This window comes from Amblyomma mixtum, chromosome 3 (genome assembly GCF_055824585.1).
Source record: "Amblyomma mixtum isolate Tamu chromosome 3, ASM5582458v1, whole genome shotgun sequence".
Lineage (NCBI taxonomy): Eukaryota > Metazoa > Arthropoda > Arachnida > Ixodida > Ixodidae > Amblyomma > Amblyomma mixtum.
Window position 1 is genome coordinate 71,262,082 of NC_143014.1, and position 72,089 is coordinate 71,334,170.

At 50.3% G+C, this 72,089-nt stretch overlaps 1 long non-coding RNA gene across 1 annotated transcript; it reads right to left on the reverse strand.

The window, feature by feature from the left end:
* Positions 1-35,662: 35,662 nt before the first annotated feature.
* On the reverse strand, positions 35,663-48,659 carry LOC149350545 (uncharacterized). Its single transcript, XR_016290392.1, has 3 exons — positions 48,418-48,659; positions 39,055-39,154; positions 35,663-38,268 (listed from the first exon to the last, which is right to left on the reverse strand). It is a non-coding gene; the product is annotated as an uncharacterized LOC149350545 (long non-coding RNA).
* Positions 48,660-72,089: the final 23,430 nt, after the last annotated feature.

The window sequence follows — 72,089 nt, forward strand, 5'->3', positions numbered from 1 at the left end:
CAAGCTCTCACAGCTAACTGCTGCTTCTTCGGAAGTGACTGTTTTTTTGCCTCGAGTGCTTCTTTGCTCAGTGCATTATTTTGCTCCTTCATTTGAGTCACATGCTGCTGAGCATTGGCCAGGCTTTTCTTCGTCTTTCTCAAAGCACGAGAAAAATTCTTGAATTTTTTTTTGTCACTGCAAGGATCTCGTCTTTTTTCTTCTGTACATGTTGTTCTGCGAGAGCTTCCGTAAATATTTGCAGTGCAAGCATGACTCTCCTTTTCCATCGGTGGTCAGCAAGCATTTCTCTGCAAAGTACATACTTCTGTATGAAGTGTGCTCAAGGTAGATGTACCATGGTAGCGTAGGCTGCATAGAAGCCCATACGTTCAAAACATGGCGGCTCATGGTGCGCAGCCAGCGCCGTCTTCGAAATGCGTAGACAACTAAAAAGTGACGTCATAATTAAAACAAAAACGCGACATTAAAGTCACGTGTTTTAGTGACGTCAGCGTCACGTGCTGCTTGGCGGGAAAAATAAACTGCTGAACGCCGCGACGCTTCAGCGCGACACCCGACACGAGAACGAAGAAAGAAGACACGACGAGTGCCGACCACCAACGCTATTTTTAGGTAGTCAGTTCTCGTTGTGCCTTTTTCCTTCGTCCTCGCCTCAGGTGTCGCGCTGAATGTCGCAGGTGTAGCGCTGAAGCGATGAAATGTGACGCCGCCAGACAGGTTATCGCTCGCACATCGTGCAACCGCACACCTCTTTTTTGCGTACGGGGGCCCCATGGCCACAGACGATGCCCTTTTGGGGCAAAAGTGACAGAACCGCACCCAACCGAACGAAACTACACAGAAGCGCTGGCAAAAGGGAAAAGCGGAAACTGTACACGAACGATGCACACCAAGAACTCGAGCAACAAGCAACGAGGAAAAAGTAGGGCTAGCAGAATGGTCAAAAGATATGACAAGGGTATGACATCAGAGCACCGTCAACCTTGGCATCGTCCCGCTGCCATTGCCGCTGTTCTGAGCGAACGCTGTCATAAAAATTTTTACAAGGCAAGCGCTATACTTTCTAACAAAATGCACAAAACATTTTAAAAAGTAATCACTGCAATTGTTTTCGAATGCTTTTGAAACACAAAATATGTCCCAATTATTTTCCTCTTCTAGTCGTGTTTGTCCACTCATTTCATTTTGGCGCTTTAGTTCCACCCCTAATTTGATGTCGCTAGCACTTGGTTCTGGACCGCATTCGGGCTCCGGCTTCGCGACCTATTTCAATAGACCTTGGTGTGCTTGCCTGCAACAGGAATCATGCCACATCCATTACAGAGGCCAAGCAGAGCCATTTCTTTGATTAATGTCTCTGCCGCATGGCGGGCTGTAAGCACGCGCTTTTCCTTTTCTCTTCCTCGGAAGTGAATTGTGGCAATTACAGAACCGTGCTCACGCAAAGGTTTTCCAAAAGACACCATTCTTTCTAGGAATAGTTTCGAGAAGTCACCAGCTTCGGTATCGCAACAGGCATAAGTTAAAGCGCCATATGACGCAGCAGGCAACTTCATCCATGTCACCGGAATCAGAATTCCATCGAACGGGTGGCGAACATCACTTGGGCACGGACACGGCAGTGTCGCTTCGCTATCACACAATGGTCCTGTACCAATGTCTGTCTGCTCTGAATCGGAACGCTTCTGGAGTTCCTTTGATGCGCCTCCACGAGCGACGCACCGAGAGTCCCGCGTACCATCACCGTCGACTGCACGGCACAACTCGGGATCCACCAGCTCGACATTTCGCTTCCGTTGTTTAGGTGCCGGTCCTTGGTCGTAAATGTTTCGCACCTTCCTTTTAACCGTCTTTTTAGACACAAGATGAGCTGGATAATTTTCTAATAGTGTAGGGACAGCATCGGGCTTCAGACGTGGCTTCACTCGGGCGAGTTCGTTCACGACGCCGTTCGCCGTAATTTTAAAAGATCTCTCGATGCAGTCGTTCTCGAAATGCTTTTCGCATACGACAGCCTTTGGTGTCAGCCTTCTGTCTGCCCTCTTTATCTTGTTTTCCCATTCAGCAAGCCGTGCTGGGTCCGTCGGTGCAGTGAACAAAGACACCTTTTCTTCGTTACAGCGATAACCGCTTCGACACAACGGATTAAAACATGTCCTCTTTGCATTCCCGCTTAGCCTTTAACATTTCAGGATATTTTTGCTCACGTTTAGCGTCTTCCAGCTTCACAATCCAAGAGATGATGCCTGGCACACATTGATTTCACACGAGCAATCGCGCGAAGCTGCGGTATCGGCGCAACAGCAGACGACAGGAGTTCGGCGGCTTTCGCGCACCCACCCGCCCTCCCGTACGAAAAGCGCGCGGTGCGCACACTAGCCAGTATATTTCTAAGCACTATAGACCAGATTTTTGAGCCTCTCCTGGGCGCGGCCATTTTGCACCGACTGGCGCGCCGCGGTGCGGGCGTTTCGTTGGGGACTGCGGGGCTGCGGCAGTTCCGCGGCCGCGCCTGCATATAGCCGCGCTTCGGGCGCTAAAAAAACATTGTCGAGCATACTTCCGCTTCGTGGCTGTGTTGCAGGAAGTATTTACGTTATCAAAGCGATAACATTGACGCGTTTTAATTACATTTAGTTTGACATTCAAGTTAATTGTGCCGGCGCTTAGAACGCGCTCGTGCTTAATCGAATTCCGTCTTGGTGCTCCACCGCAAAGAAACTTTTTATTCAATATCAAGAATTAGGTGTGCGGCTAGTATGCAGTTCCAATTCCCATGCACTCTTATTCCTTCCTGCCGGCCATAAAGCCCCCCCCCCCCTTCCACAAACGGCTTTCTTGTCGCCGCGCCAGTTTATCAACAAATTACCGCTGTGAGCTCAACTGAGTCGCAGCGCCAACAGAAAACAAATTTTGTCATGGTTTATGCAACCTGGTGCATAAAAACGTACTCCCGCTTAATTTATAAAAGCTTGAATAGATATGAGCAGCTAATCCAGCTTTCACTAATTCTGAGGTCCGAAGTCGCGTTATTTTATTCAGGAGCTCTCGCCGCGTGTGAGAGCTTTGCGTAGGCGTTTGGCTAAGTGTGGAAAATGTAATGAAATCGCGCATATTTTCCTATGAATAATGTAGATACCGCACCGCTGCGGTGGCTCAGTGGTTACGGCTCTCTGCTCTGGCCCAAAAGACGCGGGTTCGATCCCGGCCGCGGCGGCCGAATTTCGAAGGAGGCGAAATTCTAGAGGCCCGTGTCAGGTGGTCGAAATTTCCGGACCCCTTCACTACGGCGTCCCTCATAGCCTGAGTCGCTTTGGGACGTAAAACCTTAATAAACCAAACCAAGCTAAGGTAGATACCAACAGCAGAAAGATACTATAGATAAACCTTTCCCCAGATACCTCTAACATGCGTGCGGAAAAAGCAGCTGAAATCGGTAGCGGTCGTGCTTACAATCCTCTGCATGAAATGTGTTTAATGGGAACAAGAGCAAGCTCAGCGCAAGGGTGCCGAACACGTACATGGTGATCGAAAACACGCGCTCCGTCGGGACAACCTTCAGTCTGCAGCTCGCCTATCCAGTTACTACTCCACTGAGTCAAATCAATAGAACTACATTCTGATGCATAAAATTATCATAGATGATATCGCACGTAAAAGGCGACGACAAACGACACGACAGCGCAGAAATCTGCTTAGAAGTGCCGGTTTCCAGTCCGTACACTACTTGGTCGACTACACTCGGATGTCACGTTAACGAGTAACTGCGCACAAGATAACCGCAGGACTGTCTGGAAGAGGGCAAATGTGAGTAGTGACGCACAGCACACACCCTGATACGTTAGCTGATGGAGCACAAAACGGCAGAAGCGAACACGTAAACATGCGTTCTATGCGCGGCGCCGGCGCGACCCGCAGTCCCTCGGGCCGCGCGCGCCGACAGATGGCGACTGGCGTCGAGAGTAGGCGCGCGTCCGCAGCCTGCGTGCGAGGGTAAAAAAATCTGGTCTGCGGGCGCGCTCCTACTCTCGACACCAGTCGCCATCTGTCGGCGCGCGCGGCCCGAGGGACTGCGGGTCGCGCCGGCTCCGCGCGTAGAACGCATGTTTACGTGTTCGCTTCTTGCCGTTGGTGTGCTCCATTAGCTAACGTATGAGGGTGTGTGCTGTGCGTCACTACTCACATTTTCCCTCTTCCAGACAGTACTGCGGTTATCTTGTGCGCAGTTACTCGTTAACGTGACATCCGAGGGTAGTCGACCAGGTAGTGTACGGACTGGAAACCGGCACTTCTAAGCAGATTTCTGCGCTGTCGTGTCGTTTGTTGTCGCCTCTTACCTGCGATATCATCTATGATAATTTTACGCATCAGAATGTAGATCTATTGATTTGACTCATTGGAGTAGTAACTGGATAGGCGAGCTGCAGACTGAAGGTTGTCCCGACGGAGCGCGTGTTTTCGATCACCAGTACCTGTCCGGCATCTTTGCGCTGAGCTTGCTCTTGCTCCCATTAAACACATTTCATGCACAGGATTGTAAGCACGACCGCTACCGATTTCAGCTGCTTTTTCCGCACGCATGTCAGAGGGATCTGGGGGGTGGGGGTAAAGGTTTATCTATAGTATCTTTCTGCTGTTGGTATCTACACTAGTTTGGTTTGGTTTATTAAGGTTTTACGTCCCAAAGCAACTCAGGCTACGAGGGACGCCGTAGTGAAGGGCTCCGGAAATTTCGACCACCTGGGGTTCTTTAACGTGCACTGACATCGCACAGTACACGGGCCTCTAGAATTTCGCCTCCATCGAAATTCGGCCGCCGCGGCCGGGATCGAACCCGCGTCTTTTGGGCCAGAGCCGAGAGCCGTAACCACTGAGCCACCGCAGCGGTGCGGTATCTACCTTATTCATAGGAAAATACTATGCGCGATTTCATAACATTTTCCTCTGTTAGCCAAACGGCTACGCAACGCTCTCACACGCGGCGAGAGCTCCTGAATAAAATAACGCGACTTCGGACCTCAGAATTAGTGAAAGCTGGATTACCTGCTCATATCTATTCAAGCTTTGATAAATTAAGCGAAAGTACGTTTTTATGCACCAGGTTGCATGCATAAACCATGAAAAAATATGTTTTTTGTTGGCGCTGCGACTCAGTTGAGCTCACAGCGGTAATTTGTTGATAAACTGGCGCGGCGACAAGAAAGCCCTGTTTTTGGAAGGGGGGGGGGGGGGGGGGGGGCTTTACGGCCGGCCGGCAGGAAGGAATCAGAGTGCATGGGAATTGGAACTGCATGCTAGCCGCACACCTAATGCTTGATATTGAACAAAAATTTTCTTTGCGGTGGAGCACCAAGACGGAATTCGATATAAGCACGAGCGCGTTCTAAGCGCCGGCACAATTAACCTGAATGTCAAACTAAATGTCATTAAAACGCGTCAGTGTTATCGCTTTGATAACGTAAATACTTCCTGCAACACAGCCGCGCAGCGGAAGTATGCTCGACAATGTTTTTTTAGCGCCCGAAGCGGTGCTATATGCAGGCGCGGCCGCGGAACTGCCGCAGCCCCGCAGTCCCCAAAGAAACGCCCGCAGCGCGGCGCGCCAGTCGGTGCAAAATGGCCGCGCCCAGGAGAGGCTCAAAATTCTGGTCTATATTAAAACACCAATCAACCCTTGGAGGAAGGAAAAAAAATTTTCCTTCCTCCATGATTCAATCTGTCAGCGCCTAGAGTGGCTTCGGAGCGCGGGAACTTCGGCCGGCTGCCGCTAGGTGGCACGGCATGTCAGGCAAGGTATCCGTCCGGATGTCGATGCAGGCACAGTCACTCTTTCTGAGGCCCTAGGGTTTAAAGATGACAATGGTCATGTAAATAAATCTGCAGTGGAAGTCAGCAAAAAGCGATTGAAGGATTGGTGGCTGAAAAGCAGAGATGTGGCATAAGGTTAGAATTGTAGGAAACCGTAGGTAAAGGTGATGGCGAATCTTAATGAGTTTTGCCAACACAGTAAACAAAAAAAATAATAATAAAGAAAGAAAAGCTGAGCATGGTGGCAATTGCCACCACCCCGTTTCAAAGGGGGCGCTCCTATCCATCCATCCATCCATCCAGCTTGTTGAGTGGCTCATAGCGTTTTGGCGGCGCTTGGTCGTGGCGCGAGATTTAAAATACAAAAAACCGACCGCGTGCCACAAAGTATCCCCTGCAGTCACAAAGTAACCTCATTTTACGGTACTAATGTATCTTGCAGAAGCATGATAAATGCATTCCCGCAGATCTTTTTACGGCGAACCGGATTCATTCACTGCCGCACGGCCACACCTCACTACTCGCTATGCGTACAGCGCGACTGACGATCGCGACGTCGGTGATGTACGGGCAGCGCTTATTGCTCGAGGTTGCGGTCACTCTTGACCACTGATCTCCACTAGGTGGCTGGATGCCGCATTCCCGCTTTCCGAGACGAGCGAGAGTGAATCCACCGGAAGTTGGACCGCTTGTCCCGGAAGTCGGGTGTCTGCTGTGTATTTCAATGCAAAAAGTCGTGTCTTTCGCCCTTTCGTTCTCAGTTTCTTGCGTTGTTTTCGTGTGATGTCTGCTGTTATATGAAAGGAACAAGCAAGCTGAACGCGAGAAATGTGAGCATTGTGTGCAGAACCCTGTAATTTCTGCGAAAGTGAAGAAAACAGGCATTCAGGTCTCACCCTGCCTCGGCAAAGGGGTACGTGCATTAAACACTATGTTTTTGCCTGGTTCTAGCGTAAAGGAGAAGTAGTGGAATGACGATGAGGCTAGGTCACCTTAAAACCGAATTTTCGTGCAGCAAAGAAAAGGCACAGCGCGAGAGGAACGACTGACAAGAAAGGCGAATGGTGCAGTGCGCGTGAGAAGCGCTGTTAGAAGTCAACTGCACCAAGCACCACGAGTTAAAGACCATTCAGGCTTAACTTGCTACAACATGAAACAGTACATGACACGCTCCGTCGAAAAAGCAGTACCATACCTTTTGGAGGCGCTAATGTGAACCAACCGAACACCGTCGACACCTCACAAGATAGTAGCCTAGCCCTCGCTCCGGTTCGGTCTAAATATAATTCGGTAAAATGGTCGCTGCAAAGTAAGCTGCCTGGTGAATGTTTCAACCTATTCTTTCTTATATTTATCCCCCATTGATAGCATAACTTGGGCTTGAGCGTGGGAACAAGCATCGCAGTAAAGAGCACAGTTGGCGAAGCTAGGCAAACGAGACGACACCGAGCCGAGTAGACGAGGCTCCATACTTGCTGTGCGTAGCGGCGTCCTGTCGTCTGCTAGTGTCGCCCCATTGAAATGCAATGGGCCCTTATTTTTGAAACGTCCTTCCCGAAGACTTCACTGGTCTCCTCGCTCAGTTGGCGGCGCAAAAGGTAGGCATTGTCATGGAAAAAGACGAGAACGGCGAAAAGACGAAATGCTAAGTGGGAAAACAAAACTGGAACTGAAAAACCGTGCTGAGCTCCGATTTCATGCACTGCCAAAGGCTGACTTCCGGGACAAGGCCGCTTACTTCCGGTGGCTTCACTTTCGGGCGCCCGATGCGGCATCCAGCTCCCCTAGTGGAGATCAGTGCTCTTGACGCGTTTGTACCATCCGTAGTGGCTAGGGAGAGCGCTTGGAACATCGGACTGCTAGAATGGGCGAAGCTAGTGGCGCGTAAACATAAGCTTCTTTTGCCGTTCTTGATCGTCGTGAAGGAAGGAAAAAAAACTCAGGAGCGGCAGATGCGACACATCTTTTGAAGCCACTTCCCCTCTGTCCCCCCCTCCCTTACTTGGCCGCCTTCTCGGCGCGCCTGCGCATGCGCAGCAGAGAGTGCAGCAGATGACGCCGTTGCGCCCAACGTTACCATTGGCTGCGCCGTCGGCCAAAGACTCCCAGTAGTCCTTGCGAAAAGTCGTGACTTCGAGGGCCTCTCCTGAGTTTTCCTTCCTCCATGTTGATCGTTTTCTGGGGCATAAAACATCATTTTTTTTTCTTTAATTTCTAGACGGCGTTGGAATTCTGGAATGTGGAATGTACAAATATGCCAAAAATATTATGTTTAGAAAACCGAGTTTTTTCGCGATTTTTTCCGCATTTTAAGACCCGCGTCTCCGCGTGAGAGGTGAGCGAATCGAGGATATTTGACATGAATATTACATACCTGGTTGTGCCTGCGGCTTTTTCAGTGGTAGATGTCGGGCAGATTTCACATGCTTGCCCAGACTACTGCCGGATGATGAGTGCCCTCGGAAATACTTGATCGGCAGTACTTGCGCACAAGACGCTTGTTCGCACCTTCATATGATACTTGAATGTCATCAAATTCTTGGACATAGCCCTCCATGGTTTTCCGTTTTGTGCCCATGCTTACGAGAGCCCGACTCTCGTCTGACCTGGAGCGACCTCAAAATGGACTGGGGCATGCTGCGGCTGGCCTTCCGGAATGCGCCGACTCTCCTCTGTCCGCTCTGAGTCATGCGTTTTGTAAGAGTTTGGTTTTCTTCCTAACGGATGCTAGTATTTTACTCACAAGGTAACGTAACGCAAAGCTAGATATATGGAATGAATGTCAACCAAGGGCAAAAAGCATCCCAAATCTTACGTAATTACATTTTTTGGCTGTGAGGTAAAATTTAAAATGCTCTTGTAGGAGTACAAGCTTATGCGGCCTTCTGCTCTCATTAGGGGCCAGCAGTATTTTGTTTTATTGTAAACCGCTCATCATCATCATCATCATCATCATCAGCCTGACTACACCCACTGCAGGGCAAAGGCCTCTCCCATGTCTCTCCAATTAACCCTGTCCTTTGCCATTTGCGGCCACTGTATCCCCGCAAACTTCTTAATCTCATCCACCCACCTAACTTGCTGCCGCCCCCTGCTACGTTTGCCTTCTCTTGGAATCCACTCCGTTACCCTTACGGACCAGCAGTTATCTTGCCTTCGCATTACATGCCCTGCCCAAGCTCATTTCTTCATCTTGATTTCAACTAGGATATCATTAACCCGCATTTGTTCCCTCACCCACTCCGCCCGCTTCCGATCTCTTAACATTACACCTATCATTTCTCTTTCCATAGCTCGCTGTGTTGTCCTTAATTTAAGCTGAACCCTTTTTGTTAGCCTCCACGTTTCTGCCCCATAGGGGAGTACCGGTCAGATACAGCTATTGTATACTTTTCTCTTGAGGGATATTGGCAAACCACCATTCATGATCTGAGAGAGCCTGCTATATGCGCTCCACCCCATTCTTATTCTTCTAGTTATTTCCCTCTCATGATCCGGATCTGCGGTCACTACCTGCCCTAAGTAGACATATTCTCTTACTACTTACTTTCAGCACTTCGTTACCAACTGCGAACTGCTGCTCCCTTGCTAGGTTGTAGAACATTACTTGGGTTTTCTGCATGTTAGTTTTTAGCCCCATCGTTCTGTTCTGCCTGTCTAACTCATTGATCATGCTTTGTAGTTCTTGTCCTGAGTGGCTTAGCAAGGCAATGTCATCAACGAATCGCAAATTACTCAGGTATTCTCCATTAACTCTTATCCCCAACTCTTCCCAATTGAGGCCCCGGAATACCTCCTGTAAGCAGGCGGTGAATAGCATAGGCGAGATCGTGTCTCCCTGCCTGACACCTTTCCGTATTAAAATTTTCTTGCTGACTTTATGGAGAACTATAGTAGCTGTACAATCGTTATAAATATCTTCCAATATACTCACATAACACTCTTCCACACCCTGATTCCGCAATGCCTGCATGACAGCTGAGGTTTCCACTGAGTCAAATGCTTTCTCGTAATCAATGAAGGCTATATATAGGGGTTGGTTATATTCTGCGCATTTCTCTATCACCTGATTGATCGTGTGAATGTGGTCTATTGTCGAGTATCCTTTACGAAAGCCTGCCTGATCATTTGGTTGACTGAAGTCTAAGGTTGTCCTGACTCTATTAGCGATTACCTTAGTACATACCTTGTAGGCGACGGACAGTAAGCTGATCGGTCTGTAATTTTTCAAGTCCTTGACGTCTCCTTTCTTATGAATTAAGATAATGTTAGCGTTCTTCCAAGCTTCTGGTACTCTCGAGGTCACAAGGCATTGCATGTACAGGGTGGCTAGTTTTTCCAGCACAATCTCTCCTCCGTCCTTCAACAAATCTGCTGTTACTTCATCCTCACCAGTTCCTTTCCCCCTTTGCATTGTTCCTAAGGCTTTCTTTACTTCATCCTTCGTTAATGGCGGAATGTCCCATTGCTGTGCTCGACTGCCTCTCTCAGTAACTTGATGATTACATTCGCTACTCTATAGATTTGTGTAGAACTCTTCGGCAACTTTAACTATCTTATTCATATTGCTAATGACATTGCCCTCTTTGTCTTTTAGCGCATACATCTGGTTTTTACCTATGCCCAGTTTTCTCTTCACTGATTTTAGGCTACCTCCGTTCCTTAGAGCATGCTCGATTTTCTCCATGTTAAACTTTCTTATATCGGCTACCTTACGCTTATTTATTAACTTCGCGAGCTCTGCTAGTTCTATCCTGTCTGTGGAGTTAGACGTCCTCATGCTTTGGTGTTTCTTAATCAGATCTTTAGTCTCCTGAGATAGCTTGCTAGTATCCTGTCGAACCATTCTACCACCGACTTCTGCGGCACACTCTGTAACGGTAGCTGTGAGATTATCATTCATTGTTTCAACACTAGGGTCGTCTTCTTCAGTTAAAGCGGAAAATCTGTTCTGCAGCGATATTCTGAATTCCTCTACCTTCCCTCTTAATGCTAACTCGTTAATAGCCTTTTGCTTCACTAGTTTCCTCCGTTCCCTCTTCAAATCTAAGCTATAATACGAGACCTTACCATTATGTGGTCGCTACAACGGACCTTACCGAGGACCTCCACATCTTCTACGATGCCAGGGTGAGCGCACAGTATGAAGTCTATTTCACTTTTAGTCTCACCATTGGGGCTTTTCCACGTCCACTTCCTGTTTGCTCGTTTGCGGAAGAAGGTATTCATAATCCGTAAATTATTTATATCTGCGAACTCTACTAATAACTCTTCCCTACTATTCCTAGAACCTATGCCATAGTCACCTACCGCTTGGTCTCCAGCCTGCTTTTTACCTACCTTCGCATTAAAGTTGCCCATCAGTACAGTATACTGTGATTTTAATTTGGTCATTGCCGATTCCACATCCTCATAGAAGCTTTCAACTATCTGGTCACCATGGCTTGATGTAGGCGCGTAGTCCTGCACCACCTTCAGATTGTACCTCTTATTAAGCCTAATTACGATAGCTGCCACTCTCTCATTAATACTGTTACGCCGCGTAGCGGCTTACTGAGGACTTGAAGGAAGAAGAGGGAGGCGCGCGCAGACTGATCTGGGCTCTGAGCTATTTGCGGCCAGCTGCGTTCCGTCCAGCCTTCACCTGTATAAAACCCATTTCATCCAGTACATTTTGGTGGAGGTGCTGGGTAAGCACATCCTGGGTTCACCAGTACCCCGTCGCAGCCGCCGTGTAGCAGGTTTGCCACCCTTATTGCCTGAGGAGTTCGTTTCAATGGCTACCACGCAAGCGACGCAGACCCAGGGACTCCGGGCTGAAGAGGAGACGACCTTGACCCATCAGCGAGATACGCGCACATTCCACGGCGAGACCGAAGAGGACGTTGAAGAATGGCTCCGACATTACGAAAGGTGCAGCAAATACAACCGTTGGGACACTACCGCCCGCCTGTACAACGTTGTTTTCTTCCTTGCTGGCACGGCTCTGACTTGGTTCGACAACCACGAGGAAAATCTTACGGCCTGGAGCCGGTTTGTGGAAGAAATCACGAAGACCTTCGGGGATACTCTTGCGAGGAAGGAACGCGCGGAGCGTCAACTTTCCCAAAGAGCTCAACTACCCGGTGAAACATGCACGAAATACATCGAGGAAGTATTGAACCTTTGTCGCATGGTCAACCGGCAAATGCTAGAAGAAGATAAGGTAGGGCACCTTCTCAAGGGGATTGCTGAGGACGTGTACAACTTCCTGATTTTCTAAGCCACCCTTGCTACGGTTGCGGATGTCATAAAGCAATGCCTTGCATTTGAGGCACTTAAAGCATGACGGATAGCACCCAAATTCGGCCGCATCTCCACTGTGACAACCGTCGCCAACATCGACATCCCCAAGCCAGAAGACATCGCTGCTATAGTCAGGAGAATTGTACGCGAGGAGTTGGCTGCTCAGCGGCGGCGTACAAATTTTGATGAACTTTCCCAACAGGCTTCGAGGCCCATGCCATCATGGGAGCAGCGTACGCAGTGGACTGCACCAAATAACAACGACCCATTTTACAACTCCGGTATTGAGCAGAGCCAACAATCGAAGTCGCACCCTTACTTCCAGCAGCTTCCATCCCGTCCTGATGAAGTACCTCGTGGTGCGTCTCGTCACGCCTCCGTCGCCTCTCCTCGGCCTTGAAGGGTCCTGCTGTGAGCTACCAAAGCCGCCAGCCACCGATATGTTACGGCTGCGGGTTCAGCGGACATATCTCCCGCTTTTGCCCACGTCGCCAATTTTCTCGACCCCCTGTGCAACGCGCACCACGCTTCAGGAATGACGCCCAGTGGGAGCAGCCACTCGCTGCCTTCTATCGGCCTCCTTCTCCCCAACGCGGTGCACGCAATGACTCCCCTGTCTCCGATCGCAGCATCACTCCGCCGCCGCAGCGACAAGGCCGTTTTCACCATCCTTACGTCGCCGCTTCGCTTCTCCACCGCTGGGAAACTAGGCGGTGCGACCGATGGAGGTAAGGTCGCCGGACAGTCAGCATCACGAATACCTCTGCCTATAATCATGCTCAAGAACAAAGTGCCAGTGACTGTAGACAACGTTGAAACGGATGCTATAGTTGACACTGGTGCCGCTGTGTCCGTTATGAGCCTTTCATTTAAAAACCGCCTTCGACAGAAAGTTATGTTTGTGTGGGACAGAATCGGTACGTTTTGTGGAGTTGGGGGTGAAACTAGTTCCGGTTGGTCTGTGCTACGCTTCAGTTGTGCTTGCTGACGAGTGCTACCTAGCAGAATTCGTTGTGTTGAGACGTGCCCAGCATGACGTGATCTTGGGTGTTGACTTTTTGCGCGAGTGTGGTGCAACACTAGACTTCAGTGCCGGTGAAATTTCTTTGAAGCCAAACATTATCCCCGTATTAGTGGATAACATGTCCCAGCCTCATGAAGGAGTTCTCTCCCTGCAGGAAGATGTGCTGCTGCCGGCGATGACGGCAAAATTTGTGCCTGTGAAATCGTCCAAACATTTCGTGGGCACGAACTCATTAGTCGTTGAGCCCAATGTCTCGAACGGGACGAAAAAAAATATTTTGGTGCCACGCTCCGTCGTCGAGGCAGTGGATGGCGGCGCACTCGTCTGGACTGTGAACGTGTCAGAGGAGCCTGTTCGTCTTCCTTCTCGCATTGACGACGCAGTCGATTGTCTGTATTCGGCGTCATATTTCTCCTCTGCTGATTTGCGATCTGGTTATTGGCAAATTTCCCTGCATCCATCCGACCGTGAGAAGACAGCCTTCGTAACCCCAGATGGTTTGTACGAATTTAATGTAATGCCATTTGGATTATGCAACGCCCCCGCAGCGTTCGAGCGATTTATGGACACGATCCTTCGTGGCTTAAAATGGGAAATCTGCTCGTGTTACCTGGATGATGTCATCATTTTCGCCAAGACCTTCCAAGAGCACAATGAAAGACTCCATATTGTTCTCGAATGTATCGGATCGGCGGGACTCACTTTGAACTCAAAGAGGTGCCATTTTGGGGACCGGCAAACTCTAGTTCTTGGCTTCCTCGTCAACCAGGATGGTATCAGGCCGGATCCGCAGAAGATCGCTGCAGTACGAGATTTCAAGCCTCCACGCACCGTGAAAAGCCTTCGGAGCTTCCTCGGACTCTCTTCATATTTTCGTCGCTTCGTTGCTGGCTTTGCGCAGATTGCCCACCCCCTCAGTTCTCTTCTGCATAAGGATTCGCAGTTTGTGTGGACCCCCGAGTGCGACTCCTCCTTTCATCAGCTGAAATCTTCTCTCACGTCAGCACCCCTCCTGTGGCACTTCGACCCTTCTGCTCGGACGGAGATCCACACTGACGCCAGTGGCGTCGGTCTTGGGGCGGTGCTTGTCCAGCTGCACAGTGGGGCTGAGTACTTTATTGCCTATGCCAGCCGCACGTTAACGAAATGTGAGCGCAACTACACTGTCACCGAATTGGAGTGCCTCGCCGTTGTGTTCGCTGTGCACAAGTTCCGGCCGTATATATATGGACACCACTTCACCATTGTTACGGACCATCATTCTCTATGCTGGCTCATCGGACTTCGCGATCCATCTGGTCGTCTGGCGCGCTGGGCATTGCGCCTACAAGAATATAACTTTGTTGTTCGCTACAAAAGTGGGCGCCGTCATAGTGATGCAGACTGCTTGTCACGCCACCTGTTGCCAACCTCAGCCAATAATGAAGATGGTTTCGAAGAGTGTTTAGCCTCGTGCGAGCCGACGTTCCCCAGTATGGCGACCTTTAGCCGAGAGCAACGTAGGGACCTTTCACTGCAGCCTCTTATAGAAGCGGCAGAAGGAGGAGTAGATTCAACCCCATTTATTATCAAAGATGGTATTTTGTTCAAGAACTACTCTGTCGATGGTGCTGCCCTGCTTTTGGTCGTCCCGAAAAGTCTCCGGTCGCAAGTCTTGCACGCTATGCACGATGACATCACATCTGGTCATCTAGGCTTCTCTCGTACCTTCCATCGAATTCGGCAGCGGTTTTATTGGCCGCAAGTTTATAAGACCACCAAGCAGTACGTTGCGACATGTGAACAATGCCAACGCCTTAAGGCACGAACCACCACGACGGCCGGTCCTTTGCAGCCCGTCAAACCACCTACTTCCCCTTTTGAAAAGATTGGAATTGGCCTGCTTGGTCCTTTCCCAAAGTCTTTAGAGGGACGCCGCTGGGTGATTGTCTGCGTGGACTATCTTACCCGATACGCCGAAACCGCTGCTCTCGCTACCGCCAAGGCTGACAATGTTTCGTCGCTTCTTCTCCACTCTGTTATTCTTCGCCACGGCGCACCCCGTGTTATAATAAGTGATTGTGGACGGCAATTTACTGCTGATGTCGTGGAAGAAATGCTCCGGCTCTGTGGATCAGACTACCGGCACTCTACACCGTACCACCCGCAGACCAACGGTCTTACCGAACGCATCAACCACACCCTGACAACTATGTTGTCCCAGTACGTCTCGTCTGACCATCGCAACTTGGACGCCGTGTTGCCATATGTGACGTACGCTTATAACACGACAAATCATCAGGTCACCGGGTATTCTCCCGCGTTTTCCTCGATACCATCTTCCCGTTTTCCCTCAACGCCAACGCGTCCGTTGCCCAGATACTATGCCGTGCCGAAGAAGCCCCTCGTATAGCCCATTTACGTACCCTGGCCTCTCAACGCCGCTCAAAAGAATACTACGACCTACATCATCGTGCAGTCACTTTCTCTCCTGGAGACTTTGTCTGGCTTTGGACGCCAACCCGCAAGCGAGGATTATATCAGAAGTTTCTGTATAAGTACGATGTCCCCTTCTTCGTGTTGGACCGATTGAATGACGTGAACTACGTCATCGCCAAGGTGACAACGGATAAACGTCGTTCCCGCAAGACACAAGTCGTTAATGTGGCCCGCTTGAAGCGCTGCCAGCGCCGATCTGCCTGACTTTCTCGAGGTCGAGAATCGTTGGCCCCCGGGGAAATTGTTACGCCGCGTAGCAGCTTACTGAGGACTTGGAGGAAGAAGAGGCAGGCGCGCGCAGACTGATCTGGGCTCTGAGCTGTTTGCGGCCAGCTGTGTTCCGCCCAGCCTTCACCTGTATAAAACCCATTTCATCCGCTACAATACTATAAAACTCCTCGATGTTGCCAGCTATATCCTGATTTATGAGGAATCCCACACCTAGTTCTCGCCTATTTGCGATAGCACGATAGCACAGTACGTGCCCGCCCTTTAGTACTGTATACGCCTCATCTGTCCTCCTAACTTCACTAAGCCCTATGACATCCTATTTAATACCGGCTAATTCCTCCAACAGCACTGCTAAGCTAGCCTCACTTGATAAGGTTCTTGCGTTGAACGTTGCCAGGTTCAGTTTCCAATGGCGGCCTGTCCGGAGCGCGAGATTCTTAGCACTCTCCGCTGCGTGACAGATCTGACCGCCGCCGTGGTCAGTTGCTCCGCAGCGCTGGGGACTGAGGGCCGAGGGTTAATTGGTTTGTTCATAGAAGGTTGCGGCCAAGTACTGCACCAGGGTGGCCAAATCCTGTTCTGGTGAGGAAGTGCGCTGTCGGTTCTGGTCACCGAGATCAGGCCGCACTCCAGGCCTGGTTATGCAATTCCATCGACACGCGGAGTTTTTTTTTTTAATCCGGTGGAGAATTGCGTGGCACCGGGATTCGAACCCCGGTCCTCTTGCACGCGAGGCGGATGTTCTACCTCTACGCCATCGCGTGCGATGCTAAAGAGTGTCAAATGTAGGCAGGTCCATGCATATCATGTAGATTCGCAGACAAGAGCCTTACTCCTTTTCACTCTTGACAGATATCCTGTTCACCTGCAGTCGCAGTATTTTAAGCATTTATTGCAGCATCCTAGCCCATCTCCATATACAGTAAAACCTCGTTAATTCGGATTTCAAGGGACCGGATAAATGTGGCCTAATTATCCGAAGGTCCGAGTTATCGAATGGCCTCCCAAAAAAACTCTCATGAACCGTTTGCATCATAGCAACTTTATTTTCATAGCGTTTTTTTTTTCTTTCAAATGATGCGTTATGCATTAGTATGCATGGGTCACCCCGCGTGGTATTCTACGACCGCCAAATAATTTATAATTGAATATCGTCTTGATGCTGTTTGGGTTTATTCCATGGGTTTCATCAACCGAACGATGGCTGAGACGTGTAAGAAGTGTTTAGGTCATGTGAGGCATGAAAAAAAAACGATATAATCGCTAATATGTAATTTTAATTAACTACAACGCTTAAGCCAGCCCACTTCAAGAGCTACAAAGACAACAAACGACGTATCAGCGGTTTTATTGCAGTTTTGTTTTTAGTACCTAACGTGTCCTAAACACCTCTTGCACGTCACAGCCATCATCCGGTTGATGCAACCGAAACAGCATGTGAGAAAAAAATTCAATTGTAAATCATTTAGCGGTCGTACGCGAATGCCACGTGGTGATCTATGTCTTATGCATCATTACAGAGAAGAAAACATGCAGCTAAAATGCGGTGTCTGCAGTCCTTTAACGGAAACGAGGGAAAGATGCCTTCCAGCTAGCCGACTCGCGGCCGGGCCGCAATCACCGCTGTTTGGAACGAAGCCCGTGAAAGGAAACCGAACTATGTGGCCGCACAAAGGGACGACAGAACCCTTTGAGCATCGTCACACCTGCAGTTGCGCCTACGTCAGATACTCTGAGGTGCTTGGGCACCTCCCATTTGGACAGTTTGAACGATCGCTCACTGTGCCGCTCGTACAGCGACGCGGTCTCCTGCCGGGAGCGCGTCCGATGTGAGCCCAGAGACGTCCGGATTAGCGATGCCGCCCTTGCGCCAAATGCGTCAAACTGCGCCAAACCAGATAAGCCGTGCCATCTTGACAAAAAGGAGAAAATTTCTCCGAATCGCTCTAAACTGACTGCTTTGAAACTGGGCGGCGCCATGCGCCGATTATTCAGCCGCTCATAACCTTAGTTGTCCACGCCGTTTCGAAAAGAAAAAGCTTGCTGACGGTCACTTACAAGCGTGACCGTCACGCGGCATTCGTTTCGTCGCTACGTTCGCAATGAGTAGGCTAATGAAAACGAACGCTAAATTTACGCGGGCTTCCATGGTGTAATTTTTATGGAATATGGGCGAGTTGCCATCAGTGCGGCGAAGTTTTGGCCTATGTTTTCGCATCACTGCCCGTTTCTCACTCGGCTATAACATTATATTATTGTAAACAACGCGAGCAGTGCGAACAACGATCACGGAGCCTGATCGTCTTTAGAGCCTGCCCTTCGTAGGCACGTTGCTGACGGGGAGTGAAGCGATCGGAGGTTTGTTTTAATTGCGAAGAAGATGTCAGCTGGATCGTATACTTTGCACACGCAGATATAGCGATTTCTGTGCATTCGGCTCGTGGCATTTGTCAGGATGCCGTCTTTGCTGAGCGGTGACGGGCGGCAGCTTGTGGAAAAAGCTTGTGACCGACGCTGCTCGCGGGTACGGCGGCAACGCGCAGGCAGCATTGCACGCCATGCAGCCTTTAGCCTAACTATCGTTAGCGGTATTTTAGGACCGAAGAAATGGCGGGGTCTTTTGGAACTCTGAGAGCCTTACAGAAAGCGTTCTCCACGTGGGGGACGGCGAGAGTGTCTGTGAGAAGCGATCCGCCCGCTGACTTTAGGCTAAGAGCCGTACAGTTGTACAAGTCGGGTGTAGTGGGTGGATAATTTAAACTGTGCAGTGTTTCATCTCTTTGCGAAGGAATCACTGATCGGTGCGTGCAGTTCAGGTCACCTCCTAACGAAAGCGCTCCAGCGCGTGTTGATGTTGCGTCATCTCCCGTGGTATACGGTTGAGGAGCGATGAGATCTCTTCTTTCATAGTCCGGTATAAGAGATTTTAGCAACGGTGGTAGGAAAGGAGGACAAGAAGCGTTGACGATGCATCAGTGCCTCCCTCCTCTATGCGCCCATCAAACAGGATTGCTTTGTTAGAAGTTTAAAGCCCAAGGGTTTTTGCTTCTGGGCCACGCCATGTGACTCGTTATGCCAGCGCTCCAAGCCTCTCGAAGGTGAGAGACACTCGTGCATGGTCCTCTTCCCTCCGAAGGAAGGGCCCAGTGGTCGAGTGGTAGCGTGCCCAGCTCATGACCGAAAGGGCGGGGGTTCGAATCCCGGATGGGCTATTTTTCTTTCAGCGCAAGTGCTTGTTCGAGATTGGTGTTGCTGCTTTTAGCAGTTTATATAGAAAGTTCTTAGCCAGCTTTAAATTGAGCGGCGGTGATTCCGTCCCTCGACGACCGCCGAGCGGGTTTGTTGCTATTACCACCGCTGAGTTTAGTTCTTTGTGGGCGCAGGTCAGCCCAATAGTTTCCTTTGAGAAGACTTTCACTCTCTTCCTCACTTCTGGACTGCCGTCACCACTACGTGACAATATTGTTACGGGGAAACACTATTTACATTTATTTACAAGCGGTAGGTGAATAGTTCCTAGCGGCGAGCAGCAGGAAGCACCAACGCCAGCAGGAAGCACCAACAACCTCTTCTTCGTGCGACCGTTTCACGCGGGAGGCCACTTCGACTTCCACTTCCTCTTCGTCGTAGCATGACCCGCGGCGGCATGAGCGCCGTCCCGGCGTTAGGCCGGTGATAGAGGAGCGGCGTGGTAGGGCTTGAGGCGCATAACGTGAACAATGTCGGTGGGTGGTGTACATGAAGAGGATGCAGGTGTATGAGGAGCAACTTCATACGTGACATCGGTGACCTGACGCACAACACGATAAGGGCCATGGTAGGGAGACAAAAGTTTTTCAGAGAGACCGACGCGACAGGAAGGGGACCACAGAAGAACGAGCGACCCCGGTTCGTAGGTGACATGACGATGGCGATTATCGTACAATGACTTCTGCGCTTGTTGGGACGCTTGAAGCCGAGTTCGGGCGATTTGGCGAGCGTCTTCAGCTTGAGCAATGGCATCCCGGGCGAAGGCGGTGACGGGACGGTCAGCGGATGGCACGAGTGTGTCCAATGGCAGGACGGCGTGTCTGCCGTATAAGAGATAGAACGGAGAGTAACCAGTTGTGTCATGCCTGGAGGTGTTGTAAGCGAACGTCACATAGGGCAAGGCGAGATCCCAGTCTTTGTGGTCGGGGGAGACGTACATAGACAACATGTCTGTCAATGTTCGATTCAAACGCTCGGTTAGCCCGTTTGTCTGTGGGTGGTATGCTGTGGCAATCTTATGCTTGGTAGAACACGAACGCAGGATGTCGTCGACAACTCTGGACAGGAAATAGCGTCCGCGGTCTGTGAGTAATTGACGAGGGGCACCATGTTGTAGAATAAGACTGTGCAAAAGAAAGTCAGCGACATCGGTCGCGCAGCTCGTAGGCAGCGCACGGGTGATCGCATACCGAGTGGCATAGTCTGTGGCTACTGCGATCCACCTATTTCCGGAATCCGAGGTCGGGAATGGTCCGAGGAGATCGAGCCCTACACGGTGGAACGGCTCCACAGGCATGTCTATAGGATGCAGAAGACCAGGAGGTGGTGCCGAAGGCTTCTTTCTGCGCTGACAAAGGTCGCAATTGGTGACGTAATGCCGGACTGTACGGTATAATCCAGGCCAAAAGAAACGGCGCCGTATGCGGTCGTAAGTTCGTGCCACACCAAGGTGGCCAGCTGCAGGCAGGTCATGGAGTTCTGCAATTATAGAAGACCGCAGCTGCTGGGGAATGACTAGAAGGAGTGAGGGCCCGTCAAGACGGAAGTTGCGGCGATAGAGAATGTCATTTTTAGTAACGAAGAGCTGCAGGGAGCGCTTCAAGCTTCCAGAGCTGAGGCCCTCGATGATGGTTTGCAAATATAGGTCTTTGCGCTGCTCCTCGGCGATGTTGTGTAGATCAGAAATGCCAAACAGGGAAGGGATATCGTCAGTGTCACTGAGAGCAGGTGGCTCGACAGGGTAACGAGACAGGCAAAGCGTCTTGATGGAGACGTCCAGACTTGTACACGACAATGTACGAATATTCCTGAAGGCGTAGCGCCCAGCGGCCAAGACGCCCAGAAGGGTCTTTCAGCGAGGACAGCAAGCATAGGGCGTGGTGGTCCGTGACAACAGAAAAAACACGCCCGAACAAGTATGGCCGGAATTTAGCTACAGCCCAAACCAGAGCGAGGCACTCACGTTCCGTAATGGAGTAATTTCGCTCGGCAGGTGAAAGCAGGCGGCTAGCATACGCAATCACGTGGTGTGGGCCCCGGGAGCGTTGAGCCAGCACGGCTCCGATCCCGTAGCCACAGGCGTCCGTGCGGAGTTCAGTAGGGGCCGCGGGATCAAAATGTGCCAGAATCGGGGATGATGTCAGCAGGCGGACAAGCGTGGAAAACGCATTTTGTTGATCAGAGCCCCAGGTAAAGTCTGTGTCCGTCTTCAGGAGGTCAGTGAGTGGACGAGCGATAAGGGCAAAATCTTGAATAAAACGGCGAAAGTAGGAGCACAGCCCAAGAAAACTGCCCACGTCTTTCTTAGAATTTGGGCGAGGGAACTGTTGCACAACCGCTGCAATTTTAGCTGGATCAGGACGTACACCGGAGGCATCGACGAGATGTCCCAGAATGGTGAGTTGCCGGCGGCCGAATTGGCATTTGGACGAGTTGAGCTGGAGCCCAGCCGTACGAAAGACAGTCAGGATACTCCTGAGACGATCAAGGTGCGAGGCAAATGTGGGCGAGAAGACAACAACATCGTCAAGGTAGCACAGACACGCAGTGCACTTAAATCCGCGAAGGAGTGAGTCCATCATCCGTTCGAAAGTAGCTGGTGCATTACAAAGTCCGAACGGCATCACTTTGAACTGGTATAAACCGTCAGGTGTGACGAAAGTTTCGCGGTCTTGCTCGTCAACGGCGATTTGCCAATAACCGGAACGAAGGTCAATGGAAGAAAAGTATTGAGATCCGTGGAGACAGTCGAGAGCGTCATCGATCCTAGGGAGTGGGTAGACGTCTCTTCTTGTGATGCGGTTCAGGTGGCGGTAGTCGACGCAGAAACGCCAACTGCCGTCTTTCTTTTTAACAAGGACGACTGAATAGGCCCAAGGACTGGACGACGGTTCGATTATGTCCTTAGCGAGCATCTTTTCGACTTCCTGTTGTATCACTTGGCGTTCGGAACTGGACACCCTATAAGGCCGGCGGTGCAGAGGAGTTGCGTCACTAGTGTTGATACGATGCTTCACAATAGTCGTACGAGCTAAAGGGCGGTCATTGAAGTCAAATATGTCCGGAAAAGATGCCAGAAGATGGGTAAGCGCCTCGGCTTGGTCGGCAGAGAGATCTGAAGCGATCATATTGACAAAGTGGTCAGGTCTCGAAAGAGCTGTGACATGATCGTCCGGAGAGGACGATACACAATTTGTGACTGCAGAGATCACGTATTCATCGGTAGGGGACAGCGTGGCGAGGCACATGCCTTGAGGAAGCGTCTGGACGTGCGTACTGAAGTTGAGAACAGGTAACCACGCGCTGTTTGCCGAGACTGCGACAACCGTATGGGCAAGGGCAACATTGTTTGTGACGGGCAAATCAAGGACAGCGGTGATGATAAACTGGCCGTTAGGAAGAGGTGGAACAGATTTAAGCAATACGTAAGTGGCGGCTTCAGGTGGTAAGCGGGTGAACTCGGCAGTACAGAGACGGTGCACAACTGGGGCAGGTGGTTCTGAGAGGTACGGTAGGTCCAACTCAACAACACTTGTAGCACAGTCAATAAGGGCTGCGTGCTCACTAAGGAAATCAAGGCCGAGTATGATGTCATGAGGGCACTGATTCAGAACGGTAAAGAGCACGGTGGTTTGGCGGTCAGAAATCGTCACACGAGCAGCACACAGGCCGAGGTCTGGGGACGTTGTGCCATCGGCAACTCGAACAACGGCTGTAGGAGCAGGCGACAGTACTTTGCGGAGGCGGCGTCGTAGGTCGGAACTCATCACAGAAATGTGGGCGCCAGTGTCAACCAGAGCAGAGACGGCAACGCCATCGACTTGTATGGTCAGTAAATTGCGCGGGGCACGAAGAACTAAACGAGGATTTTGGAGCCGGGTCGTATCTGCAGCATCACCTCTGGACGCTGCAGAAATTAGTTTTCCGCCTGTGATCGCCCGTAGGGGCCGGGAGAGGAGGCGCGCGGTCGTTGCGGCGAACGGGACTGGCGGCGCTGTGGAGATGGTGAGCGGCTGAAGCGGGGCGGTGGTACGTCGGTGGTGGGTCTTGACGTGTCCAAGGGTCGCGAGAAAGAGCTTGAGTCTGCAGCGTCGGGGCGATAAGGTGGGGTCGAGTAACGGGTCCGCTGGGAGGAGTACCATCGACTACGGCAATGACGGGCGATGTGGCCGACACGGGAACAGTTGAAACAGATGGGCCTGTCGTCGGGCGTACGCCACTCGGAGGGGTTGCGCGGTCGAGGAGCGGCGTAAACAGGCCGGACAGGGTATAGAGGAGGTACTTCGGGTACTTGGGAGGGATGAAGAGCGGCGACAGAGGTCAAACCCAAGTTAGCAATTTCCTGGCGCACGACGGCTTGAATAAGTGGAAGGGGCAGGGGCTGGTTGGCTGCAGGTGTTGCTAAGGAGGCCGGAGCAATGGCTTCAAGCTCACGGCGTACGATACGGATCACGTTCTCTGGTGAGGTCGGCTGGTTCCGTGGACAAAGATCTTGGCAGGACGAAGACGCAGCCGTGTTGGGCAGGCGTGCGATATGCTGGGTGATCCGTCGGCTTTTGGCGTCCCCGAAGCGGCGGCATTCTTTTACGATGTCTGCAATCTTTACAAGCGGTAGGTGAATAGTTCCTAGCGGCGAGCAGCAGGAAGCTGTTGTTGTTGTTGTTGTTGTTGTTGTTGTTGTTGTTGTTGTTGTTGTTGTTGTTGTTGTTGTTGTTGTTGTTGTTGTTGTTGTTGTTGTTGTTGTTGTTGTAGCCTACGACAGAAAGGCACATACCCACTCTGGGGGATCGGCCAAGAATCGGGTGGAAAAGGTTGGTATTCACGTGTACGTAGTAAAGGCAAAAGGAAAGCACACGGGAGAGGAAGCACCAATGCCAGCAGGAAGCACCAACAACCTCTTCTTCTTCGTGCGACCGTTTCACGCGGGAGGCCACTTCGACTTCCACTTCCTCTTCGTCGTAGCAATATTAAGGTAATTATTGCGGAATCCTTTAGCAGTAATTCTGTCATCACCATTCCCCACTATTGACGGAAAAGAACCGCAAGCATTCCATTGTCAACTAAGTAGTAGACCCGCACTTTCCTTCATAATCGCAGCGTTTGAAATGTGATTTGCTTTCTTGGTCATATGTTGATATGGTGTCTTATTATGCGTGATTAGTATGGGAAAAAGGCCTTCTTAGCCTTTGTGCCGTTTAAAAGTTACCGTTTGCAGGTCACTTTATCGCCCTCACTGAAACGAGGGACAAACGACAGGCCCAAGGGTTTTAAACCTTTCGCATGAGCAGCTGCTGCTGGAAGATTTTTCTTACAAGCCAGACATTTATCCCGTGATTTTTTTTTATCTTTGGGGGTTATTTCGTGATCTCCCAATGTGATACCTTTCACGTTTAGATGTCTAACGCTGGCTGACGAATTTTACATTTTACTTGTTCATGCCAGTGTTTACTTTATATATTTATCAATACTGTAAGCCTTTGGCAGGCTCAAACAGGTGAGGGCACAAAATAATTCGAGGATCATTTGAGAGAGGACTTTTTGTGACAAGGAGTGAGTATACCACAGCACAGACAACAACAAAAAGAATACTTCAGTATGCCAATAAGAGAACACGAGTGTATTTGTCGACCAATATTAAGACAGATGGGAATGTACCGCTTAACGGTGCTGTGGTTCTTATGAATAGAACCAGCCACAACAGTAATGGCATTCAGGCAAAGACTTCAATTACACTTCCCATCGCGTTAAGAACGCTTCGGCAGTTGGGCTTTGACAATGTCAGTGTCACTTGGCAAACCATTCCGCAATTCTACAAAGACGGGATAAAAAGAGTACTTATGGGGCTAAGTGCTGCATCGTGATAGAAACGGTCGAACACGCTTACTGCGATTCATTGTACTGGAGTGGCGATTGGGAGGTTTTAAACAGACATTTTTGTTAATAGTGATATGGTGATGATAAAGCTGGAAGAGAAACATCAAACACGTCAGCTTTTACCGAGTAGCCAAGGTAGGCAAACGCACTTAATGGAGGGTCGTTACGCTTCGATATCTGGAATATTTGAAGAAGACAGATCTTTTTTGACATGATAGGGTAGGTCGTCTGAGCCGCAAACTGCTGCCAGTTCCTGAAAAGTTTGCTGGAACACGCTGCTTGATTAACGCTCTTTATTTCACCATGGACCCTCTGCCCGTCTCCTGGCGGAACGGGACGCAACGATGCCATCACAGCCCCTTTGACCACGGAGCCAAGCACACTCGTCAACGAGAGCAAGTCAGCGGAAAATGCATTCCTTTTTCGCTGCTCTTCGCTGCATCTGGACAAGACACCGAGATACGACTGGCAACAAGGAACGCTGACGGACGACCCATTTGAACGCTAACCGACGACCAGATTGGGGCTCGATACCGCACCGACTATGCACTCATCGTTATTTCTAACCCAGGTGTGCTACTTGAACAATTCCTTTCGCTGTAAATGTTCAAACCGATGCTTGTTCGCGGTGTCGTGCCCCTTTGACACAGGCGACATTGCGTGCAAATTCTTCGTAAACTTCGTGCTTTTTGTTTGCCGTGCTTGTTTCGTGCGCGCCGTCTTACTGTTGTCTGGTGACATAGAACTGAATCCAGGTCCTAGCAACACGCCTTGCGAATGCTCTTCTCTGCTTGAAACGATAAAGCGCATAGAAGACCAAGTGCAGATACTGAGTAAATTTGAGCAGCTTGAGCAAGTACACGTTGATTCTCAACTAAAAAGCCTGGAAGGAAAAATTGCGTGCCTCGGGGAAAATCAATCTCCTTTGCCTGATTTATCTCCTGCGCAAGCGCTAAATCAGAGCACTAGCATGACGGCTATTTCTAAAGACATCACTACGCTCAGAGCTGCAGCTGATGACGCGGAAAATAGACTACGAAGAAATAATATTTTGTTCTTTGGACTACCTGATACTCAGACCGAAACCTGGACAGTCAGAAGAGGGTGTTGTTTCCCTGTGTACTGAAACTTTGGGCGTGGAAATAGATGGGGCTAACATACATCGAGCGCATAGAATTGGCCGCTTCGAAGCCGATAAGAAGCGCCCTATCATAGTGCCACGTATCATTGTAGCGTCCGTTCGTTCGCGCAAGGCCGCAGAAAAGGGGTGTTATCATTTTTGTTCGTGACGCGAGAAGCGACCGGACTTATCTCGATTGTTCACAGCCATCAACAGCTGCATCTACGTGTTTCTAGATTACTCTAGATGATCTCGACCTGTTATCTCGAAGTTTCCTTGCCGGCTTTAAATTGAACGATGCCGCGAGCAGCGGGTATTCGTAGTTCGACGACCGACGAGCACGTTTGTTGCTTACGCCGCCGCCGAGTGATTCAGTTCTTTTGCGGGCACAAGTCAGCCCAAATAAAGAGCTTCGTTTCCAAGACTGGTTCGTGTCTTCCTGACCGCTGGACTGCCGTCACTACCACGTGACAATAGTTAAGTTCCTGCAATTTAAGGACAAGGAGGCTGTTCTTGCTTCGCGATCTAAGCTGAAAGCGGATGAGTATGCGGTCCAGGAAGACTTTTCGGCCGCGGTACGTTGTACACGCCGGACACTTGGGGAATTTGCGAGACAAAAAAAATTTGTCATTCAAAGTACGCTTCGACAAGCGCATACTGGATGACCGATGTTGTGTCTACGACGCTTACAAAGACATCGTCACTGAAGCTAAAAGATAAACTATATGATGGCCAGATAGTCCGAAGAAATGAAACCACACGTCGTGCTGCTTATCGCTCCGCCCCTCGGCGCACTTACCTGAACGTTCTACTGATTAACTGTCGCAGAACTGCAAACAAAAATGATGCACTCGCCAGCCAAAAATGATGCACTTCCAAGCCTCGCATTGTAATCGGCACCGAATCTTGGCTTGACGAAACAGCAAAAAACAGTGGAGTTTTCTCCCCGGCTTTTTACGGTTTCCCGGCGAGATCGAGACAGACATGGTGACGGTGTTTTCCTTTTAGTTGATAAATGCCTTCCAAGTGTTCCAATATATAGCTCAAATATTGACTGTGAAACTGTGTGGTGCCGAGTAAGTCTGCATGATGCCACACACATTGCATTTATTTATTTATTCATTCATTAGGGCCCGCAGGGGGTTATAGAGGGGGTGGGTGAAAAAAGAAAAAAAGACATAGTAAAAAGTACAGGCAAAAGACAAAAAATCATAATGCAGACGCTTGTTCGATGATATGCTTGGTGATAAGTGCTTTGAAAGATGACCCGCCTTCAATGCAGGCGATATGGGGTGGAAGGTGGTTCCACTCAGTGCTAGTCTTTGGTAAGAAAGAATTAAAAAGCACATTCGTTTTACAAGTTGGGATAGAAACTTTATGCGGATGATCAACACGTGATGACACGTATGATGGTATAGAAGAAAAAAATTCCTGTTTTAGTGTCTCGTTATGAAAGAAAATGCTGTGGAAAAGACTGAGGCGTGAAATATTTCTGCGAACTGCGAGGTTAGTCAGACCAAGATTAGTTTTCATTAAAGAAACACTAGCCGTGCGAGAATAGTTGGAAAGGATGAAGCGAGCTGACCGGTTCTGAACAGATTCTATAGCATCAATTAAAGTGAGTTGAGCGGGGTCCCATATTAATGATGCGTATTCTAGCTTTGGCCGTATTAGTGTCTGATATAAAACTAACTTTGGCGAATTCTAGCTGTAGCATTCCAGATAGTTCTATTAACGCGGAAGCCTTTAATGCCTCATCGCTGTAAGCAAGAGTTGTCGACAGAAATGTCACGCTTTTCATGGTCCAAATGGCCGTGACGTCACGGTGCGCGAATTTCAAACGGGGCCAATTGTACTTTGGCTAGTAACCATGCAACCAATTAAAGGGATGGTATAGTGATGCTCCAAGTAAGTGGGACTGAGTTTAGTTAATTAGTTAATTAACTAATTAGACTAATTAACCTTTCTAGTCAAACCAGATAAATAAATAAAACCGAGTAGGAAATTGGTCGAGTTGGGGAATCGAACCAGGGTCTCCGGAGTGCGAGATGAGCACGCTAACCACTCCGCCATGCCAGCTCGATGGTTTGGAATGAACAAAGGCGCGTCTAGTGAATACGGTCTTTTCGTTCACTCCCATCTTCCTCCCTTCCCTTACGGCGAGGTTCAGGTGTCCACCGAGATATGCGAGATAGGTACATTTCCCTTCCTCAAAAACCAATTTACCGACGAGCACGGCGTAGAGCCGAACGGGCGATGGCGTTCTGTGGACTCCCTGGCAGCGTTGCAAGACGCTGTCGCGTTCCACTCTTAGAGACGAAGCTTAACATCTTAACCACACATCAGTGACACAAGCAGCAACACCGCGATTAAGGCTTTCGCCTCACCGCACTTTAGGTCAACAAAGTGCCCCCTGAATTTTTTTCCGTCTCTCGTGCCCTTCAAAGTCAGACGACAGATTATATACTTGGCGGTGATTTTAATATGCCTTCCGTGCGTTGGGTGCACAGGTCCCCCGTTCTATCCTCTCGCTGCGCCCTCTGAAATGAATTTCGTGATATGATCACTGCCAACGGCCTTTATCAGTTTGTGAACTTTCCCACAAGACGATTCGGTGACAGCGTTTCCACACCTGACCTGATATTCTCCAGCTCTGATAGGCTTTAGGCTGATAGGTATTAGTGACCATGATGCTGTATTGGCATAAATTTCCTGCTGGCGCTGGCCACCGATTAAAGCCTTGCCACGTAGAGTGTTATTTTATGAGAAAGGTAATTATTGTTTAATTACGTACTGCCTTGAGGTTTTCTATGAAGAGTTTCTAGAAGACTTTAATACTTCTGATATTAATGAGCTATGGGTGCTGCTTAGAAACAAACTACTTTCTCTAGTCGACAAATACGTGCCATCGAAATTCTTATCGTGTAGACAAAGACATAACAAACAGTGGTTCAGTCCTGAAATAAAGCGCCTGCTGAATCAAAGAGGCCGCTTTTTCCGACGGTACATTAACACAAGGGATGAAGAAACATTTAGCCAATTAGACGAGTTAGGAAGAACAATCAAATCAAAAACAAAGCACTCCAAGGGTGCCTGCAATGCCTTTCTAAGTCACAAGCTGAAACATAATCCAAAAGAAATATGAAAATATGTAAAATCCACTGGCAAAGAAGACAGCTCCGTTACCCCGATCTCGTCTCCTGAAGGTCTAATTTCTGACGATACAGAAAAAGCTAATCACTTGAATAATTACTTTAGACCCATGTTTTCTGCACCTCCCGAAAACTCCTACAGGAATTAAAAGCTAATTCAGCCACTGGTCCTGACAACATTCCATGTCATGTGCTCAAAATGTATGCCCCCGTTATAGCCAAATATCTTGTTCTGTTTAGCGTGTCACTATATTCAAGTGCTCTGCCCGACGAATTGAAAGTAGGGAACATTGTGCAAGTGCACAAAAATGGTCCTCGATGCCAAGTTGAAAACTACAGGCCAATATCGCTAACCAGTGTGTGTTGCAAGTCTTTAAGCACATTCTTTACTCTTCTATATTTCGTCATTTGCAGGATCACCAATTTTTTTGCCAATTTTTAACATGGTTCAGAGCCGGATTGTGATGTGCGACCCAACTTGTTGAATTTTCGCCTGACATTTTTTTCTCTTTGATCGTGTTGACTTACGTACAGGTTGACTTACATACTGCTGGACTTTCAGAAGGCTTTTGACACGGTGTTCCACTCTTTACTGCTGTTTATGCTTTCTTGCCTAGGTTTGCCAAACAACATCTTAAACTGGGTAAAAGGACTACCTTCACGACCACAGTCAAAAACTCGTCATCAACGGCGTAGAGTCACACTGTATACGGTTTCATCTGGCGTACCGCAGGAGTCCGTGCTAGGACCACTTCTTTTCTTAATTTTTATAAATGATATCGGTTTGGGTATAACTTCTAAAATTAGACTATATGCAGATGATTGCGAACTATGTCGCAATATAGAAAATGAAGAAGATGCGACACTCTACAAGCAGACCTTAACCGGATCATAGCGTGGTGCTGTAAACGGAATATGACTCTAAATCCTAAAAAATGCTGCCATATTCGTTTTAGGCGAAAATAGATAAACACCTCGAATAGTTACTTTTTAAATACTCATCAAATAGCCGCATATCAGGATGTTAAGTACCTAGGCATTTATTTTTCCCATAATTTAACCAGGAACAAGCATGTCGATTATATAGCAATGAAGGCTGGTCGCGTACTTAACTTCATTAAAAGAAATTTTCGTAATGTACCAAGTGACGTCAAAAAAATTCTGTATATCTCAAACGTGCGCTCAATTTTAGAATACGCAACGGTAATATGGGATCCCGCTACTAAAATCTTTATCGAGAGACTAGAAGCGATACAGAATCGTGCAGCATGTTGCATTTTAAACACTTATGATCGTCACAGCAGTGACAGCGCGTTAAAAAAGCATTTAGAATGGGATTCACTACAGCTTCGTCGTACCTTCTTAGATTAGTCTTTTTAAACGACATTATGAGCAAAAAAATTGGCATTGACCGTGACGCTCACCTTGCACCTCCCACATACATTTCCCGTAGAAGAGACCATAGCCGTAAAACGCGCGATATTGCCTGTCGGACATCTGTATTTAAATCAGCTTTTTTACCGCGCACAATAAGCGAGTGGAAACGACTGCCAAAAGCAGTAGTTTCATTAGATGACAACAGCTTTCCAGACGCTCTTAACACATTTACGGGGACTTACCTATGCATCATTGTACCTTGCACCATAAGCTATTGACTGCTCTCCTAACCACAGAGAGTTTCTGCATGCTACTATTTCGCTTTATATATATTTTGACCTTTTCATGACTTGTACAGCATTTCTAAAGTGTTTGTTACTGTTTTTAGCTGCATTGTTGTTGGGTCTTTTGAATGAATTTACACCTGTTCACAGTGCTTTTGCCTTTCACTTTGCATACTAATGCCCACTAGTACTAATGTCCAGTGGGGCGATTTGTATGTACTCAAATAAATAAAATTTCGTGGTAACTGTTGACACTTGAAACTACAGTTTCGTCGTCAGTCGCGCATTATTATGCGAGTCTACTTTCGAGCTAAATTACATCAGTCTGTGGCTACTGGAAACAAGTAAGGAGAACCGTTCTTCAGCGCCCTTGTTAAAGCTTGCCACGTATTTTTATTCCTTTTCACAGCGCATCTGGCACTTGATCGTTTGTGGGTTGAGCGGCGTCGGTGGTGGTGTCACCGATCACGTAACCACTTCATGCACGTGCGTCGAGGTTTGTCGTTTTCTGATGGGGGGGGGGGGGGGGGGGGGGGGGCGCCTCACCAGTGAACACGTGGCCACGCGTGGCTCTTCCCAGCTATCGCGTGACCATCCCGTGCACGCAGGCCGTGCCTCGCACATCGTGCAACCTTCGTTGTCGGGTGTGGCGCGCGACCGTAATACGCCGCCAAACGCTTGGAAATGCCTCTCGTACGCTTTGTGCGCGTTTGGACGTGCGTTATATGTAAAGAGGAGGAGGAACAACTTTATTTAAAGAAAAGAACAAAAGGTCTCCAAGGATGCGTTCCTACTTGTCCAAGAGTCCACGGGCCTGGGCTTCGCGAGAACTCTGTCCACTAGCCATGTTTGGCCAGCTGGTTGAGCAGCCCGCAGAGCGGCATCCCATGAGGAGGGGGTTGGGTCGGGTATTGGGGGAACTGCCATGGGTCGGGGGCATTCCCACAGGTAGTGTATGAGGGTGGCCTTGGCCGCCCCACATGTTGAGCGGAGTGGGAGGGACAAGGTAGGGTGGGAGCGATGAAGGGGGTAAGGTGAGATTAGCAGTTTGTCTGCAGTTGCTGCCAGACCGCACTGTATTTCGAATCTAGTGTACGTTGAGGTGGTGGGAGGGTGAAGCGTCTGTTTTTCTAATGAGTGGTGATGTTTGTGGTATGTGAGTAGAGCCCGCGTGGTTTCCTGCGTGGGTTTGGGTGTCCAATCTTCCGGGGCCCGGAGGGATAGTTCTTGAGCCAGCGCATGAACGTACTGATTACCGGGGATTGAGGCAGGCCCAGTAACCCACGTGAGGGTAATCTCTTTGCTAAGCGTGTGTCCTGATGCAAGAATGCGTCGGCTGGTTGGTGTGATAATGTTTTGCTGATAGTGGCGGTACGCAGCTTGGTTTGATGTCAGGATCCTGTGTAGCGTGTATGAGCGCCAAGGCGATGGCCGCGCCCTCAACCTCCGTAGGGTTTTTGGCGTGGAGGGTGGCTGCGGGCCCGATGGTGCCATCCTCGTAGGCGGCAACAGCGGCATAATAGCCTGGTAGGGTGTGTTCAGCCGCGTCTACGTATGTCGGGTCTGCCTCTGTAGTGTTCAGTGTAATGTTCAGCTCGGGCCTGGCGTCTGCCCCTGTGTAGATAGGGGTTCATATTTTTGGGTAGAGGTTTGATGCGCAGTTGGCCCTGGATGCCAGGTGGAATGATTTGATCTATAGCTGGGGGCAGATGAGCAGGTGATGGGGGCCAGGCGAAGATGCCGTAGGAGGTGTTGGCTGGTTTCTATGCGTGTTAGTCGAAGTATCTGGTTGTCTCGTTGGACTTGAGCAGTTCCGAGACCGTATTGTAAGTGCCCGTTGCGAGTGATTTGTGTTAACGGACTGTAGTAGGCGGGGCACTAAGGTGGTCGCCTTTCTAATAAGAACATTCTAATAAGAGCCTTGTTGCGCTTTGGTGAGAAAATGATAAGGAAGGTGATAAGTGAAGCGGTTGGTGATGAGGGCGTCTCATATTAAGGGTTTCCTTCTCCGACAGGCCGTGGTTGCGTGTGGCCTCTCTGCGGATAAGGCCCGCGACTTGTTTGTTTTGCTTTTCTAGGAGTTGTAGTGAAGGTTGCATCCAAAGCGAGTGGTATGTGGTCGTCGTACATTCGGAGGTGTATGCGTGGATGTAAAATGTAAAGTGTCTTGCGCTTCCCCTATGGAGCCTTCAGTCGTCCATAAGGTGATGTCGTCGGCGTATATTGCCGCGTGCAGGCCAGGTATGTGAGCCGCTACCCTACAGAGTTATATATAAGCGCTAATAAGGAAAGGCGCGGTAGCAGCCATACAGCGGGCGGACACCTGAGCACTGCCGTGAAGGGATTAAAAAATGGGTGAAAGAGCATTACAGTACTCGGTAATGCGTTATTACAGTGCACAATTCAAATAACTCAGATGACGAATACGATAATAGTAAACGCGCAACCCGCACATAATCGCTGCGCCGCCAAGATCCAGCTGCGAAAGCCGTTTTAGTACTTCGATTAGCTTAAAAATACATAAATAACAAAAACTGAACGGGACACCTTAAGAGTATGACGGGATAGCGTTAACGGGCGCAGAATATGCAGAATTGGCCACTCTCTACTCCACATGCTAGACCCCTGGCAGTCCTCATATCATTCCTCGTACAGTGATGGAGCGGTTACTAAGCGATGCGCCACTTCCCTGCGATGGCAGGTGCTGCCACCGGTTGGGTTCGTGTGACCCAGGATGCTCTTCCCGAGCAACGTCTCGCGGCCATGCAGTTGTGAATTAACTGAAGAGGCGGGGGGGGGGGGGGGGACTGGACCCAGTGCTCCCCCCCCCCCCCCTCATCTCTTTTAAAAGTTTCCCTTTGAGCATGCACCGACAGCCCACCCCTCCTCCCCGGCGCGAAAAATTGCCTTGGGCCCCTCCCGAAAAAGTTTCCGGCTACATTACTGGCCGCCTGTCACGGTGGGTAGGTTATGAAGACGTCAGAAGGTCACGTGACCTAGGATGCTCCTCTGGAGGTTTTTCCTGGATTTTTCGCTCACGGACAACGACGCCGGATTTTATGTGGCATGGGCACCTAACGCTATCTTCTTCATTCAGTTGCTGAAATCACCCATAACAACTACGCTGTAATAACGCATCACCAAGTATCGCAATCGTACTGCGACTTTTTTTTTATTATTGCACTTATGCACAGCGAGAACTGGCCGGCTGACAAGTTTTCGCGCATGCAATTTTCATTGAATACGACGCAAGTATTGACTCCTCTGGAGTGAACGGTACTGGTGCACACTTAACATGACTGCAGGCAGTATACATGCTACACCACATGGCAGGCCACGCCAGACAGCGCGCAAACTAGACATGATGAGATATGTCACCAACACTAACTTACGAGGACTACAACTCTGGATCCCTCCCACACACCTGGCGGCGGTAAAGCATCATCAGTAAACTTTAGTTGAAGTCCAGCGTTCATGGTGTCTAACTTGCCTTTAGTCTTCGCTATTAACGCTGGTACCATGTCTCATCCTTGTCCAGACCAACCAACAAGCCCAGCTGTCTGCACTAGAGGCGTACAGGCTCCTTTCGAACCGCCTTTCTATTGAAACAAGCGAGTGAGCCAAGCGAGGCAGCAGCCCTGCGATGGCCGCCGTTCCCACCGAAGCGAAACCAAAAAAAAAAAACAACGTCCGTCGCTCGGTTTGGTAGCAATTTGCCCCTTGTACCGAGGTAAACATTTCGAGCAACCGGGACCCGGCGCGTCGTCCTCGGCGGCAGCCAGCAGCGGGGTTGAGTTGCCCAACGCGACCGACGCCTGCCGCGCATTGCGTCGTCGCGATGACCTCGGCGCACCCCCTCGTTCCCAGCTCCTCGCCGCTGTCTGCCGGGCGAAACTCGTCAGTCCACTTATTTCCGGCTACGCCGGACAGGATTAGTGATGTACACTCTCCTCCCCGCTTGCGCAAGCCCGCCGGGCGCAGCGGCAGGGCAGCGCCGATGACGCGCTCAATGCGCCACCTGAATAGCGGCTCCTTGCGCAACATTTAAAGGGCGCGCGGGGACCTGGCAAACCCCTTCGCCAAGCTTCCTTATGGACCCAGTTCGGGTGTGTCCGCCGCTTTCACACGGGCGACACGGCGCTCGCTGGCCAGCGCACCTTCCCGTTACGCCTTTCTCTGCCCCGGCGCATAGAAAGTTTTATTGGAGGGTATCAGTAACATAATATCGGCGCTCCCCACACTGCGATGCTAATTTCGAGGAGATCATTTTGGATCGGCCTCTTTCATCATGTCCTCTTTTCCCATCACGGCGCCGCCGTCCTTTTGCCAGCTTTTCCTTTGATGCTTCCTGCCCCTTCAATGGCGACCGACCCAGCGCTAGCACCGCGGCCCGCCCATTAAGGAGGTGAAAGCATGCCAGCCGGTGCAATGACCTTCGTGACCTACAATAGAGATGGTAATTACGGCGAAACTTTTACTGGCCCTTAAAGGCGCCGCACCTGGTTCCGGCACAGTTAGGCTGTACGTTCACACCGCCGTCGTAACTTCCCTGCCAAGCGACGCCCGAGTGCGTTTCGGCCAACGGGGTCCCGCAGACCGCCGGGACACTGGCATACAATGCGTCCGTTTACGACTGAGCACACAGGCTTAGCTGGCGCTGTCGGGTTGAACCAGCTGTGTCAAGGACCGCCGAGGTTGCTCGTGTAGCCCTGCGGGGCAGTCTGCGACACCAGGACAAACAGAAAACAAAAGGCAAGAAAACTGACGAAACGTCGGGTATTCATGAAAAGCTGTTTAATTGTAAGCTGCAGGTAACTGCGAAAAAAAAAAAATACAATCGAGCAGCCGTACAACATCACACCGCGCATCACATAATACTCTTCGCAACATCAAGAAACATAAGTAGTGCACGGCAAACGCATATTGTATCTGTACAAGTGTACCAAAAAAATATAGAACACGGCAAAAAAAAGAAAGGCAACTGCGTGTGTTGGATGCATAAAGAAAATAACACACTGCAGGCGTAAACACCAAACACAAGAGCCTATGTACAGTATAGGAATATATGTATATACAATGATACTTCACGCTTTCAAAACTCGGGGTCAAAATAAAATGAACACCAGTGATTTAAAAATGACAGTGTACTTATCTGTATACAGGCTGTTTCAAGATATATGGAAGCAAACGCCTTGTTCCTTGGAAAGAAAAGAAGTAAAAATGCGAGGACATTTTACTGCGATGTAAATCTTCCTGTTCTTCAAAAAAAGAGAGAGAGAGCAAAATTTAGAAAGAACGTGCACGATTAAGAATGATGTTCCCAGTCCTCTTCGTTACAAATTTACGGAGAGGCCTGACAGCAATCTTGAAACACTCTGTATAAAAGAACGCGCTCAGCGTGTGAGATCGCCAAAAGGGAACACTCTCGGAGTAGTTTTTCAATTGCACTATATACTTCGTCACCACTGGGTTCAGCCATGTGGGTCGCATTACGCGATATGCGAACATTTTACGCTCTCAAGAAAGGTGCCGCTATGCCGTTTTACACAAAAGATTATATGCCCAATCAGCACAACTCTGCTGTTCGCATCCTCGGCTCCAAACTAAACGAATAATTGCGGTTTGCGATGACTCGCACCGCTCATTCCCGGAACATGCCAAGCACCACAGTTTATTGCTAAAATTGGTGTTACTTAGCAACGTACAGAAATATCACAGCTACCTGGTTGCCAAGAGGGCGGAACCCAAACACACTAAAGAAAAATGATGAAAAGAATTCGTACGATGAGCTTCACGTTCTTGTAAAAGTTCGTAACGGTAAAGTGGAATCTCTTTTAATAAAATGAGCGGCGCGTCTGCTTGGCTGAATACTATAGTCTGTCATTAGTACAGTTCTGGAAACTAGCCTCGTTTAACAATATCTTAACTGGTTAAACCAATCTGTACAATTACTGTTCCGGTGCATTTGTTCCCCTACTGCTGCTACCGGTATGCTACAGCTTACTTGGCCTCACTCCTGTCTTGTTCGAGATCTACGCGCGGAAGCTTGTCCTCAGAAGCAAAACTAAGAAAATGGTACAAAACCCCTTCTTTCGCTGAAGTCGCCTTTCAACGTTCCGATGCACACTGCGTGTGGTTCGGTCAACTCACATGAACCCTTGTTGCACGCGTCGACTGCAGCGGTTGAGGCTTGCTTTGCGACCACACCGAATTGTACCGCTAGCTAGTAAAAAAGTTTGACACAGACTGCATCATACAAAATAGTGACCCTAGCTTTGCACTGGGAACCGTTGGCACATTGCAATGGTCTGGCTCAACCTGTATCGAGCCTTGCACTTGCACAGGAAAAATTACGGCCATTTTTCTTTGAAACTAAGTTTGCATGCTTGCGGGCTGACAGCCGAGCTAAAGTGAGATGCGGCCACCGGTGGTCTATAGAATATTCAAGGTACGCGTCCCTTCAACGCGTACACCCATTCTTGGAAGTTAATTAAATGCATGTGTTCCTCCGGCGAACCTTCCACCATTGTTCACATTAAAGCTTTACACTTGCTCTCTAAATGCATAAAAAGTTATGGCCACAAAAATGATTTTATTTCGTCACTTTTACACTATTTAAGCCGTTCACGTTCGTCACGTTGAGGCAGCCTTCAAAGAATGAAAAACATGCCCCAGCCGGCACCACTAATACACAACGGGCTAGGCCGTTCACAGTGAGAATGCAGTGGGCAGGCGTTGCATCATAAAAAAGAAAAATAGAGAGACGGCCCTTTACTCACGTGGCTTCGTAAATATACGCATGAGATCGAGCCACTCTAGGCAAGTACGTAGGTACATGTCATCAATCTGCGTTAGTAAAGATATAATGCTAATGCTTTCATACAAGATGCGCTTTGGCAGTGCTATAAGATATGAGCAGATGAGTGCTTGACTCCACTCTGCAGTCAAACCGTTCGCCTTTTGACAATCACGAAAAGTTCGTCTTAAAAAGTTTTGTGGCGTTCGTCTGATGCGCCGCAGATGACAAGAATCGGGAGGGAAATGAACATGAGGAGTATTGTCTTCTTGCCAGCACTCGGCAGGAATTCCGTGCTCTCGTTATAGCTCTTGCAAATTTGCCGTTTCTTTGGTGCTCGCTAATGCTTCATTGAACAGAATGCCAACTTTCGAGATCGTTTTCAAGGCGCAAAACATGCACGACACCTATCCAGCCCCGCTGGAAAGGGTTCATCTGGCCAAGTAGTCGGCGACAGCCGTGAACACCCTATTCAAGATGTGCCTCGCGAAGTGGATTCCTCGGCGAACGCTGTCCGGTCGAACGAACCGCGCGACGAGCCAGTCCGAGGCGCGGACCACGGCCCACCTCGTCCTTAATCGCTGCCTCTGCGCAGATAGATGAGGACGACATCAGCGCTTGGCCAGCGCTGCAACAACTCCACACAGACCTGCTAGCGAATGGCACCAACCGAAGCTGCTCAACCGTTCCAGTGGCAAAGGGCCTCCCTGACGTTAACTTAACGACACCACTCCTGCACCCGTTAACGAAGTCGAGGTCAGATGACATTTTTACAAAGGTATAACTACCTTCCCAGCATAATGCCCCTTGTTGACTTAAGATACGCTTATGCAAACTCCTGAATGACAGTGCGGCAACATAGTGCCTACCCGCTTCGTTCCTCCAACGAAAGCAGGTGGGAGGCCCGATTTATATTGAGCGAGTGTAACATTCACCTTCCAGCGGCAAGCTAGGTTCACACAACCTGCGGCATAGAGAAGGGAAGAAGCGTGCTATAGCTATCAAAATTCCTCAAGCATACCACTCGGAGCAGGAAGAGCTCTAATTGCGAACAAGCCCATCACCAGGCGAACATACCACTGAAAGAGGTTGCGCGATCTGGGCAGCCACTCCCGGGTTTCCACCATGGCCATTACTTGAAAACAATGCCCACTGTCGGGGTGGGGCATTAAAGAAAATTATTGGTGCACAGCCGCTAGGAAAGAAATAAATCTCGGCACGCCTCCCTAGCATGTTAACCCACTGAATGTGAGCAGATGTCAACTTTAATGCTAGCAGGTCAGTCGTCAAGAATACATAGCATTTTGCAATAAGTGCAGCAGCACGGGAGGTCGCAGTCACTCGCTGTGGGAAAGCCGGACAGGTGTCCTCACCTGGGCGGTCGGCCCCCGGCACGTCTCGAAGGCATCCGCCATCTTCCGCAGGTCCTTGCCAGTTTTAGACCAGGAGCGGTCCCGGTGCGTCAGAGCCGTGCTGTCGGGGGGAAAAAAAAAGAAAGAAGAGGCCACCGGTGACTCAGAGTCGGTCCGCGTTAGAAGCGCTCCATGCTCCATGCGCATCGTGGGGCGGACAGCCAGCCAGCTGAACTACGCCGAGAGCGCCAATTCGCTCATGTCGCGCAAATAATCGTCTCGGGTTCCCGCGAGACTCCTGTGCAGATGCTGTCACGTGCAAACGCCGAGCAGAAGCGCAGCAGCAACGTGCGCGCGCATTATGCACGTGACGTTATGTTGGCATGATCTTGTTGAGGGCCACACTTCATTGGCGGAATGAGATCTCATACAGGCACTGAATGGATGAGCCCATTTGTGGGTGTGATAATCAGGACAGTGGAAAGTCAGACGGAGACAGCTGCAATAACAAATGCGCGGTAAAGTAAACGAAACTGTTTTGTTACGCACCGAGGTTGCACATTCAGACGGAAACATATTACTCGGCTGCTGACCTGAAAGACGCGGGTTCGATCTCGGCCGCGGCGGTCGAATTTCGATGGAGGCGAAATTCTAGAGGCCCGTGTACTGTGCGATGTCGGTGCACTTTAAAGAACCCCGGGTGGTCGAAATTTCCGGAGCCCTTCCCTACGGCGTCTCTCATAGCCTCAGTCGCTTTGGGACGTTAAACCCCGTAACCCCCCATATATATATATATATATATATATATATATATATATATATATATATATATATATATATATATATATATATATATATAAGCAAACAAGGGAAGGGGACTGAGGGGCTCGGTATAAATATGACAGAAGCCAACAGCCACAGAAACCAAGGGACACAGGGGATTTTTAATTAATTTATTTATTTTGTGGTGTTGATCAATTTAGAATATTACTGAATATGTTATCGCTTAAGGCTAATTGATTAGAAAAGCAGAAGAAAAAACAACCACATGCCGCCGGTGGGAACCAAACCCACGACCTCCGAATTACGCGTCCGGTGCTCTACCTCTGAGCTACGGCGACGGCTGTCAAATCTTCTGCTTTCGGGGGGTATTTATGTTTACAAGTGACCTAACCTTGAGAGTGTTCATCAGCGCCACCCACGTTCGTAAGCGGCGGACTTATATTACATATATATATATATATATATATATATATATATATATATATATATATATATATATATATATATATATATATATATATATATATATATATATATATATATATATACACACAAGTCTGCTACATTCCATGCTTAAACGAAATGTGCGCGCGGCACGCACACGGGCAAATTCTTGCGCGCCAATCGCCCACGCGGGAATTTTTTGAGAAGTAAGCAAAAACAAGCGACGAGATGAAATCGGCGGGATACCGGCCAACAAGAAACGACGACGTAATTTCAGTCGGGTGCCGACAAAATGTTCAGTAAGCTCAAGCTTTTATTACCGTTTACTCCAAAGTACGTAGCGTGCTATGAGATGCTAGATCACAAGTATTTCCCTATGCGCTGTGTGTGTCTTTTCTATCTGTGTCCCTGTCTTCTGCGCTGTTTTAAAGAATTTCCCTATAGTTTTGTTAGCACTACAGTAGTGGTGGCCTAGTGTTAGAGCATATAAGCCTCGCATGCGGGAGATGTGGGGTTCGATGTGACGCCGGGCGGACAACAGGTATAGTACAAGCTTTCCCCAGGTGGCCTGGTGCTCGCCTTATCTTGGGTGAAATTCTTGGAAAATGGGTCTTTGACCCCACCTCGTATAGACCTTGCGCCATCGAGCTCGCTCTATAGCTACAGCTGCCCTTGCGCCATAAAAAAGCCTTCATAATCATCATGGCATAGTTACCTGCCCTTCCCCGAAACAGCTGCTTACTGCATGAATCTTCGGGCCACGAACACAAAATATTGGACACAAAAGCAATAAAAGCAAGAGAGTTTGGCGCAAGAAAGGCAGCCAATAACCACCAATGTTCCCCGCAGTCGTTTTATCATTATCAGAATGAACCATATAGGTGTTTGTTATCCGCTCTCTCTCTTAGTGGGTGAGGGGTGTGCAGAGCGCGCGTTGTTACATTCAAGCAGTTGTTAGAAAACCATTGTTGGGGCAGGAAAAATCCGTTTAGACGAATTTAGAGAGAATCTAAACGTCTGCGCCAAAGGGATACAGTATCACTGCAATACACAAACGCGACTAGGAAGTCCCATCTGTTACGTGCGCACAATACTGCCTCGACGCTTCCAGGTGCTCATAAAACTCGCATTTTTCCTCGAAAAACCGCGCAGCCGCATTTGGCTCCGCGTGCACTCGCAGACAAATAGTGTCGACAGTGGAAGCAGCCTCCCAACCCGGGTATGGTGCTGACGGACGCGCTTTTATATGTGCGCAAGGGCAGCAAAGTACTCTTAGCGATGTTACTAAGCGCCGAAACGCAGTTTGCCGCACGATGACCAGAGCTGAGCGGGCGGTAATGCTGCAGCGAGTCGCAAAGTGTTATACCGTGCGCCTCTTCCTTTCTTGGCAAGTCATCATCGGCGGTGGAGGCGATCGCCCCGCGCCAAGCGGCAGAATAAACACGCGTCGTCCGCGAGAGTCGGCAGCAGCGAAGGGCGCGCGCGCCATTAGCGGCAGTAAAGCGGCGGCGGCGACGACCTGATAGTTGTTGCCCCCGCATCGAAGAGGCGGCCGTCCATTACGCAACGCGTTTCCTCGAGAAGCGCCGCCGGGGCACAGCGGTCGGGCCTCTCGCGGTGGAGCCCCCGTGAACCGAAAGGGGAGGTCTGCGGGCCGCGTAATCGCCGCAGTCACCTCTCGGCGGCGCCGAGTCACTGGCCGTCCGTTGGGCCCCCGCGCGGCGCCCCCCTCGACCACATCGCCAGGGGGGTGGCGCGCACACAATGCAAGGTGCATCGACACCACCACACGCAGTAGCAGCCCGGCGGGGTCGCGATAACGGTGGCGGCGTGTGCCCGCTCGACAGCCGCCCCTCGGCCACGGGCTCGCCGCCACGCGTGGACTGATCCAACAGGTTCCCCCATCGCACCTGGCCGAGACCCGCCACTCGCCGTCGCGCGGCGTTTCCTTATCGCGCGTGCAAATTGCGCTGAGTGGGGGTTGCGTAACCTGGCCTCACGACATGTCAGTCTAGTGCTAGTATACTTGGACAACTTCCTTACCAAGCTAATTCAGACCGTAACCTTTGAGAGGCATCGTATTTTGCCATCACTGCAGGGCAGTGGAGCGAAAAAAAAAAAACGAAAAAACGTCCGTTTTTTTTTTTTTTTAGATATCCGTTTTGTGCCTTGAAATTCTCATTCAAGAGCAGGTTTAATTTTAAGCGCCGTTCGTGCAACGTGGCCACGACAGACTTACGGAGGCCATCATCTGAAAAGCAGCCCCCGCGGCCGTGACCTGCGCCGGCTGACCAATGTTAAATTTCTGGACGGCGGGCTCCGAGTCCGAATTCGGATTATGACTGGTTAATTTCACGATTCCGGAAGACAGGCAGTGAAGCTCGGCCTCAAAAAATGCGGCTGCACGAGGTGGTCTTTGAAGAAACCGAAAGCCAACTATGTATACATTCTGAGACAAATGATATGAAAATTAGATTATCTGCCAACATTTGAAACCACGGTTTAATAGAAATTTTTAGAAGAAGGGGATCAAACCGCGTGCGTAGGAGGAAAACCCGGGGGTTCTGCTCATGCGCACTGGCTGCCGCTGTTCCCCTAATCGATATGTGCTTCCCCATTCTAAAAGTCCCTAATTTCTGGGGCGTTCTCCTCAATGACCCCATCCACGATCGTATCCGCTCCCACTGACCGATGCTGTGACATCCCTTTCCACTGTCCTTCTTGCCCGTTTCACGGCGTTCCTGTCCCTGCTGCAGGACATATTGCACGCGGAGGGGAGGGGGGCACAATAACAGCTATCCTGAATGTGGGCGCTCTAACCGCACCGTGAGGAAAGGGATGCAGAAGGTGGTGAAAGGAGTTAAATCGCCGCAGTGGAGAGCTCCGGATCAATTTCGGACACCTGGAGTTCTGGACGATGCACTTACACCGCACATTACGTACTTGTTTTTGCATTTCCCCTCCATCGCAACTCAGTAGCTTATACCAAACTGGAAACAGCAGGACGATCCTTGAATAACCTTATTCTGACTTATTCTACACATTCACTGCTCATGCAGAGCGGGGAATCCGGTCGGCACAAAACCATCCCTATGACCCTTTGCTGCAGACTGGCACGATACAAACGGCGAAGCTGATACGAATGAAACACATTCAAATGCTCAGGACAAGCTCCTCAGCCGCACCCGGGCAAACGCGTATTGTACATAGTTCGGCACGCAAGAAGTTTCGATGCACGTTCTCATCTCCTTGACAGTACTTTAGGCGGCGTTTGACAAGCTTTCGAGGGATCAAAAAAGCTCTTGCAGCACAAAATCTCCCCTCCACAACAACTCCGCCAACTGTCCACAACAGCTATCAGATAAGTCCATTCGAACTTTCAGCAGCACTTGAAAAACACGGCTACCCCACTTACGTTTCGCACTCGTATGAGACACTTCCAGCGCCTTTGCGCAGTAAGCATCCCATGGCAGGCGATCTGTACCGCACCCGTCGCAAACGCCTCTAAAGAAAGGCAAGATGCGGCAACGTTTCTACCAGACGTGCAGCCAAAGTTCCCTAATGAAGCCCCGCAAGTGGCGGCCCAGAAGAGAGTACGAGCAGAGGCCTGCATATCGCCCACTGGCGTAAATGAACGAGTGAAACTCTTCCAATGGTTACGAATAGATCTACACAGCTTTCCTTCCGAAAATTTTGCACCAGAGTGCTTGTAAAAATTTGTGAGCTTAACGATCGTCCAGGAACTCATTGCATAAGACAAGTGAAAAGAGAATGGCAGATCACAACAGTGCAGTTCCCCTTCTCATGAACGCCACTCTATTCAGCCCTGTAAACCTCTGTACATCACCACCCCATCATCATCAGTATTACGACCTCTGTACGATAAAGGCCCCTCCCAATGCCCTCCAGGATCCCTGACCTGCGCTAGTCGCGGCCACCCTAATGTCACAGCAGATTTCATAATCTCATCTTTCCATCTTTAATTTCTGTAGCGTTGCATCCGAAAAATGAGCGTGCAAGGTGTACCTACGTAAGGAAAACACATATAAGATATTCTAAGCACGGAAGCTTGCCGCGGTGAATTTAACTGCCGATTGGCAGCAAGAACGCAAAAAGTCACCGCACAGGCATCCGCTGAAGTCCTGTCAGGTTTGGTATATACACGCGGACACGCTTGACGCTCCAAAAGACTCGTGACACGGATGTTTAATGGGCAAATATAACGGCAGCCGGCACTTTCCCACACGGAAACTATAGTCGAATACAACTCAAGAACGAAGCGGAAGTTTCTCCTCAAAGGAAGCCCTCCAGCCGATAGCGTCAGCCGACTTTCATGACGCAGTGGCTAATCCACTTAAGCCGTGGTAAATCCTCTTCTGTCATCCTTTGGGATGTCACGCTATAGCATATCCAAGGGGATTCACCATGATATCATGAGAATCGGTCAACGCCATTGGCTAGAAGCCTCACCTGACGGGCATTTGCCGCTTCGCTCTTGAGATGTATCCGAGATTATAGAGCCAAGTGCAAAGAGGGAAAACCAGTAGCAAAGCATGACTGGCGTAGAGAAGAAAAAACAAGGATAGCAACGCCTGAATAACTAGCACAGTTACTCTGAATATGCAGCCAGAAAACCGTGCAACACTCCACACTCATCACAGGTGTGCCAACCAACACACACACAAGCACGCACAGTTTTCTTACCAGAACATGAAATATACAGCAACGCATGCATTATCGTCCACAATCTAGAGGGCAAAAGTGCCCATGCTGCAGTATAAGCGCAAGGGCGTCCGCAGAATTTTTTGCAGGGGGGGGGCCCGTTGGTGCCCCGGGGGGGGGGGGGGGGGGGGGGGGTATGTTCGTAGCAGAAAGGCGCTATTTGCGGAGTAAATTTATTTATTTATATATAAATAAAAATTAAACAAAATGCACACATGAAAGAAAAATTACAAACAGCAAATTAAAGCGCGGCTAGGAGAGGTACATTGGAGTTTATCAACGAAGAAACAACTAAAATTAATAAAAATGCAAAAAGATGCTATATCACTTCGTGGAGAAGAGTGCTCAGTCTTGCTGCATACGGGTTCTCGACTCACCCGGATTGATGACCAGCACACAGCACAATATGTTCACAAACACGCAACTACAGTCACTCAGTCAGTCTTCCTTGAACAGCAACTGTAGGCGCCTCGGATTTTTCTGGGCGAATTGCGTAATTACACGTGTGATAAATTCACTTCTGCAGCTTCATTACACGCTCTCGGTGCACACTCATCATACACATTGATTGGAAAAACTGTTGAACGCGTACGTTGAAAACAAAAGATGACTATATATACAACGAAAACTTATTTACAAGATAAATGCACGCTCGCAGCTTCATACACCTCGCTCCATATTGCTTGCGCATCCGCACAGTCGAGCAACCGCACACACACTGCTCTCCGCTCGTCGTTTTCTCGTCCGCTGTCTTGGTTGTTCTCAGCTTCGCTGACAACCGGCCATTAAAAACACCCAAGCACAAACACAGAGGCGCGCAAACGTGCAAGGGCTTACTTGCCGCAGTATCCACGAATGCGCACTTTGGGGGTGAAAGGAACGCCGCGCAACTTCCGAGGGGAAGGGACACTCGCCACTCCAGTCGGAAAATTTGTTTTTGTGTTTTTATGGGGTTCAGAGCCCCAAAACGACTCAGGCTATGAGGGATGGAGTAGTACAGAGTTCCGGGTAATGTCGACCACCTGGGTCTTTTTACCATGCACTGACACGCACAGTACATGGGCGCTGTTGTGATTTGAGGCCCAGCCAGAGGTGACAGGCGAGCCAGGCAGGCGCCATCGGGCTGCGTTGACCAAAGGCGCTGGTTTTCGCAGAAGACGCAAAGAACGCTGGTGTGGGGGCGCCTCGGGAGACTGCGTCGCCGTGAACAAAAGCAGCTAATCCCCTTTGCCGGAGATTCTGAAAGCGGCGCTTCTACCGAACTGCGCTACCCGTGGATCGGAGGAGACAGCGAGCGGCGGCGGCGCCAACTCATCGCCCGCTTGCCCCTGAGCAGCCCGACAAAGCGGGGGTGGACACGGCTGATTTTACCTTCCCTCCTTAAGAATTCATCGGTGACCGGCGTAACGATAGGCGAAAACAAGATGCCCCGTGCACTGTCTGCCTCCGTGTCGCTATCTCTCTAGAGATCAAAGAAACAGACACCCATCTCAAGGCGGCTCGAAACACATCCTCGCCGGTGCCGCTGTATGTCTGGAACAGGTCGCCCTTCAGTAGAGCTAACGATGGCGTGGTTTGAAAACGGCGGAACGACGCACGCCCGGACGCGGCATTTCGCAGATGTGACCATGCGGGGCTGCTTTTACCCTTTTGACTGAGCGCACCACCGCCCCTGGCGTGCGGCCATCACTCACGGTTCGAGTGAGTGATTTTCCAGGGGGGTGCAGCCGCCCCCCCTTGCCCCCCCCTCCGGACGCCCATGTATAAGCGGCATGCTATGCTCAAGACACGAAATGCAGAATTGCGCACCCACGTTACACGACGTTTCGGCAGAGTGAGGGTGTCATAAGGCTGTTCTCGTGGACGCAGTCGTTTCGTGTATTTAACGCTGAGCAAATAGACCTCTCGTGTAATCGCCAATCTGACTGTACACCTGTCAACCGAACGTCATTGCTTTTTCGTTATTTCTCTACCTCGCTCTCCGACGCGCGATTGTTTTAATGTGTTTCACCATCTCTTTCCCTCCGATGCAAATGACCTTTCTACGCAAGGCAACCAACCGCTATCAGGCTCACGCAACCAGCCATTTATGTAATGTATGTCGCTGTCCACAACGAAGATCCTCATCTGCCGGTGGAGACAAGCCGTAAACATGCTATCGTCGCGAGCTGGTGAACAGATGTAGTCGTGCTAACGACGTACAGAACATCACGACAGCTGCTTATGAGCGGCGAAAATCACTGCACGCACCGTCGTACAAATGACCACCAAGCTTATTTTTGTGCCCGCAGTAGCAGATTAGCATCATCCAGTATTAAACGGGCGACACGGAGCACTAGAGAACCACGTATCGTCCCTAACTGTCACCGACGCGTCATAGAATATTCAGCTGGGGTACTGATTTCTTATTCGTTTGCGACAAGACACCAGGGGACTGTTGCTAGGCGAATGACAAGATATCATCAGTCTCTCGTTCGCTGCCACCCGATGCAGCCGCATTGTGCCTCCAAACCTTCCACGCATGAAACCCCCAAAAGAAAAGATGCTCGCGTGTAACGTGAGCAATAGTCGCGCTTCCTCCCCAGCCCAGAATACTCGAGCGTAGCTTGCTGAGGAGAAATTGAGCGTCTTTAACGATGTCGCTGCGACAATATATCAACAATCAGGATAGAGCGCGCTCGTGCTATATTCCGCGGCTTCAACTTGGATGCTTGTCACCACAAATAAAAATAGACTATGGCTTCAAACCATACAGACTCCATGGCGTTGATGTTGGTGTCTTCTTACATCGCGTGATCTGAAAACGAAAGCATGCATGTTGTTGACCGAAGACAACAGTGCTGCGACAGGTGTTTGCATAAGTGGCATATATTATTACGGCACTGCTTTGGACAGTACGCCACAGGCTTCAATTATGCAGCGTTGAAACTCAAGCGATGTCAGCCTCCCGCTTCTTCGTCACTTCACGATAGTGATCAGCGATTGGTGCAACACCCAACAGGTAGTAAGGCAACCTCTAAGTTCTCTGAACGTTGAACTTGAAGTTCATTGAACTGACAGTCCGTGCAATGAACACCGAAAAATGAGCGCAGCAACGCTAGCCGCAGTGCATGCACGACGCGGCCGCCAGTGCAGGCTAAAACGAAATGACAGCACAGTGACAAGCATGGCAACAGCGCCCGACGCCCGGGCAGAGAGCATGCATTACACCTGCAGCCGCAAAGGGCGCGCAGTGCAAGCGGCAGCGTTGCAAACAGGCCCACACGTGCCCGAAAGCGTGCGCCCAGGACGCTGGCGCGTTTGCGACGCGCACGCTAGCCTCCGCGTCAGCAACCGCCCGGGCGCCGGCCCGGATAATTGGACGCCGCGGCGCAGCAGCAGCCGCCGCTCAAGGAAGAAGTCGCCCGGGGGCGCGCGCAAGGGCGGGGGCCTCACCTGGCGAAGGAGCAGGGCTCGCGGCGGCACATGGCAACAGCGGCGGCGGGCTGGGCGCGCTCCGGCAGTGGCGCTCGTGGGCCGGCGTCGAACTCGGGCCCGCGGCTTCAGGCGACTTGACTGCTGCGGCTGCTCGAGTCCGCTAGCGCCGTGCTCTCGCAGCTCCCCTGTCGACAGATGACACCATTGTGTTGCATCACAAAGCGAGAGCGAGCGCACGACTGCGCGAGCGAGAGAGCGCGCCCTCTCCACGCGCTTCCTCCTCCTCGTCCAGACACGTGCGTGCGAGGAGGGCGAGCGGGACTTTCTTCCCCCGCGGGCGTCGTCGTGCGAGGCTCGCTTTGGGCGATGATGCGCGCGCTATCTCGGCGAGGGGTCGCCGCGGCGGCGAAGCGCTGCTCTTTGGCTCCTCCTAATCCCACCCACCGAAGGAAGAGGCTTGGGGTGCCACTTTTGGGGAACCCCGGCCTGCTGTTTGGAAAGTGGCCTCCGAATGCGCCGTTCTGTTTGCCGCTGCAGCCGACCACTGGCTCGCTCGGGTCGCTGCATACACGTTAAACATTTTGCACTAATTGATGCGGCTGGTGTGGGCCCGAGCTAGAAAAATGGTTTCTTTCGATTCTGCGCGCGCGAGCAAAACGAAAATACAGAAGCGCGCACGTATAAACACACGGAGAAAAGGAAAAACAGAGCGGACGGGGCACTTATCCGGCGGAAGATCAATCTCTGTCAGGAGGGGGCGCATCCCGCGAGCCCGGCCGCTTGGCCCGTTCTGCGTCCAGCACATTTCTATAAAGCACCAGGCCATGCGCCCTGGTCGCGCGCGCCTGCTGAACGGATAGTCGGGGCGGCGACACCAGCTTGAAAGGAGACGTCGCCGCGGATTTCCATACACCCCTCGCCGCCGCTGCGTATGTGTGTATACGAGCCAGCGATGCATAAATTTATGCGCTGCGCTGTGGGCATGAAGGATCGATTGCGACCACGTATTTGCACTTCTAAAATGCGGCACGGATCGCTTGCAAGTGTGACTCGGGTGCAGAACCAACAAACGAGGATGCACTGCATATACGTATATTCCAGTGTAATTCGCGTTATCGCTTCCCACACTTCACGCACTTTGCTTTCCGTGGCAGTATCCCCGCTGTTTCCTTCGACGCCATGGGGAATTATCACCGTTCACTGTTGCATATTATGTGAGGTGCCTCTGAGGACAAAAACTGGTGGAATTCCATGAGACTACCCGCCGTTGTAGCCGTTGAGAGCTATACTCGGACCTATGTGACCATGACCCCGCTACACGCACGAGCACATACGCACGCACGCGCGAAACAGCTTTCCATTTGGCGTATACGGCTTTCTATCGAAATTTCCCCGCAGATCTTCCATCATGGAATGCATGGAAATACTCCTGTGCTACAGTGTATTTTCTGAACGAAGGTGCAATATCAACAGTAGCATTCTTGAGGCAAAAACGCTGTCATCGAAACGTGTGAAGCGGATGGATATTTAACGAATCAGTATTTTTTTTTCTCTCTTTTGTTAACAGCTAAGGCTCCTGGCAGTGTTCGAGATGATACAGACTGCAGTAACGACTGTGCCAAACCTCTTGCCGACGATTTATAAAAACAATTAAAAAAGAATGAAGTACTAATCTAACGTGCACATGTGCGCGTTACTATCAACTTTGCCTGTTTACTTCAAGTCCAAAGAAAATAGCATTCTGTCAAAAGCTCTTTCCACAATCCGTTACAGCTCTTTCTTCTTTTTTTTCTGAAGCTGTGCTCCTTCTTCTTTGTTCTGTTTTGCGAAAACGAAGCCCCAGTTCGGCTTTAAGATATTCAACGGCATGGGGAGGCAGTACTCTTCGCGTCGTGAAAAAGTATTAAGGCTTGTGCACATAAAAGTAGGGTGGATGTTGTAACGGCGAAGAAGTAATGCGCTTTCTAGCGCCTCCTAGTTTATCTCACTTGGTGGCTTTGAACGCGCAGCGCTTATTTGTCCAACAAACATCAAAACCGGCTCCCGTTTCCGCTCTTGGGCAAGCGTTGCCCAATCCGTCTCCGCAGCGTAACGTCTTGCAACAAAATCCAGCTAAAGTGATTCCAAGTCTTTAGCTTCCTCCTCACAACTTCATGAAACAACTGTTCATCCTCTAACATTTCTCTTAAAATTAGAAAAAAATATACGTTGTAGGGCCGTTCTCCGGCGCCGGCACCGCCCTCTGAGTGCGGTATCTATCGAGTGCAAGTGATTTGCAGACTCGAACTATCGCGGTGAAGTCTAGGTTTTCATTACAGTTCCCTGCATTCAGTTCTCGTGAAGAGACAGCATGAGAAAATTTTCTGTCGTGTAGACAGAGGCACGGCAACTCACTGTAATAGCGACAGTGTCTCCACCGCCTGTTCCTTCGCTTACTCGTTGTTCGTGAACAAAAGCTAAATAAACAAAACTTGAAAGTCCCTGCTACATAGTGGCAGTGGATGTGAATGAAATCAGCTGGAAGCACTGCGCACTTTTGAACACCGAAAGAAAAATATCAAAATGTAATGGTTCGGAAATAAGTTATTTGCGCGGACAAGCCCGCGCAAATAACCATTTCGCTTTGAACTGCCTATATATGTGAGTCAGCCTTGTTGTGGGTGGACTAATAACAAAGGGGGGGGGGGGGGGATTTTGAACTCGCGAGAGAATTATTAAACAAAAAAAAAGTTGAGGTACATTTGAAAGAGTAGTGGGAAGAAGAGAGAATGTCGAACAATCAGCTGCTGACACTTAAATATCCGCTCAGTGGTGGGTGCCGTGGACAGCCGTTAAAGAAGCGCTACATGCTGCAGTGCTCATCAGATTGCAGATTAGTAAAATTTTCAAGCTTTGAACGCTATATGACTTGCTTTTTTAATTCCTGTAGAAAAAAAGAAAGGAATTGGGAACACGAAAAGTTGCTGCCATTGCAAAATTTCTTATTCAAGCATTCGTGGCCTCGGAACTGCAGTACTCCTACACATTTGCATTAAACTGCGATCGACTAGGCGATGCGTACTTTTTAATACCCAGTAACATTAAACTTTTCGTTACTTAACACTCGTCAAGAGCTGGTACGAACAGCCACGTTTACCTTTGCATCTCTGTCACTTCAGCATACACGATTAGGCTTTCTCACATGTGCGCATTTTCACGCGCGCACCCTTAATTGTGATCTTGGTTTGCATATTTGTATGCCCATCTCTAAACTAGCAGTAGTTACACGTGCTCTTATAAATACAGTAAAAGCAATGTCTAATGCAATACGAGGACGTTTTCTTTAGATTACCCAAAGTTCCTGCCTGTAAGCACTCGCAAGACCAACTTAAAAGTATGCTTTATACACCTTACTCAAAGTGCGATATCAGGGTTGAGTGGAGTATGGAGTTGCGACGGGACAACTGCTACTTCCTGCCGTTGATAAATAACCGCTAGTTGAGCAGCAAAGGTGGGTCAACTCTAGACGTGCTATTTAAGCAGCAACCTGCCTGCAAGCCTGGGTGCACTTTTGACACAAGTCGTATCAGGGCATCGACATGCGTCCGGCTGGTGTTAGTCTAAAGTTTCTATTAGTCGCGTCACTATCTCAAGCAAGGGCCGTAGAGACGTGGTAATATGAAGCCTGTGTGACTACAAAGTGTGTCGAGAAGGACCGGGTGTCGGTCAAATTCTTCGGATATATCGTCGAGTCCATTAAAGAAAACATACGATGCTCTCCCCTCCATGCCAATAACGATAATCTTATTCATTTAATAAGGCGCTTTCCGCATGGCAGATTCGGCCGGGAACAAAGTTGAACTTCCTTCACTGGAGCCGACCGCGGTGCTGCGCTACGGTTTGTCTCGGATAATTCATTCTCGATTAGTGTACGCTTGCGGGGCTGCGGCCTTCTTACGGTTGCCAATTAAGTCTGCGATTGTTCATGGCTTCCCGCCGTGTGGCATTTGCCTTTCTTCAAGAGTGTGACACGCCTGTTCCGCTTGCTGCTGAAGCCCCTTACCTTGTTCCTGTCTCTCCTCCCGCCTTATTTTTGTTTCTTTTCCTGTTTGCACGAGTTTGTCGGGCGCCCACTCATCATTCAGAGGACAGGATCCGTATCTCCAATGCCGTACTCGGCTTCCTTCCTGCACCGTATCTCCGGCCTCGGTCGAAGGCGAGACGGTCTTCCGCGCGAGAGGCGTGACATTCCCTCGAGGCGCGCATTCACGTGCCGAATGCCCAAGATATCCAGCAGGCACACCAGCCACGCTCCTTACAGCTTTATGCGTGCACGACAGCAAAGCGAGCAGAGCGCGCTCGCTTTGTTCGCGACCTCGCCCACGCCCCCCTCTGTCCACTGCGCCCCGGCGTTCGCTCGCGTTGCCGCGCACACGTTCGGACTCGTACGGACGCGTATCTCCGCGGCGCTGCCACTCGGGGTGCGGGAAAGGGAAATCCGCGCTGCCTCGGGGCCGCCGGGAAAAAAACGGCGGCGGCCAAGTGATCGGTGGCTGCTGTGAAGACGCGCCCCGCGTGACATTTCAATATCCTGCCTGCGAATGCGTAGACGCGATTCGGAAGCGTCGAAATTCGAAACGTTGGACTGTTTGTTGCAAATTCGGAATAATAATAAGCTTTTTTTTTCTGCAACATCTTTGGCTGCCCAAGGCCTGAGCAGCTGTGGAGCCGGAGTAATGCGCAAAAAAAAAAAAGCGGCGAAAAAGCGTGATAAGCACCGCAGAAAAAGAAAGCAAAGAATTGTGTCAGCACAACAGGATTCCTAGTCACCGCGCGCCGGCACTCTGTTGCGAGCAAGCCCACCAGGCAGTGAGCACTGTTCACAGCGTGTGCTACACACGCAGGTTCGCTATGAGAGAACGAGTTCGCGCGTTCGATTCCGGATGCTTTGTTCGCGTATTTCGGCGAAGGAAGTGCACAAAAACTCCATGCTTTGATATTTCGCTACACCAGGAGGTCAAAATTAAAGCTCGAGCCCTCCACTACGTCGTTCCTCATAGTACGCAGTATCCATAGCTTCGGCCTGTGAAATACACTTATTAATTACTGTTACATTGGTTTGGTGGGCGCCTTTTTGTCCAGAGCTTCCGCACAAGCGCCGTGATCATTGCAAAGACATTTAGTGGGCATGCATTTCACACAGCGTTTTCTTCAACGTCCCAGTTTGTAGTCAGTATTCACCCTGAAACGATTATGCTGAGCTGGACGAGTTGGAGAGGATCCATCTTGGATGCAGCGCTCGTCTGCGTCATCTGCATTTGTACACGTCCCTTTGTTGCGCTGATTTTTCCAAGATTCACCCTGGCAACTTGCGGCTGCGTTTGTCTTTTTGGTGCCCTTTAGCTATGAGCCGGCACAAACTCGTCGATCTTGCCATCTTAATTACTTTGAGGGCCCTAAACGCACCCATCTGTACGCTTTTGTCAAAGCTATTCGGGATTGGCGAAATCCTGTCGATTTATGCGACATTACTCTCGTATTGCATCCTGCACTTCGTTACCAGCCGGCGACTCTACTGTGTCTGAAGTTCGTACACAACTCCTTGACCTCGGTGAATATTTGGTGGTGGTTCGGGGTATAAGATAATGCGGCTGGCCAGAATGGTTTTGTTGGTTAAATACCTACTCCCTTTTCACTCAGCGTGTGGAAGTCAGTATAACTGAGCGAAAAACAGCGCTGCCTTGAAGGAGGCTGGAGCCTGCCGGCCCCATGCACGAGAGCGGTGTGTTCCGCGCGTTTGCCATGCTGTGAAGAGTGGCGTCAAACGCGTACGGCATTCCACCGCGTCGTGTGGCCGGTCAGCGCCTGCCTCCGTGCACTTCAAGTCTTCAGATACGGTATTCGCGCCCTTTTTGCATCCAGTTACGCAACCCCAGTAGAACCCCGAACTTCAGACATACCATCACTGTGACCGGCACGACAAATTGTGGAAGAGGGAACAGAACCCCGAGAGACTGAGGCCCAAGTTTTGTGTTTTGTAATGCTGAAATGCGCGTCGAACTTGGCGTACCTGCATGACGAATGATGCTTGTATAAGTTTGAGTGTAGGCGCGATATGTCATTTCTTCAAGGGCGCCATGGCGCCACAGAACAATCAGCACAATCACGTTGCAACAGGATTGTACGGTGCACGAAGCGACACAACAAATGCTGCATGGTGGTGGCGATTAGGGCGGTTGACACAGTTGTCACGTCTCTCTCTCTCTATCTCTCTCTCTTCCACCTCGCATACAAAAGGTGCGAAGTTCATCATCCCTTGGGTAGACATACTGTCGGTTAATGGTGTAATAGTTCAGACATGGAAAGGTTGCGCGAAAGACAAACGCAAGGCAGGACACAGGACGAGCGCAACTGACAACTGAGTTTATCGAAGGCTTATTGGTTTATGACTGACGGTTTATTGGCAGTTTTCGGAGCTTCTGGATGATTCCAGGTAAAATAGCCGAGGCGTCTCTTTTTCGCCTGCGTTTCGTTCAAATTAAGAAGCACTGAAAAGCACCTGGGAGTTACAAGTTAAAAAAAAATTATAATTAAAACAATGACAGTCATTGCGGAAGACGACACCGAAGGGCTTTTGTGTAATAACTATTAAAAAACGGCATTAACGAAACCACCGTGATAGCGCGATTAAATGTACCATATTTTGCTCAGTTATGCTATGGGTCATACGGCTGCTGCTCCTGCGACCGTGGGTCCAAACAGGCGTAAACTGTCTACATTGTCAGCGTTGTCCACCGTGACGTTTTTTTTTGTTTTTTTTTTTACCACACCGCGGCACAAACGGCAACTCAGCCCCGGCGGAAATGTGGCACTCATCAGAAACAGGCGACGTACTCTCTCTCTCTAAAAAAAAAAAGCAATATCTGCAGATGGCAGTGCTCTCGTCGAGGCATTTAAGCCTTTACTGAAATGAGGATATTCCCGGAATTTTTTTAGGAAGCTGCCGGAAGGGAGCGGTTGAGTGGACAGAAAGAAAAAGTCCAGGGCGGTGCGGCACGATGCGAAGTAGCGAGCGATGGGAGCGGGGGTGGGGTCCCAGCACACGTGTGCTAGAATGCCAATCGCCACCGCGGTGGAGATTCGGGATCGCTGCTAGGTCCGAAGTGCGCGCTCGCTTAAAAAACGCGGAGGCCGCGGTGCGGTCCATCTGCTGCCGCCATTAGCGCGCGGAGAGAACCCCGTCGGCGTTCGCGAAGCCGACGCTCCTACGTAGCGTTGCGGGAGCCATCCACGGAAGTCTGAGAGAGAACACGCAGGGGCACATTTGCATGATGTACGGGGTCTCGAGCTGCATGCGGCCTGTGGTTGACAAGGCGCGCAGATCCTCTCTCATATCTCGACGGCTGGAAATGGGCCGTCGATGCCGGCCGGATGACCCGCCGGTCCGGCGGCGCGCCCTAATCCTGCGCCTTCCATCAGCGTCGCTCGAGAGCCGGCCTAATTGATCTGCGGAGTGGCGCCCGCACAGTTTGCAGCTCTAGCCCGCGGCGCTGCAACCGCGAGCTCCGGTCCTCGAGGAGCTTCTAGAGGGGACGGCGCGGAGCCAAGACGCGACCTGGCAACCGCGCAGGTGGACGACGCATGGCTGCTCCATTAACTCGATAGACGCGGATCTTCAGTAAGGTGTGCAGGTATAATTCGAATACGCGAGCCTCGAGGAGTGCAGTGCCCCGCTGCCAAGACGCAGCCGAGAGAAGTAAAGAAAAAAATGGACCAAATGAGCGAAGCTTGCGCTGCTTTTCGAAACGAAAGAGCAAAACATGACGTTCGTTGGCTCGGTAATCCGATTTGTATGATTGCGACAAAGAGACAGCACCGTCGCACTTACATATGCAGCACCAAAGAGTGCTGCACTCAGGCAGAAGTTCGGTGGGTTTTAAGGAAGCCGGCAGAAGAGCGAAATGCACATTCGCGTACCGCTGCAAAATTAATAGGGCACGCACACTGTGGCTATGTGCGCATGCATACATTTATGCCAATTCTTGCGATGGCAATTTGTGTCGACGTATGTGTCTCGCTATAGGTGCAGTTAACGTCGTGGAAGGCAATGCGAGGCGACGCACAGTTGAAGTAAATTGCGTTTTAAGGGTTAAAAAAACTAAGAAACGAAGCGAGATTTTTTTTTCTTTTTTGCCGCTAATAACGACTGTAGAAACAGTGGCGGGTTTAAAGCGAGCGACGTTCTGCGGAAACTCTACAGGGGCCACTCCCGCCGTCATCCCGCCCGCTCCGTTATTCCTCCTGCCGTTTTGTTACGAAGAAATACCTTGCCTACGTAAGAATTCCTCTCATTTAAACCGTAACACAAACCCCAAACCACGACAGCAAATCATCCCCAGTGCTGAAAAATAAAAGGGGGGGGGGGGGGGGGGGGGGGGGGGGGGGGCTTGTACCGACGCTCTGCAGAGCACCACCTGTTACCTACTGCTCTAACGAGCCTACGCAGCCCACTCCTGGCCAACCGCATGTCTCTCGAAAACTTCAGAGTGTCTATTTTGTGGCACGCAGTGTCTATCTGGGCGCTTTCGAGGGAAGCGTCGTGGTCCGCGACACTCCTCCACTCACTCTCGGCGCGCGCGTATAATGAGGAGCCGCGGGGAAAGTGAGGGGGCCAGCTTTTGTTTACGCCGTGTTGACAGAGCGGAGGCGCGGGCTCGTCCCGGCGGAGCGCCGGAGAACGGGTTGAGCAGCGCCGGCAATTTGCCGCGCTCGGGATAACGGAGCTTTTAACCGCCGCCTCTCCCTCGACGGCGACGAGGCGCGGATTAGCGCGGGTGCGGCGGAGAGCGTGAACGTGATGTATTCGCCGCTCGCCGAGTGATGAAGGATGCTGCACTCGCGCGGCCCTGCTTCCTGCTATGCACCCATTAAGCGTGGCGACAGAGTAGCGCCGGCGTTTAAGTCGCGTGCAATCCTTGTAAGGCGCTGCCCGGTAGGGAGCGCAAAGCCGCGAGCTTAATGGAAATTCGCTGAGAAAGTAACAACAACGAAGCGGTTTTTGTTCAAGTTTTCTCCGAAATGGCCGTTCTTGTGGGACCAACTCAAGAGACTCGGCAGTTGAGGAAGCTCAAAATAAAAAGAAACGTTATCAATGGTTGCGGGGGCAGAGGAGGCAGTCTCGAAAGAAGCGTCGTGCACATCACCGTAATAAATCGCTTTTTGCGCGTCTTCGCAAGGTTTACGCCTCTTTCTTGCATTTCGGTAGACGACCAGGACGAGGCGCGGTTAAAAACGCTATTCTCGTGGCTGATTTGAAAAAAAAAAAAAAAAAAACATTTCCTTCGTGGAACTTTTTCCTTCTCTTCCGTTCTCCTTTGTAACAGCGGTAGAACAACGGGGAGGCGGTGAAATCATGCGATCTTCATTTCGAGTGGCTCAGAGGTGGAGCCCACTCCTAGAAAGGGTTTCCCGCGGTATACCCGCTGCTCGGGCTGCGGGCCGGTGATGCTGCGGAAGCGGCGGGCGGAGGCATCCGTCCGAGCAGCGCGTGGGAGAAGCGCGGTGGGGCGACCGTAATTGACCCATTAAAGCACGACCCAATCCTTTAGCGCTCATCCCCGCTCCTATCGAGACAAAACCGGACCTTTCTTCCCGATAGTAGCCGGCGGTAGCGGCGCGGCCCTTCATCGCGCCATTGCCTCGCCTTATTACGTTCTCGGATTAGGCGGCCATAACAGTTCCGCGCTCCTAATCCGCCGATACGTCAGCCTTAGCGCCCGAGCGTCTCGGGGTCCATCGGACGGTGCAAATTGTTTGCTCCAGCGGCGGTCGCCAAAGGGGTGCCTCGCAGATACGCCGCGGACGGCCCTAAATTTCGGACTGAGAGCCGCGCGCCGCCGCACCTCGAGACTGCCTCTTACTCACGAGCGCGCCTTATCGACGGCCAGCGTCGTCTCGATCTATGGGCGTGATATGCAAAGTTGCATCCCTGAAAGACAGGCGGAGAAAGCGCGAAAAATAAAAGAGAGAGAAAAGATGAAAGAGGCTTGCGCGGACATGGCTTCACACCGCACGCGAGCGCTTTTCTTTCCGACTGCTGCGGCTCGTAAAGAGGAATTAGGAACGCGAGCCGGGAACGATTTTTATGGCGCCCGGCGCGTGGCGCGAGGAGCGGCGGCCCGCACGCGCGTACAAAATCGCCTCGCAGCCGAATATGTCCCTTTAAAGCGGTGATTTACGCTGTTCAAGCAACGTTCGACGGGGGGTTCGCCCCGTGAAAACCCTTTCGGCGACGCGCTCCAGAGTGTGCCAGAACGTCCCGCGGCTGACGCCGCTGGGCGCGGCGTTGATGTCGTCCCTGTCCTATCGGCGGAGCGGATTTGAGTTTCGTGTGAGGTGGGCCCAGCGACACTCACGATACTCTCCTTTTTCCTTCTCCTCCCTGAAACATCGTTCAACTGCCTCGCACGCAACTTTCGCGGCACGCCAGCAGTTTCCAGCATATAGTCGGGATGACGCCGAACAGAAGTCGTATACCATCATTGCCGCGCGGCCATTTGCGCTCGCAGTGGAGCAGGGTTTTGAGTGCGGGCGTAAACGTGCTCTGCGCACCTCTGATCCGTCATACTCAGCGGCAAAGCGGGACCGTGCGGCCGCTTCGCTGCCCCACAGCGGTCGCCAGCTTATCAGACGCGGTTAGACGCATGCGCTCCAACTCTTCGGGGTTTATCAGCGCGGGGCACGGCAGAGCGCAGCCTCCGATAAGCCTCGCCGGCCGGGGTGCTTCCTCCTCTCCGAAGGTCCGATTCGTGAAACGGTAGTGCGGCTGCTGCTGCCGGCCATGCGTGTGCAAAAGCTCAGTCAAGTTGCGTTGCTTGGAGACGAACTGCAGACTTGAGGTCTCCGCACGCCCTGCCAGCTTCCTGGAAATTCGCGTCCCAGTGGACGCTGCATTACGCGGGGACTTCTTGCTGTGGGACGACAGCACCATAACCGCTGAGCCACCGCGGCGGCTCACTGGAGGTCTGCGAACGGCGGTTTGAGGTGGATAGCGCGGCGCCAAAGGTGTCGAGTTCTGGGCGCCATAATGGAACCAGTAGCCGACGTAAATAGTCCTGTGCAGCCGAGGATGCGTGTGTCGCGACGCCATTCGATTCAAACCACTAGGTGCAGATCTTTAGTCCACAATGAGCACAATATGCATGCAACCGATTGGTTGCTTATACCGATAAATTTCACGCGCATGCGCTATAAAGCGGCCTCTCAAAGCAGCGAGCTCAAATCGTCGGCAGTACGCAAGAAGACTTTCAACAACGAAGACAAATCAAGATTTTAGCCGACTTACCGGACAGGTAAACCAGCCTTGTAAGCCGACACTCGCGGAAGATGGTGGAAAACTCTCTTGTTGATATGTGGTTAAACTTTCATCCCATGTTAAAGACGACTCAGATAAGCGTGCTCGTATAACGAACACTGTGGTTTTTGACGCCTCCGCTCAGTCTGCTTGTCTCTGTCATTTTTCCCGCGTTGTCCGTGATTTCCCAACGTTTACACGAGGGCTCTTGCCCTTTGCGTGGCTTAGGAACGTGCCGCCTATCGTGTTACGATATGAACTCGCACGACGCTCGGGCAGCCAAAAATAATTTTTCGCGTGCACGGCCGTGGCGCGGCATGCTCGTGGTTGTATATAGCCTGCGTAAACATACTGCTCTCGCTACAGAACCGAAGTCGCTACACGAAGATTCCGAGTCGCTCATTGCCTTGGTGCTATAGGTAAGAATAAACAGTGTCCTCGCGGAAACAAAAAAATGGTGGTCGCCGTCAAAGGGCCAGGTCGCAGAGCGCAGCATCTTTGCTCACCGACCACGAAACGTTCGACTTTTCGTTTTTCCAGATGCGAGTCATTTTTTTTTATCAAAGTTCCTGTAAATACGGTTCTTGTCTCTCCTACCCCCCCCCCCCTCCCCCAACTTTTTTTTTTTTTTCCCAGGACGTTCTCACTATAGTCAGTGATCTTGTTTATGCTCACCGCGCTATAAAATGCAAATTATTTTGACAAATAGCTCGACCCCCGAGGTTACGTACTATGTGTGTGTACGGTGGAAGTGCCAGAAAACGAAACAAAAATAAGAGTGCCCCGACCGTACCGCCTATTGCCAGCACGAAGTTACAGCGGGTAGTGCACGTTATTTCCGGAGAAAAATATGTGCTGTCGAGATCGACAAGACAGCATCGTCAATCTCGGGACAGCTGCACACCAACATGCGCGCAACTAGACCTGCTACAGTCGCCGCAACGCTTTCGGCATAGTACCGGCCGTTGCCCCGTTGATCGGCGACCAACTTCCAGACGCGGCGCCGCCGCGATCGACGAAGGTGTTTACTCGGCCTCGACCATCACCTGCAGAGGCTGCTGCCTGCCTGGGAGGTAAGACAAAGGGATCTCGGCGGCGGTGCGGCGGTGCTCACTTTCAGCGCTGTGGGAGTTCCGAGATTCATTTTGTAAGGGAGTGCATCTCTTTTCATCTGAGACGCTTGTATGCACATGTGACGGTGCGGGCTGGGCACTTTTTTCTTATTTCTTTTTAAGCCCAAACTAATATCTGTATGCACATGTGTGTGTTATATTGTTACATTTGAGTACGTTTTTTTTTATGCGCCGTGTACTTATAGCGGTTGAATATTTATGCATTTTTGTTCAGCATTGGTTCGTACTGTATGCCGACTGTATTACCTATAGGGCAGGAGCCCGAGAGCATTAGCAGCTGCTCGTCTTTCTGTATAGCTCTCTGTATAGCTGTATAGCTGTATAGCTTTCTGTATAGCTGCTCATATTTCTGTAAAAAAAAAAACATCTTTCTGTATAGAAAGACATGAATAAAAACAGAAAACGTAACGTACCGTCGTTGTGTGTATCAATCGTCGGCAGTCAGTAAAAACTCCCGCAACAGACGCGACAACGACGCCACCATTGTGGCAAGGGAAAAAAAAGGTGACCGTGAAACTTACCGCCGTGCTGAAAATAAGATTCTTTTTTGAAATTTACGGGAAATCGAGAATGTGTACGGGCTTCTGTTCGCTTGAAACATTCGTTGCTAGCCCTCCTCGTTTTTCTTTGCGAAGCTGAGCGACGGCTGCAGCGACGTCGATGCAAAATAGGCTGATCAGGTCGCTCCGCCCTTCGGAATACGACGCCGACACTGCACACCACCTCGTGCGATGGCGCATCGCTGCCGGTCGAGCCGACGAGCACGAGCGAATGACTCACGCTTGGATGCACCCCTCCCTAGCTGACGTCCAGACGAGACGCCAGCCGAGCGACAAGTTTCGGGCATACAACCGGGCTCCGTTTGCAGCGACATTTTACTCGCGGAGCAAATTTACTCCGCGAGTCGAATGACGACAAAGTGCTAGAGCTATAGTTATCGCGGCGGACCGTATGTGATCACCGCTTCATGATGAATTCAGCTTCGTTCGCTCTTCGCTCTCTGTGCCCTGTACAAACAACCCATCAAACAAACAAACAAACAAACAATTAAACAACCAACTCGCCCCGGATAGCCACACACCATACCTTAGGAGCATCATCTCTAAGTTGCGTAATTCATGCAACGCAAGACAAATGGATGTGGATAGTGGACGTCGTATAGTGGAGGGCTCCGAAACTCGATGCGCTGACATCGCGCACTGGGAGGTTCAGCCAAAAAAAAATCGTACAGCAAGACGGGGGGGGGGGGGGGGGGGGGGAAGAGAGGGTAACACGACGCACAGCGATCGAATGAACGAAAGGGAAGTTTGTAGCGAAGAGCGCAGCTCTGGCTTCGACAAGCGTCACCAGGTGCCGCGCTTAGAAGTGCGGCTGAATGCAGCTAGGGACAGATCGAGCACTTCGCCCTCGTTTTACTCGCGGAGTAAACATACTGCGCCATTAAATTGATTCCACCAAATTCCATGGCCGGGTCGGATGTTCACCCCGCAGACCTTCGATAGCGAGAAGAGACGCCTTCTAGTTCAGCTGTTGAGTAATATTTAGAATATATATATATATATATATATATATATATATATATATATATATATATATATATATATATATATATATATATATAGGTGTGCGTGCGTGCGTGCGTGTGTGCGTGCGTGTGTGTGTGTGTGTGTGTGCGTGTGCGTGTGCGTGTGCGTGTGCGTGTGCGTGTGCGTGTGTGTGTGTGTGTGTGTGTGTGTGTGTGTGGTGAGAAGCAGCTAGCAGTTACGTAAGCCGTCCAGCTTGGATGTGCCGAGGAGCGCTGTCTTCATGCCGCTAACAAGAGATTCAGCGATTTAGGCGGAATTCCTCCAGATATGACGTCCACAAGATACTAGGAAGAAGGCAGAGTATATTAAAAGCTGGAGGCAGCTGTACGACCGTCAGAGAAAAGTGGAAGTTTGTGCTAGTTAGTGTCCTTGTTGGACTAGTTTGTGTCCTGCTGCCACCTCTCATGTTCTTGTTTCTCTCGCGCTAAGCACCCCTACAAATCACGATCGTCACGAGTTCCGCTTTTCCTGCATGCTCTTCTGCTCTCTGCAAAATCAAGAGTAAACACAACGGATAACTCCGCAGGGTATAATGAAGCCAACAGTGGCTTTAGAAACTAAAGCGTGATACTTCTGTCGTGTTTCCTTTCTTTCGTGTGGCTAAATTCAACGTGGACCACAATGATGAACCGCCGAACTTCCGATATGGGTTGCTGCGTCTCGAGCGAGGAACGTTTCGCTGCGGCCTAACGCTTACTTAGGAACTCACGGCAATTCGCCTGGTCTCGTGGGTTGTTTCCTAAGCCGTTAAAGAACTGTAGACACCTGATTTTATTGCCTGTTTTATGGTTTCAAATTATGCGATAGACCTACAATGCGTGGGTAAGATACGGTATTCGCCTAGGACCGCTAAATAGTATATAATTGAATTTCTTCTTTCATGCTGTTTCGGTTTCAGTTTCATCAACCGAACGATGGTTGTGACGTGTAGCTGAGCTTTAGGTCAAGTGAGACACGAAAAAATGGCGACATAAACGCTGATACGTAGTTCTAACTCACAGCAGCACTTAAACCAGCCCGTTTGAAGAACTGGAATTACAAGAAACAACGTATCAGCAGCTATATTGATCTTTTTTCGTGCCTCAGATTACCTAAAGGCTTAAAGGTCAGCTACACGTCAAAACTATCGTTCGGCTGGTGAAACTGAAACAGCATTAGACAAGAAAACAAGAAATTCAATTATAAATTATTTAGCGGTCGTAGCCGAACACCATGGTGTGCGCCACGTACACCATTAACTAACGCATCGTTTCAAAGAAGAAAACAAGCAAGCAAAAATTTGGTGTCTAGAGTCATTCAAATATGCACTATAATTAGATGTCGAGTTTTTCACCTGAGTACACGTCCTGGGCACCACAGGAGCTGCTATGCGTTAAAAATGCACGGAAGCTGTGTAGAGTCCTCGCGTATCAATTTTTTTTTACTAAAAGAAAAAAACTTTGCTGGTCTATTTTACGAGTCCTTGACATGTAATACGTAGTGGCTGGCTCGTTGGTTCTACATATGAGGACGGCAGCGCAGAAACAAACACGGACAAGAGGAGGACGGACGCAAACACAGGCGCTGACTAACAGCATCGTTTATTGCCTTGAACTGGATTATATAGGCGTCAGTTCCATGACAAAACAAGGAGGGAAAAAACAACTCATGCACCCGTGGCACAATCATCTCGTTGGTGGAGCCCCTTCCCTCCAATCACTACCACTTTCATGGGCGCATAGGAACAGCAGCTCTTTCTTGCTCAGGTGTACGGATGGTTTGCCGGCACATTTATCAGAGGATCTTGCGATGGCCTGAGCTTCTGCTGCCACCCGTAAGGTGGGGTCGCGACACTTGCGCAGAACAGCCGTTCCTTCCAAAAGCAGGACTGCAGTTTTTACACTGGCTGCAGTGCTTGCTCGGCTCACTCGAGTTTGCATCCTTCAGATTTCTTCTGTGTTCTTGTAGACGTTTATTTAGGCATCTCTTCGTTTGACCGATATATATATATATATATATATATATATATATATATATATATATATATATATATATATATATATATATATATATGTGTATGTATATATATATACATACACAGCTTCCACCCTCGCCGTTCGACGACGTTCTACGTCACATCAGCGGTAACTCAGGACGTGCTACGTCCGCCGCTTAAGAGCGTGGGTGGCGCTGGTGAACACTCCCAAGGATAGGTTATTTGTAAACATAAATACCCCCGAAAGCAGAAGGTTTGACAGCCGTCGCCGTAGCTCAGAGGTAGAGCACCGGACGCGTAATTCGGAGGTCGTGGGTTCGGATCCCACCGGCGGCATGTGGTTGTTTTTTCTTCTGCTTTTCTAATCAATTAGCTTTAAGCGATAACATATTCAGTAATATTATAAATTGATTAACACCACAAAAAAAAATAAATGAATTAAATATCCCCTGTGCCCCTTGGTTTCTGTGGCTGTTGGCTTCTCTTATATATATATATATATATATATATATATATATATATATATATATATATATATATATTGCCACAAGACAGTGGGATCGAATAAACAACATTTTTTTTTCAGTTTACAAGACACGGACGATGTCTCGTCACGCATTCGGGCTCTCTAATGGTCTCGGAATTAACCTTCCTGCACAGCTGGCTCAGTTTCTTTGGGGCCGAAAGACAACCTCAATTTCTTCTCTGTTGCCAGTCTTTCTGCACCGTATGCAGGTACGGTACCACTGCCAACTTCCTTCGACAGTCATCTGTACCGGGTCGTCCCTTGTTTTTTTTTTTATGCATGCTTTCTGCTACAGCAATCAATAGATGCGCTGGATAACCGGCTTCTCGCAGACGATGCGTTTGCCTCTGAAAAGCATCTTCTTGAAGGTGCGTGCATGATTTTTCAAGAGTGCTCATAAAACAAGACTTTATTACGGCTCTCTTCACTAGTTTTGAGCGTGTCGAGGCATATGGAAAAACTAGCGTTTTGCCCCTTGGCTCACAGGCCCAAAACATGCGTTCAGAGCCAGCACAAATCCAGGAACCTAATGTTCCCATTGACCGGACACTCAAGAGTTGCTGCGGGCGGTTGAAGGCAGTCAGTGCACATAGTTATGACCTGGGACACTCGCGTTTCAAAACACCCTTTGTCATCCTCCAGAATTACAAGAAAATCACCCACAGATCTAAAGACCGCGGGAACACCAAGCTCAGCGCATCGATCACGTAGCTTACGGTCTCGGAAAGCAAGTTATATATCGCTCAAGATTGGCGCGACGCACGAACCAATACAAATTCCATATCGTTCCGAGACGATATGGCTTTCGAACTGCGCAAAGGTAGCGTTCAAGTAGGTAGCTGACAGACACGCCTGATGCATTCTGAAAGCGAAGAGCACCATGCGCTTCGATACAATCTCTGACGCTGCTCAGCAGGTCGCCATGCTGGATTGAATAATATAAGTATTTTATATCCACGGATACGGCTGAGAAAAATTGTCGCTGTGCCTTGCACCTATTGCACCAACAGTGCACCTATTGCGGCATTAACACCATACTGACGGGCAGCCTTTATTTTTCTATATGCTACGATGCCGATACAGTCAAGGGCCGTCTGTGTGCTGAAATTCTTCTTCTTCATCGTCATCATCATTAGCCGAGTCTATTGCGGTACAAAGGCCACGGCATCCGACACCGAAATTAGCCAAAGTTCTCCTTTTCTAATGGTTACACATGCTTTGCCCAAGTACAATTATTCCATGCAATTTGAGCTAACATTCTTATAAGTAGTCTATGAGCCATATGCATAATGCTGCGCCCCGAGTAAAAGAAACGGGGGGGGGGGGGGGGGGGGGGGGGGGGGGGGGTCGAAGTTGGTCTCGTGAAAATCCGCCAGCCGTATATACAGCGCGTCTCCGCAGATACCGTTGATCAGAAAATGTCACTCCGACGTCGGTGAAGTGCTTACCTTTAGTCGTTTTACACGCACAAATTTGTTTCACAGCGCAGCTGTTCACTGCCCGTTCCTTGGGTTGAGCGTCGCTGTTGGCGTAGGCCGTCGGCGTAACCGGCAGAGCGAGCGCAGGTGGTGGTACGCTCCGTCTGCGGCGGCTACTGTGAAACGCACCACTTTTTGGGGACTTGCCCCGGACTTCGGGCAGCGTGCGACCGACATCGCAGCCAGGGCTATACCATCCAAGCCGCCCACCAGACACACGTATGCGGGCCCACAGGCCTAAGCTTCGAGCTCTGTTATCATTCACTAACGAAACTAGACTGTACCCGTTCTCTTAATTTATGCCAAGTGGCAAATTTGCGCAATAATATAGAAAATACCTGAAGAGCTCGGCTGAAAATTTGCATTACCGAGAATCGTAATCGTCCAGTGAGTTTTTAAATTATTCGCGTAATTAAGCGGAAAACCCTAAGAGCGGCGTTCAGTAAGCTATCGGCTTGAATACGAAAACCAAATTTTCTGGAAAATTTAACTTAATGCTTTTTCGATCCAATTCCCCTTAACTTCAATGCACCGATCCTTTTAAGAGAAAAGACTGTGACATATCGACCAATGTTTCATGGGAGTACCGGCGGCCCCCAGCCGGTACCTTCCGCAACTAACCACTCACCACTTCTGCGGTGGCCTATTGATTAGAGCGTCCACTCTAAATATCAACTCTAATGTGTCTCGATTTCTTTGCGATCGCAAGCCAGCTAACGCTAGATCATTAGCTTTTCCCACTAGCAACCTGCCTCCAATTTTCTTTCATACCAAAGTCTAAATTTCCTGCACCTTGATACAGCTTTTTTTCCAAAATCGCGCTCTTCAAACTCAGCGGTCAACGAATATGCGTGTCACGACCAGGAAGAAGCGCAAACCCGGCTTCAAAAGCAGAAAAGGAACGCAGATAACGGCGCTGAGGATGTTACTGCGGAAAGCGTTGCCTCCTTCACAGATGCAAGTTACGGCAGTTGCTGCCACCAGTACTACGCAAGGGTTTAACGAGCCCCCGCGGCGGTGTTCCCGCTGGACTTTGCGATGGCGTCGTTAACTTTCCGGCTCAGTGCTGAGCACGAAATTTCTTTCAAGTTGGTGATCCCTTGTGCTTCTATTCACGGACTCCTCTTTGACCTCCGGATCATTCATCATCCGGGACAGTCCGAGAATGGAAGCATCCTGGATTCGTCCTGAGCATGTTTAAATTATTTGTGCTAATCTATCTGTTGACCGGTGAACCTCCCTGCCTTTCCTTCTCCTCCTTGCTGGCGACGTTTTTGCTCCACCGGTGACTCAATTACTTTTAACATCGAAACATTATGAATGACACTGAAAACGTGCAACTCAAATGCCTAATTCATGAGTCATAACCCTGACTTTGGTCCGAAGATCTTCCAAAGTTATGGCCCCCACTTAACGCTATATTTCCTCTGTAGATGCTTGTGTCTGGAGATGCTTCAACAAGTCGACCTGAGCGGGAGTCATCATCAATTGATTCACTATCCCACTTATCTTGACCCGAAACTTTATTTTGCAGTAGAAAAGTGCGTAATAATCCTTCTATGGAGCTCTTCACGCTTTGTTTCTTCTTTTGTGAGGAATTTAAACACGGAACAAAAGTCCAAATCCCTCGCTTTCTTACCAGACTCACACTGTACATCCCTTGATGTGCTGTCACTTCCATTGTTTTCATCTGACTGATGTGTATTGTAAGAGATGTCTTAACCGACACAGAGAAGCTCACTTCTCTAACACTAACAGAACATAATGCAGTTGCCAACTTACTGCACACCCTTCGTACGATCCACATGCAGTGAACGAAGGGGAGAGGGCGGCACGTTGGCGTGTTCCATCGCAGCGCCGAGCGCAGCCCGGTACTTGGGCATACGACCGACCCACTCCGAAGTTTGACATTATACGCGTTTTTCCGAGGAAAGCCTGCGGAGACGCTGCAGGCCCTCGTCCTTGCACGTGCGCCGCGTATCACACGCGTACTTCTTTATTTAAATCTGCTCGCGCCAGCGATTGCGTATGCTTCCATACGGGCCTGCCGCCTTGCATTACCACCGAGCCCGGGCGCACATGAACTGATTACACTCGGACAAGGTCGGCACCGGGAGGAAGTGGCGTCCACATTATCCGAGTGCGTGGCCCCAGCGTTACGAGGTCGGCTGGCCTCGGCGGCTCGCGAGAGGAAATTTATGACTCTGCGAGCCTCGCTGTCTGTCCGTGGCGCGCTATTTTTTGCCAGATCTTCGCGAGAGCTGCCTGCACGGGATTGTCTCCTTCGCCGGGACCACCCAGACGCCCGCCGGACGTCCATCTTGCACGGGACGCAGAGCGCCGAAGATTATGCGCCCGCATGGACACGCGGCGCCCCGCGGAATCCGAGGCGCACTCTGTCGGTGGTGTGCAGCGACCGCAAGCCTTCTGCCGCTGCACCCGCGCAACCTCCGCGGACGGCGACCTCAGCCGCGCGGTCGTTTTATTTGTCTCCCATTGGTTCATAAATTGCGAGCCACAGGCTATGTGAACCGTGTTCTGCGCGGACGAAAAGGTGAGCGGAAAAGGCAAGTGCAGGCAAAACAGCAAGCGTCAAGAAGCTGGTGGACGACGTCAGAAAGAGAGAGAGAGAGCGCAGAAATGAAGTGGTGTTCGCTATGAGAGCTGCCGTACCCATGTTTCATGAACGCGCGCTGGCAGAAACAGGCAGCCGTCCAAACACTCGTTTGTTGTCGTTGGCCCCGTGGGTCTTCGAAACTCGACTCCTGAACGTCCTCAGGGGCACACAATCAGTGGCGATTCGCTCTGCTTTCCGCAATGCCCGTTTCGCAGAAATTGATCGAGGAATGCCACTAATAAAGAGGGAGAGAGAAATGGGGACGGAAGGCGTTTCGTTAACTCGGGAACGACGCTTCCTCGCAGATGTTTGCTGTCGTCGCAATTCTTCAGGGAACCATCGCGTACAGGGCTCGTGGGGTGGGGAGCTCGCGACGACGTCCCGCCTTTTCCTTCGTGTCCCGTGCTCCGCGGCGAGCGTCGATTCTATTCCAGGAGGCGAGCTCGATCTGCGACACAAGTAGCCCCTTTGTAAGCGATGAATTACCCCGGAATTTTCGTTCGGCATTCTCGAATGGTCTCAGGGGTACGCAGCTCCGGTCCGGATCGGCGCTGAAAATTTGTTACACACTCGGTTTGCTCAAGCCAGCCGCACCGAAGTGGAGCAATCCGAGCCCCGGAAGAGGCCCAGCGGATGCTGCCGGAGCCGGTACTCACGCGGCCCCAGCGTTCCCTGGAGATCCCGGCGCTGGAATTCCAAACAGGCGCGGTTCCCCGGGCTGAGATGATCGTTACGCGGGGGCGCCCCGCGGTAATGAAAGGACTTTGTTAGCGCGCCCTGCCCGAACATTCGCCAGCTATGCGCTGCAGTGTGTGGCCGCGACCGGGCTGCGCTTAGCATCCCCTCATGATGCGGCCTTTGCGGATGGCTTCGAGCGACACGCTCGCTTATCTCCCGTTTCAGAGAGCGACTGCTGACACGCAACCCTTGGGTTAGAATCGATGGTTTTTCTGAAGTGGCTCTCGTGCCTCTAGGCAGCCGTGCCGATCCAGCTGCGATAACTACTGCTCTGTTTGCCAGAGTTGGAATCAGATTTTTCCTTTTTTCACCTCGCAACAGCGGCTTGCTCTGCACTTCGGAAGATGACTGCGAAAGGCGTTTAATACCGGTCGCTCTTAACGGCGCGTGATCGGGCCCAAAAGCACATTTTGTAGTATACCTTGACGCCTTGATGCGCAGAAGTTCGTTCGAACACGTTGTGTCGCTCGCATCAGCACGCAAACACTCCTCAAATGCAACCTGAGGCGGGCACCTCAACGCCTATAGGTATACCTAGAGGCCCGAAGGTGCTCTTTCGTTTCCTCCCATATCGTTTCAGGAGGTGGGGAGGGAGTTTAGTGCTTGGATCAGAGCAACTGCTGTTTATTTGCTTTCAGCAGGTGGTACCTGTCAGGGGCACTGGAAGCGTCCGGCGCCCGAGCCAGCCACGTACAAGACCACGGGCAGTACGCGCACGGTACCATTGTGGTCGCGCGCGGAGTCCGCGCAAGTGCGCTGCTAGAGTGCGTTCCGCTCGACTGCCGGGCCCAAAGTCAAAGCTATTAGGCGCCCGGAGACCCTGGGCGTCGCTAGCGGGCGCAGCGGGAGCCGCCTGAGCCGCCGACGCGTGACGCGCCACGCGCAAAACCGCCCGCCGACAAAACTGCGCCGCACGTGCGCCGTTTTCACTGTCAGCCGATAATGACTGGTTCACGCCTTTGTTGCGCGCCTGCTGGACTGCTCCCGTTGAAGCATCGGGCTTTGTTTACGGAGCCTGGGCGCTCGGAGACCTTGATTGGGGCTTGCGAAATCCGCTCGCCGCATGGGGTGTGTGCCGCGGTCGGGTTTGCCTAGCGGCTACGCTCGTCCTGCCCCACGACAGGCCCCGTCTCGGACATTCCCCCACCCCCGAGAAGCGAAGGGCAGAAGGAATGCTGCGAAAAAAACAAAGTATGCACCGGGGGCAGCATTGCGAAAGAAAAACGAAAGGACGAGATTGTGCATGAAGGGCAGAAGGAATGCTGCGAAAAAACAAAGTATGCACCGGGGGCATCATTGCGAAAGAAAAACGAAAGGACGAGATTGTGCATCGTAAAAGTGTGAGGCCAGCTAAGAAAACTCCGAGTAGACACATCGCAAACAAAAGAAAGATCGACATAACGCATAGGTGCTTCGAGGAGAGCGGTAGAGCGATTATGAAAGGCAAAAAAAAAAAAAAAAAACTACACAGAATGTTTACTACATTCGAATCAGTGCGAAACCACGGATTTCCGCTATATAATTGTAGAAGACAACGATGAGCGGGCAGTGCCGCGGGACGGAGCGCTCGCTCTAGGCCAGCTGCGAACTGACGACTTTACAACGGACGATTTTGCCTGGGGTTGATACCCATCGGATTAGTACTTACGCACTAATAGATAGCTGTTGCGTATGTGCGTGCACCTGCGTGCGTCCCTCCTGCTGTAGTGCCGCAAGGCGATGCAGGTACTGAATAATAAAACAAAACAAAAAAAAACTCATCGCGTGAACGTCATCACTTCATGGGCACACAGACGTATCGTTGATGCTATAATCTGAATAGCTTAAAAGCGAGTCTGCAGTCCTGAACACAGAAATCATCTACGAACACACAAACAGGCCCAAATCTTTTGCCCACAACCTCAATGCAATTTCCTCGCTTTATCGAAACGCAGCCGGCAGTGGAGGACCCGGGTTCAATCTTGGCCGCGTTTCGATGGAGGCTAAACACAGAAAGCGCCCGTGTGCTGTGTGATGTCTGTGCACGTTAAACATCGCCCAGGTGGTCTAAATTTATCCGGAGCGCTCCACTGCGGCACCTTTTTCACTCCTCTTCTTTCATCCCTTCCCTCCCGGAACGCTTGAGGCGTCCATCCAGAAGTAAGACAGTTACTGAGCGCTTTCTTTTCTCCAAATCCATTTTTTTTTAAGTCTCCCTAACAGTGATCAGTATTCCTTACTTTTGTGGCGCTGCTTCGTTCCACCCAAGCAAGTGACTATACTCGCATGCATGTAGACCGTATACCCTCTTTGGGACGCATGTTTT